Genomic DNA, 72089 nt, shown 5'->3' with positions numbered 1-72089 from the left:
TTATTTGTAAGTTTTCACATTTTTCATCCCATTAAATAATAGTGTTGAGCAGAACCGAACAAAATGTTTTTATTCTAACTTATTTTTCAATTTCCACCTTATTTTTAGACAGTTTTCAGATAACTTGGTGGCATTACTCCAAGTACAAATACAGAGCAAGCGGTACCTCATTTGTATTCGTGAAGCCAGTGAGCCTAGGTTCAAATCCTGCATGAAGTATGCTTCTTAATTATTTTTTTTAACCAATTCATTGTTGCGGTTTCAACTGTGTATCATTTTCTTGTCTTGAGTTTGAACTCTGCCGGTATATTTTGAAAAGTTCTTTTGCATTAGAAACAAGTTTTTAAATTAAAATTAACTTAGTTTTGTTCGTTCCTGATTCAACACTTGTACATTGTAGTGTTTGCTCCCAGTGGAGTAACTAACTGGCTGCCAATTCATCCAGGTAAAAATTCTTTGTTATTTGTTTTCAACAAAGCAAATGTTGGAACTATGTGGATGATTGTTGCAGTTTTCCCAACATTCAGGTTGTAAATGAACGTAAAGTTCTGTATTCATTCAAACAATAGCTTAAGGTGTTAGAGAGAGGGGTGTCCAGATTGAAATGCTGGATAATCTGGTGTGCATAATTGAATGTAATTTTAATTTTTCCATTAGTCAGTTATGTTTCTTGACATCATTTCCTTCACTTTACTATAATCATTGTTATGAAGGAAAGTAAATGTTTGTAATTACCCAACGATTTAAGTTATAAACGTTGTACTTGTTTTTACTTTGTGATGACGGTAAAAGTCAATCAGTCACACACTCCAAATTAGTGGCAATATCTGTGTTAAGTTTAATTTGTAGACAGAATCTAATCAGGACTGGACCTGCAGTTTATTATTATTTCTTGCAAGGCAATGTGTCTGTTGCCAATATTTCTGTGTTGAAACATACATCTATGATAGTTTTTTCCTTATTGGGTAACTCAAAATTCCAATGGATAAATAAGCATCATTTGTCAATATATATTTCTTTCATCCACCCTTATTTAGTATTTGAAAGTATGCCCCCTAGTTTAAATTTGCAGATTCTCTTGTAATAATTTATTTGTTCAGCTCTAGTTTGTCACTTTGTTTATGTTTATATGTTCATCATCTATGGTAAAGATTGAGAAATATTTTCATATTGATATCTAACTCCATTTGTGCTCTTACACTCACTGTTCTGATAAGAAACAATATGTTTTTGTTGTCATAACTCGTAAAAGTGGAGCATCACCTGTGGAAACTTGAAGACAATGATGGGTCTGTGATATTGTATAAGTAAAAAGAAAAAAAGAAAGAATTGTTGTAAGATATGAAGTTAGTTTATTACATGCCTGCACAAATTTGTTAGTTATGATCAGCGTTTACAACTTGTAAATTTAAGGGGAGAGATCTAAGTAAAAATAAGTGAACTGCATTTCATTGTTCATAAACTTGGCTATTCCCAGCAATACTTCCGTGTGAATGTAAATAATTTTTATATGTCTTAAAAATGTTCACTCTTCCAAAGCAATCATCATGTATAAATGCACTGTTTGTTACACTTTGAAATGTAAAAAAAAATCTTTTCTTACTCTATACATATACTTTTTTATGTGTGTTTGGCTGCAATTGTGTCACAGCCCAATAAATTATGTTGCTTTGTTATAAACAAAGGTGGTTTGTTTCGCAGATGTTTTTCTTGTATTGTTCCTGGAGTTTTTTAAAATAAATGTATACATCTTAGATTGCATTTACACTTATTTTTAAACTGAAATCTTAATAGATGAATTGAATAATTTGTAGACAAATATACATAGTTCTGCAAGCCACCACCAGATGGCATCACTGTACAGACCAGTCCTGCCATCTATTGTCAAGAATTTGAAGCTTGTAATTCAGCCTACTGCCAACAGATGGCACTGCAGTAGCAACAACATTGTTACTTGCTGTTTAACAATGTTCAACAGAGGTGCTGCCATCTGTTGGCGAAAGTATGAAACTTGTTATTCTTGCATAGATTAATACATGGTATCAAGATAAACAACACTAAGTAGTTCAGCATTCCATCACTAGATGGCTCTATTGTACAGACATGTGCTGCCATCTATGGACAGAACTCTGAAGCTTGTAGTTCAGAGCCCCACCACTAGATGGCACTGCTGTACAGATGGGTGCTGCCATCTATGGACAGAACTTTGAAGCATGTAGTTTAGAGCCTCACCACTAGATGGCCTGACATCTATTGGCGAGGCTCTGAACTAACTCCAGGAGAAAAAAATAAATCAAAATGGCTCTCTCGTAGCTCAGTCAGTGAAGGGGGATCATCCTGCCTTTTGAGGCCTGGGCCCAAGCCCTTTGCTTGGTGCAGGTATATAGGTCTTTGGACTTGGTGATCTTGCTTTCACCTCCCGCCGGCCCCCTAGGACAGGCAATGGTGGTTGGCTTCCGCACTGATCGGTGAACCTGAAAAGGACTTAGAAGGAATGGGTATAGGATTGGCTTGAATAGGTGAGGTATTGGAAGCAACCAAAAACTCCAACCGCTCCGGGATTTGAACCTGGAACCTCTGGCATTCCAGGATGACACATTTACTGACTGAGCTACATGAGAGCACAGAGAAAAGAATTTCGGAACTTCTATTTACCTTGCCAGGAACTGCAAGATAAAAAAAATATATAATGTCTCACTATGTGGAAATGTTATTATCCATTATAATAGGTTTATACATAAAGTGCCGTACTTTGAAACTAATATATATTAAATATTTCTAGTGTAAGACATGCATAGCAGTACATTCCTTGAAGGTCTTACATTTGAAATGTTTATAGAATTGTTAATGGACGGACTAGTGTCAGAGTAATGCAGTTTATGCATAAACCTATTTGTGCTGATAAGAACATTTCTACATAGTGAGACACTATATTATATATTCTTATGAACAACATGTAGTTTAAAAAGAAGTGAAAGAAGGAGTACTTGCATTTCTGATGAACATGTACTTCTCCATTTAAAAAGTCCTTATCCTGAAAAGTCGATTATTATTATTATTATTATTATTACCACATGAGTTTTTTTTAGAAAGAATCAGGAAATAAACAGATAGAGGAGTAAAATAATAAAAACAGGAAGAGGTAAGAATTAATTATAAGACCATGCACATGCAAATAAATACAGAGCCACAGTAGCTCAGTCGTTAGGGCATCTGACTACCATGTGAGAGACCCAGGTTCGATCCCCAGCAGGGGAGAACTGGGATTTTTCCACCTGTTGAAGTGGCTCCGGTGCCCACCCAGCGTCGTATAAAGTGGATACCTGGAGGAAACTCTGGGGGGGAAGGCAACCAGGGGTGTGGTGCTGATCACATCACCCCTAGCTTTGGCCGAGATCAAGAAAGTGTGGACCCTAACTCCACACCCCTTATATGCCTTCATGGCGTGGTGCAAAGCACAGGGAAGCACTTTACCTTTTTTACATGCAAATAAATATTAGCATGCAAAAATTAAACTGTAACCACTGTATATCTATAGTTGTAAAACATGGGCAATAAGCAAATTATTGATGATCTTTGAGGGTAAAATATAGCCAAAGGAAAAGACCAGAATGAGTATGGAGAACAAATCACAAAATAGCAAAGAATTATACACGTATGGAAGGAAATTAAAAATAACCCATGGTGCAACAGCACTGGAAGGGCCTTGGCCTATCTCCCGACTGCCATTTCCCTCCCACAATCCTACCTAGAGGTGTGGAGTTCTTCAGTCGGCAATGGGGTGACGAAGGGTCAGCACATCGAACACCCAGCCATTATAGGAGATTTTTATGACTGGGTTACGCTCCCCAATTTCCTCACGATGGTGGGTTGCCACCGGTCCTATACACAGGCCAAAAACCCAGAGACTGAACCCAGGAGGAATCGAACCAAGGCTGTTCGGCAGTCAAAATCCAAAGCATAGCACCTAAGGAAATTACACATAATAAAATTTGAAACCAGCAAGAGAGAGACTACGTTAAGTTGACAAGATTAAGCACTTCTGAATCTGATATCCAGAAAATATGATAGCAGGGAATTTGAGATAAAAAGTGAAGGATAAATCTGTGTGGCTACCACCTTACAGTTGTATGGAGCTAGTTTTTAACAATAAAATACATGGGTTGAAAATTTAATAGTGATCACAAAGATGCATGTAAGCACAGTAATGCCACAGAATTACTTTTACAGTCCCTCATTAGTCCAGCATTGTCCACACACACCCTTTGGTGCCTTCATAATGCTGTCAGATGTGTTGATGTCATGGACTGAAGAGGTGGGCTGCACGGAAGAACATGTGGCAAACAGGCAATCTCTCCTCTTGTGCATCTCCCATGGTATGTTGCCTTTGCCTAGGCTTAGGCTCAATGTGCACATTTCCACTTGAAAGCATTCATCCCCCTTCTTACGGTACCGGATGGTAATGCTTCAGATCCACAGGCCTCTGCTAGTCCCTGGTAGTACATCTTTGTGGTACAGAGTCTCAAGTTTCAGCCAGGAACGCAGCTCCAACTTGGAAACATGTTGCACCACCAACTGTCTACCCTGTACTGACTGCATAACGTTACTGTGGCAGGGACATGACAGGAAGAGAAAAGTTTGGTCTTGTATGTGTCAACATAGACTGGATCTCACACCTATCACAATTCTCCTACGGCACTGCTGTGATCTCTATTAAATTTCCAGCCCACATATGTCACACCTTTTAAACTTTAAACTAATCTAGTAAATACAGCAGTGAGAGAATGAGGAATAACATGAGATTCACAAACTGAAGAAAATTCACATTAAGGAAATGGTCCAGCCAGAGACAGCCCCAGAAAAAATAAATGAAACGTTGCATTTTGTCTAGATCTAAATACCATACAAAAATGCATATTTCAGCTAAAAAAAAAAATCATTTATTCATCTATTCTTTCTTGTTCGCTGGGGATAAACTGGTTACCTGGAGTTGTCACTCATCCTCCACAACACACATACTGACAATATCACTGGACCCTGCTCTAGTTGCATCACCTTGATTTACTGTGAGGAAATACTGATTCAAGCAGTGAATTCTGTCCACCAATCATCTGTCTGGTCTGTAATGTAAAATCTAACACTATGACTAGTACAAAGTACTGCACATGCTTGGAATATATTATACTAAAACTTCCCGTACAGTTTCAACTGGGTTTCTTCTTCAAAGCATGAAAAAGTCTTCATCTCTTAGCCCAGCCACTGAATAGCTACCTGTTTTTTTTAAATCTTAGCATCCATTGCAAATACCCAATAATAGAACCTTGTAAACAGACAGACATAAATGGAAGCAAATGCTTTGTTGTTTATATTCCTGCAAAACAAAACAGTGACACATTGTATTCAAATAAAATGTGTGAAACGGACAATGCTAAGATGTGATTTCTGAATAAATAATCTAAGCTACAAAAATGTCTTATCCTAATGTACAAACATTCATATGTAAATTAGCACAGAAATGGTCTTCTTCAAGTCATGAAATAAAATGCACTTTGGAATTACTGACAACTGGCTACCAGTCCTTCAGTATCAACAATAAGTATTTGGATGCAATTCTCTGAATTTGAAAGTTACTCAAGGTTGCCAAAGTGCTCCTGGCTATGGCCTGCACAGAGCAGAAGCTGTAATAAAGCCAGCAAAAAACTTCAACTTGAACACAGAATGTCTGGATGTGGCAGGAACTCTCTTTATTGTCAGGGATGGCCTAATCTCGTGATTCCTACCAACAATGCAGAAGAAATGTGCAACATGACTATAAACAGCAGTAAACTAGCTCATTGGGCAGTTGCACCTTGAAGTTAACATCAGTTTAAAAAAAAAAGCTGCCCGGTTTATTGCAATGTAGTATAATGTGCAATACATATGAATATGAGGTATAGAATTGACAGGCAATTTAATTGTTTAAATAACAATTATGTAATTACAACAATGAGGATGAATGATGATATGATACTTAGAAAGAACACCCCTAGCAGAGATTTGAACCCAGGATCCCTGGCATAAGAGCGTGCCAAGCTAAACACTCCAGCATGGAGGTCACCTAAAGCTGTTATTGGGTAGGAAAAGTTTGGAACTTGCAACAGACAGCCCCCCCCCCCCCCCCTCCGCGCAGAAACTACTACACACAGGGAGCTACACAGTACCTTACAAGAAGGGGGGAGCGAGGCAAAAGTCTACCCATAAGTGCTAACTTCATTCCAGTCGAAGAACACAGATTCTGGATATCTCAGGGCTTGCTGGGTGTAACGTGAATAACAGTGAAGCTCGAAATGAAAACCATGAATATCCTTTTTGAGTGTGAGCAATGGTCATTTATATTTTACCGCAAAAAGTGAATACAAGGTATTTACAGAAATGTTGTGTTAAATGATAATCAGTTCGACCCCCGGGTAAAGCATTGACCCGTTAACAAACTTATTACATGACAAAATAATTTACCTTACATTTACTCTGGTGGTTGCATACAATTTTATCCCTGATAGATTAGAGTTAATTACAGTACCAGTTGGATCCAAATAGCCAAAGCTTATTTCAGTTAGGGACCTCCTGTTTTCATGCCACGTGACAATTTTATTCAACTTAGGCACCAATAATAATAATAATAATAATAATAATAATAATCATAATAATACAACCCTTAGCCCACATGGGAACAACACACTACTCTACTTTATCCCACTTGATACAAATACGCGAGTTCCGTAATGTACTAATAATTATCCGGGGCCACGTGACTAATTAACAAAAACCAATTAACAGTAAAAAGGGTCCCACGTGATTACATAAAAGAAAACCCCACGTGACCAAAAGAAACGCCCTCTATCAAAATTGCCAACTGGGGGGGGGGGAGAAGAGAAATAGAAGTTAGAGAAACGGGATGCACAAGGTCCGCGGGTACCTCCATTTGGGCGTGAGCCAGGTGACAAGCGTCGGTACCTCCCAACGAATCAGGACGGACGGTGTGCGAGAACCTGGTCGGGGACTCGTCCGAGGTTTGAACCTGGAACCAGGATCTACGGGGAGAACCGGTCGGGGGCTGTCCAGGGTTTGCACCTAGGAACCGGTTCGTGAGGGACTCATCCATTTCAGTTCCTTGGTCGGGGACCTTCCCGGGGTTTGAACCTGGGAACCAAGGTACTGTTGAAGAAATGACCCGGTCGGGGACTTGTCCGAGGTTTGAACCTGGAACCGGATCAGTAAGGGGGAAACATCAGTTAGGGAAGATCTGGCCAGGGACTTATCCTAGACCGAAGTCTTGGGGACCAGATCTTCCGATCCTTCCGCAGTTGGCATCTGGCAGTCAACTGAGCTCTCGGCCCGTCTGCGCTGCTTTTATAACTTTTGGGAGTGGCGCATGGGCGGCGAAAAACCTAACTATGAGTAGGCGTTGCCAACTCACTTTAATCAGAGATACAAACCGTACGTTCAAAATTCTCTCAATCCTACTCGGTAAAAATCCCCAACATAAAAATAACCAAAAGCACATTGCATTGTACAGATTCTATACAGAAGAAAATAGACAATTCTTTATCAGTTACAAACCAACAACAATGGGAAGAACACATTCTTTGACCGAAAGAGAGATAACTTAAATCAATAGCGTCCTTCTTACAAAACTAACATGTGAGCCATCGACAGTGTGCCGGCAGAATGTTTTTAAATATATATACATCATTATACCAAACCATGCCACACTTTACCATACCACCATGTAACGGTGGGCACGTTACAAACTTCTCTGCACATTAAGGAAATGTTCCAAGAGAAAAATTGGAAATAAAAAAAAAATCATAATAATTAAGCATTTATAAAACATAAAGAAATACATATGGGAAAAGTTTTTAACAACAATTACATCCTCAAGCAAATCTTAAAGCTATGTGAATTAATAATGAAACTACTGTAATTGATCCTAAATATTCTGTGGGAGTTAATTAAAGATTAATTAAAGATTAGATTGAAATGAAACAGAACATTATTGTTATCATTTTATTTTAAAGTCATACTCATGATTAATATTTTAAAGAGCCCCCTTTTACAAACTCACTGATGTCTCTACATCACATTTTCTGAGCTTTTTTTTTTTTTACTCTTTTAATAAGTTTGGGCAAATAATGAAAAGCCAGCCTCCATGTAAGAGTGGTTATTACTGTGCACTATGACAAACACCAGGGATCCTAGGTTCGAATCCTGGCCTGGGCATTTTTTTTTTTTTTGTGATTTCCCTTCATCAACTTCATATCATCCCAATTAGCCAAAAGTGGCAGAAAAGCGACACTAAATAACACAGGTAACAGCAAAATATAAAGAATTGAAGAACCTGTCTTAAAATATTATTACATACATAAACTGGTAATATTGTCATAAAGTAAATATTGCAGATTGACAATTTTTTCTGACACCGGCAAAAGCGAAGAGGAGGACTGTTCCGATATCCTCCTGAGGCAACATGAGAAAAGGGCCCTGAGCCCACGCAAGGAAGACTTCACGTTGAGGTAAAGACTGATGGCGGGAGGAGGAGGCGGGTTATTGCCATGCCTGTTTAGCTGCCACAGTTGCCGGTGATCCTTACCGGATACAGATAAGTGTCGTCATATTCAATTGACAGAAAGGAGCTAATTCGCCTAATCGGGTCTATCTTACTCTGAAGGTGTCCACTCACACTGGGGAATGATGGTGCAGTGGTAGCATCGCCACTTTGTAATCAAGGGATCCCGGGTTCGATACTTGGTGGAGGCACAAGTGGTTCGGATCCCACTTTAAACTGAAGGTCCAGTCCCGATTAGCCTTACTGTGCATAAAGTGGACATAAAACGCCAAATCAAAATAAAAAAAAGTCATATCACACTGGGGAAAAGCAAACTACCAACCTAAAATTCTATATTTCACACATATAATATTATTTCGGTTACAGGAATTTGTGATAATTGTTGAAAGGGCCGATTGAGATTGACATACGTACGTTGTTGCAGGAATGCGATAATTTCGGATTGAAGCAATGTTTTTGAGGTAACAGCACTGTTTTTGGGTGAAAACATTACTTAGAAGCATAATTTCCCGATTATCATCTTAGCACGTTCAAGTGTGGCAGGTTCGAATCCTTAGCAAGAAATGGTTATTTCAATGTTTTTTTTTATTATTTACTTACATAATTATAGAAATTAATAATTATGTACACAAAAAAATAATAATTTTATTTCAATAATTCACCATGCATCCTCATAGTCACGATTATCCTATAAAGCGAAAGCCTTAAAGGTAGCAAGGAACTTAAAATATATGAAATAGTGGTGTCAGAAATGGGATTTCTGTGGATTTAGCGAAACATGGAAGTGGGAGTACTTAGGAAACAGATGAAGACTACATTTACTCTACATACGTCTTATTTGAAACAAAAAGTTTCGCGATTTGGGCAAATCTGGTTTCAAAAGAACTAAGATGGCAACAGTAGTAGAACTGGACTTCTTGCAGGTTCCGAAGGAAATATTGGGGAAGCACCGATGCTGAGAGGGGAGGGGGCAAGGAAGATGTGGTGCTTCATGTGTTACAAAAGTAAACAACTGTTGGCGGGAGAGACTGTGCAGTGCGAGTTTTGTGAGTGGTGTCTTTCGTCTTTGTGTTGTTTTCGGGCATTTTCAATTAATTAACAAGTGGAATGGAGCTTGTTTCGAGTTCCGAGGTGGTGGGTTTGTCCTATCTGAACAGTGTGTGTAATTGTGCGATAGAAGATATTTCTTTTGATTTGATTTGATTTTAGTTTATTTTACTTCGCGTTTTGTGCCTCTTGGCTAATTTGCGAAGATGGGGATGAGTGATGAAATGATGAAATTGATGAATGGACATTCACAAACAACCAAGCCCGACCGGGATTTGAACCTGGGACCCTTGGCATCGCAGCGTGATGTGCTAACCACTTGGCCACAGGGTCGGGTAGAAGTTATTTCTGTAAGTAATCAAATTACATATTTCTTTATTAGGCTAATATTTATTGCGTCAACAACCAATGTTTGCGATTTCACTTCAGTGCTAAAGCCAACATTTTCTTTCCTGATTAATAACTTTACCAAAATCTAATATCGAATTGCAGTCGTACCAGAATAATATTATATGAACTACTTGGATGACATGGGCAACTCCCCACCTCATGCCCCCCCCCCCCCCATCTTACGGTTCCTCCCTTAAATGTCCTACTGATAACCAGTAACACTTTTAAAAATCCCACGCCACGCCACTGATATATGTATAATGATACCTAAGTCCTGGCTGATACAGGGTCAACGAAGTTAGTAGTAAGATGTGTTTTATACAGCATATATTGATACACCTGTAGATTGAATTGTATCTTCTGCAAATATGTTGTATAAAGAAAAAACTGCCGGAGTACTAATTGAGGTGAGGTTACACTGTGATGTGAGAGGTGCGCTAGCATGTCAACTCCCATGAACATTGGTCCATGGCACCAACTTACATGAGGCCTTGGGCCAGTGTCCACCTAACAAATTGTCATTACTATTATTATTATTTGAGTCACGATGGAATAGTTAGGAGGGTGTCTGACTGCCACATGAGAGACCCAGGTTTGATTCCCAGAGTGGGTGATCTATGTAGGAATTTTTCCAGCCTTGTCCTTGCATATTTCCCCAAAGCAAATTAATAAATAAACCCCAGCAGTAACCAGAGTAGAAGAGTTAACCAGTGCAGAAAGAGGGGTTGGTGTCGCTCACCCAGCTTCAAATCAATGGGTATCTTGGGGCAAACCTAAGGGGGTAAAAGGCAGCCAGAGCATGGTGCTGATCACATCAACCCCAAAATGGCAGAGATTGAGAATGTGGGGGCCTACCCCCACATCCCCTAAATGTGCCTTCATGGCTCAGTGCTATATGCATGGGAAACTTTATCGTTATCTATTCATAGAATCCTTATTGAAATTGATAACTAGCAGATATTTTTATTTAAAAAAAAGAAGAGAGAATGCATTGTTGGTGTGTACTTTGTTGGTGTCCCTCCCTCTCAGGCGGCTTGTTCGTTATTTTCGAGCAGTCAGATTGTTGGCCAGTTGATCCCACATGTGGGGCAACAATAAACAAGTTTTAATTATGTTGGGTGAAGGAATAGTGGAGCTTAGCAAATACAACTCGCAAGGAACGAATCAGTTGAAGAAAGTCTAAGTTTGCGTGAACATTGGTGTAATATGGTTTTTCATAGTCGTATCATGGATCAATTTGTAATCAAGCAATGGTGGACAATACTCGCACCAGTGTTCTGATACTGTAGATTGAAATTCAGTTCAGAAATAGACTATTACTGACTTTCCAAGTTCGCCTTCATGATTTTATAACAATAGTACCTTTATATCTGTTAACCACAGAAGCCTCCAATAAATGTAAGCAACCCATGAAAAAGATACCATAGGTTAGCTGTTTTTGACAATTGGTTGATACTGACATTAAGAATAAATGTTTCATTCCTCAGGTCAATTGTTGTCAGAGTTTTTATTTCTCCTTAATTAACATTTTGTTCTTGTAAAAATTTAACAAGAGTATCCAGATTTATATGCCAATGAAACATCAATTGCCTCTCTCGTGATTGCATTCATATAAAAAGTTCAAAATAAATAATTACAAAGTTATTAACAAGACAAAGTTGTGTAGTATTGTATTTCTCATATTACATTATTTCTCTGGAGGGTCATGAATTCTGATTAAGATCAAATTCATGGAAGAACGCCCATGTCCAGGTTACAACTTTTACCTGGAACCTTCAGAGCCTAAATTGAGAGTCCACTACAGAACACACTTGGCCACCGAGCTTTTTATGCAATACTAATACTAAGCACCAGTGGTGTCGCGTGACTTTTTCAAAAGTGTTACGGTCGCAGTCATCAGACGCTATCATCTCCACCCTACCCCCCAAAAAAAACATGCCTTTGATATGGATTTTTGTTCTTTTTTTTTGCAATCCGCTTGGTGATTTATTTAGCCACAATCACTCCTAGAAAGAACTATCACTAATGAGAGAGTTACCATGAAAATCCAGTGAATAGTAGTCGAGTCTTGTCAACCATCTCCGTTTCTTTGCAAAGAGGTGGAAAGGGGAAGAAGAACCACAGATTCGGGTCAGTTTGACGTTTCTGCGTCGAGCAGACGACAGAATTCCCCTCCTCCAGCAGTGGAAGGGAAGTCCAGATGTATGTTCTACTGTTGCCAACTTAGATTTTTGGAGCAAGGTTTGTCCAAATCACGAATCGCATCAAGTACTTATCTTTTAGTCTTTTACGTAAACGGGTTCGGTTGTAGTTAAATCCAGCTTTGGCTTTGCAGTCTAGCTCTTGTTGCTTCCAGAGAAATAGTATCCCCGTTTTAGGCGGGATTTAGCTCTTTTCTTGAAATCCAATGTGACAACACTTGCTGATCCGGTAGGCCACAGCGGCAACAGGGCCCATAAATAGGCATATGAATAACCCCGTAGCACACTTGCCTCCTCAAGTCTTTCCCCGCTGTTCTCTTGCATTGGCATCCTTTCCTCCTGTTGCCTCTTGAGGGTAGCGGAACGGCCTGTCTCTTCGCTTTTGTCAGCTGCAGAAAAAATGTCCTCTGTAATATACTGAGCCGCGGTGGCTCAGTCGGTAACGCGTCTGACTACCATGCTCAAGGTCCCGGGTTCGATCCCCGGCCGGTTCAAATCCGGGAACTTTTCTAACGTTGGAAGCGGCCCCGGCGCCCACCCAGCGTCGAATAACATGGGTACCTGGGGGAAACCCTGGTGGGTAAAGGCGGTCAGGGGCATGGTGCTGATCACATCACCCCCACTCACGACCGGATCAAGAAAGTGTGGGGTGTTACCCCCACACCCCCTATACACCTTCATGGCGTGGTGCTATGCACAGGGGAGCACTTTACCTTTACCTGTAATATACACCCAACTCAGTTAACTTATTTAACAACATTGTTAAATAAGTTAAGAAAAAACTTTTTAATGTCTTTATATTTTTCTGTTACCTGCGGTAACACCGGTTACATGCACGCCACGCCTCTGCTAAGCACAAAAAGCTACATGTCAGGTCAACATGAATCCGAGAGACTGATAATTAGCTAATTAGTGAGGAATCCTTTTTCACAGGAATGTTTAAGTTGAATGATTAATGGGAACTGAATTTCCTTCTATAAAAGTAGTTAACTTTATACTTCTCCAAGATATCTACACTCTTATACACATCCTATTTTCTTTAAAAAATATTACCTGGTGGATTGTTTCGTTACAATAAAAATTGATAACCTAATTTATATGATCCAGTACTAAACAGAAATTTATTAATGAACAACATGAAAAATTACACTCAAATTGGAGGAATTTTCTCGAGAATAAAGTTCACATAGCAAAATGAAAATACCTCATAAATTATTTATATAGACGTAGAATGTTGTTAAGTTTGTGTTTTAAGTAAATTTTATGCACAGTAAGGCTAATCAGGACTGGACCTACCGTTTAAAGTGGGATCCGAACCACTATGTGCCTCCACCGGATATTGAATACAAGGCGATGAACCTGACTTAGAATGAATAAAAAATATTTAGGGAACTATCAAATGTAGGAATATATTGCTTTTAATTGTCATACAAATTACAATTACAAATATTTGTGCAATTTTGGTACATGAAACAATTTTCAATTTTGTTTGCTACTAGTTTTCAAGGAAACTAGCATACTGAATATTGAAAGGGATTTCCTCAACATGAAATATTGCATTTAATGCACATTAATAGTGATTTCATCCCTTCATTCAAAAACCCACAGGATTACAAATGCCCCAGGACTCTTTAGAATGTTGGATTGAATATCCTCCAGCTTTTGGCTTCAGATTTCAAATCATTCAATAAGTAAATTACCCCCCATATATGCCTTCATGGCATGGTGCAAAGCACAGGGGAGTACTTTACTTTTATTTTTATATGTAGGCATGGGACATTAAAATGATCTCAACTGAAGTGGAACTCTATAAGTATGATATATTCAATAAAATGGTTTCTATATTCAGTAGGTGGGAGATGATTATTCCTGGTTGGAATGGCTCAAGATAGGGGGGGGGAATCTTCCTCACACCTTTTTAATCGCAACCTGCATTAAAATAAATAGATGTATCTTTGTTCGCAATTTTCACATTTCGAACTGATTTTCCATTCAATTAAATTCAAAATGAGCTCAGAACAAGGTCCAGAGCTTTATGTGTTTCGGAATTATTATCTGATCTTAAATGTTTTTAAAATTATCATAAATTCTAAGAAAAACAAAGGAAAAAAAATTATTTGTTCAAATTTAGCATTAAATAACAGGAAATTCGTGTGTGCTGTTCTAAAATGGAATATTTCCCATGCTTTCACATTATACCTAGGAATGTGAACCTGTGTAGTAATATATGGGAATTTTGTACCCCTCCCCCCCAAATGAAAAACGTTCCTGGGATCCCACTTTAAACTGTAGCTCCAGTTCGCTTTTCTGTGCAAAAAGTGGACTTAAACTCATATTTATCTGCCATGATTTTGTTATTCTTCCTTTCAGCAAAAACAAAAATATTGTTTAGAACAAAAATATACAAAAGAAACTTACGTGGTCGCAAAATGCTCATAAAAATTATGATGCACATTCTCATACAGATGCACATGAACAGCATAGATGATTGTCAGACTGTTACGAACCTTGTTTAGAAATCTAGGAAGGTACTAGGGCAGGGGAGTTGAGGGTTTTCAAAATGTGTGTGCATCAAAGGAAACCACCACCTTTTATATACCTGGTATTAATTAACTTTTTAAAATAATTACAGAATCCGTTGTGCGCTTGCTTCAACAACAATGATATGCTGACAAATGGTTTGCTTGCCAATAGTGCAAACGCAGACTGCGGTGTACACTTCAATGATCACATTGTACTTAGTCCATACTAGCGAAAAAAAAATTAATAATTGTCCTAGGTTTCAGAACAAAAGAATTTTAATTCAATCAGTCAAGCAAGATTCCTCCAAAGCACTCTAGATTCAGTGTTGCCATGTCAAGAATATCATCATCCCAGCCTTTCAAAACTTGGCAGTCCTGATGGCATGTGATCTTAGGAAAACCGTTTATTAGCATCCCCATTCTACTGTATTGTTTTTTTTCTCATGGTATTATGAATTATTTTATACAAAAAATACTTCATAAATAAAAAGTAGTATTGGCGGACGAATTATACTTAGAAGTTAATACATATATCCCCCCCCAATTAACCCCAATTAGTGAACTAAAAAAATTTGTATACCTACAATGAGATTTTTCTTTCTATTTAGAATTACTTCAGCAGCTTAGTAACTATTGTTACATAAGTGGTAAAAAAAAAGGTAAAGTGTTCCCCTGTGCATAGCACCACGCCATGAAGGCGTATAGGGGGTGTGGAGGTAACGCCCCACACTTTCTTGATCCGGTCGTGAGTGGGGGTGATGTGATCAGCATCACACCTCTGACTGCCTTTACCCCCCAGGGTTTCCCCCAGGTACCCATGTTATTCGACGCTGGGTGGGCGCCGGGGCCGCTTTCACCGTTAGAAAAGTTCCCGGATTTGAACCGGCCGGGGATCGAACCCGGGACCTTGAGCATGGTAGTCAGACGCGTTACCGACTGAGCCACCGCGGCCACTTAAGTGGGGACTTTAAAATTGTCTCCCAATTGTAGAATAACCTGTGTGGTATTCCCAGAACTTGGTGATATTTCATTCCAGTTTCCTTCATTCACGCACATATTTGTGCTCTAGTAGGGGGAGAATACGGGGGATGTTATGCCTCCCCAGTTAAGGGAAGTTTCATAAATCATTTCCCCAGTTTTCTTTTATATTTGCATAAGCACATTCCTACCTACTGCATTGTCTCCATATTGATTTTCATGCATTGCAGTCTCCTTCCTTGCTTGTCATTCCTCTTGCTTGGAATCTCTGCTTGAAGAGATCTGTTTCCTTACACATATTCTTACTTTTCAGGTGTTTGATACACTACGCAATTTCATTCAAGTTTCTCAAAAACCCGTAAAAGTTAGTACTTCTCATGGTTTTACCACAGAGAAGGTGATTCTAGTAGCTGAACATGCAAAACAAGTTTAATTACTTCGAAGTTGGAAGCTATCTTCCGAATCAAACTTGCCTGCAAAAAAAAAAAAACAAAAAAAAACATTTTTTGTACAACGTTTTTGTATCTTTTTCCAGGGTCTCCCTTATCACACAACACTTTTGCTACCTTGCGTTCTGGTTCTGACATCTGCAGAGACTGCTTTGATTTTTAGGCTAAATGCCTACGTTGTTAGGTTAGGCTAACTAGGTTTAGTTCTATTAGCATAAATAATAAATTTGCAGTGTATTTATGCTAATAGAACCAAACAATAGGTTTCCAGCTATAATTAATAATTCCAGCATTAATAATTCCAATAATAAATGTAAGGCAGCTTGGGATATTATTAAAACTGAGCTAGGCAAAGTGAAGTACAAACCGAATGAGAATATCTCAATTACCCGAGACGAATTTAATTATTCTTTGTCAAGTCTGGAAACTGTGATCCCACAAAGATCAATGCTGCAAAAGATTGTATCCACGGTGATGTAAATGGAGTACCAATATCACATGACAATAGTGATAATCTGCCTAGATTCAAGTGGTATGAAGTTAAGCCAATGGATATTATTAAAGCAACACAAAAATTAAACAATTCAAAATCTGAGGATTTCTATAGTACGAGGGTGAATCAAATATGAATGAGCCTTGTGCGGAAAAACAAAATTTATTGAAGGAAACAGACATTGCCACATCCTATTTTTCTACATAGTCTCCGCCCTTAGTGATACATTCTTCCCAACGTTGTGGTAGGTTCTTGATGCTGTTCTCGTAGAATGAAGCTGGGCGGGTAGCCAACCAGTTGCGCACAAAGGTTTCCACCTGATCGTTGGTCGCAAATCGCTCGCCCCCAAGTGCTTCTTTGAGGGGTCCGAACAGGTGAAAATCACATGGTGAAAGGTCTGGGCTGTACGGTGGATGCGGAAGTGGTTCCCAGTGAATTTCCACCAGTTTCTGCCGCATAACACCTGCTGTATGGGGTCTGGCATTGTCGTGGAGGAACAAGACCTGGCGGATGGGACAGCCTCGTCGTTTGCGTCGATACTGCGCCTTAACTTGATCCAGGAGGCCACAGTAGTAGGGTGAGTTGATGGTCCAACCTTCGTGTAAGAAATCCACCAGTAGGATCCCCCTCCAGTCCCAAAACACCGTGGCCAACACCTTCCCTGCAGACAACCGAACTTTGGCCTTCACGGGGTTTCCTTCGCCTTTCCTCCTCCACTCCATGCTGGCACGCTTGGATGCTGGGGTGTAATGATGCACCCATGTCTCATCACAGGTAACGATGCGATGCACAAACACTTCCCCTTCCACGTCAAAACGAGTGTGAAGCTGGCGAGCAATGTGAACTGTCATCTTTTTGAGCAACATTCAGCAGTTTGGGTACCCACCGAGCTGTGATCTTGCGGAAGCCCAAGTGCTTTGTGATGATTGATTGGACACTTCCATAGCTCACACCAAGTTCTGCCGCAATTTGCTTCAGTGACTCTGCGATCCTGTTCGACAAGCTCACGAACACGAGCCATGTTGTCATTCATCACACTGGTGTGAGGATGACGGGGGTGCACTTCATTTGCAACACGTTCACGGCCTTGCTGGAATTCCTTACACCACACCTTCACTCTTGCCCACGAGAGGGTACCATTCCCAAACTGGGCCTGCAGTCTCCAGTAAATTTCAGCCAGTTTGACGTTTTCCTGGGTGAGGAACTTGATTATGCGTTGCGCAACAGACACTGGCACACTCTGCTCTCATCGTGAGAGCTACTAAACTAAGCATGCCACACGCCGGCTGTTCTGGTTCCTGACCCATGACAGCCCCACCTACCGGCTGCACATGCCCAATCACACCCTGCTACCCATTGCGACACTTAGCCAATCTAGGCTCGTTCATATTTGATTCACCCTCGTATATCAAACTTTGTTATAAAAAGAATTAGTAGTACCCACTTACTACTCTTATTAATTGGATGTTTGACAGTGGGTGTTTCCCTACATGTCTCAGTTGTTCCAATACACAAAAAGGGAGATAAGTCCAATCCAAGTAATTACCGTCCAATATCACTTGTGCCTATTCTATCAAAAATTATAGAACACTGTACATATTCAGCTAGATTAGTATTTTTCAAAAAATTTATTCACAAATGCTCAGTATGGTTTTAGAGCTCATTCATCTACCACGAAAGCAAATGAAAACATTGTTGCAACAGTACTCTATGCTTTTTGAATCTAAACTTTCAGTGAGTGCAACGCTTATTGATTTAAGTAAAGCTTTTGATTCAGTTTCACATCAAATGCTGATAAAAAAGGTACGCTCTTATGGTATCCTAGAAGCTGAACTCTCATAAAATCTTATCTATCAAATAGACAGATGGTCAGTATAAACCGTAAATAATGACATCTCCTAAATATTGAAAGCTGAGTGCCCCAAGGTTCTGTTCTTGGTCCTTTCCTGTTTAACATTTATGTAAATGATCTCCCCAGCTTCATACCCCATAAAACAGTTTTGTATGCAGACGATACTACTTTCATCACAATTGGCAATAATAAATACATACTTTAAGAACTGGACGAAGAAGTAGAAGAGAAGTCCACTCTGGTTTGAAAATCAATTTACTATTAATCAAAACAAAACAGAAAATAATCTTCACCCTAAATAAGGACATTGAATGTACCTCAGTAAACCACCTTGGTCTACATCTAGATTAAAATTATCCTGGGATGTGCAAACAAATTACGCTGCAAACTGGTCAGAGTCATCTTTTTATTAAATAAACTTAGATCCTGTGTAAGTGAAAAATTATTGGTACAATCTTCTTATACTTTTTTTCATAGCCATTTAACATACGGGGTTTTATTATGGGGTAACTCGTCAACTGGTGGAAATGTATTCATTTGGCAGAAAAAGGCAGTAAAAAATATGGCTGCAATATTCAACCAATCTGTTTCATGCAAACCTCTTTTCAAGCAATATAAAATAATGACAGTTCCATGCCTAATGTTTATCAAAGGAAATATTTATAAATTCAACATAAGACACACTGTACAGACACAACACAAGATTCAGTTATAAGTTGGACACACTACCAACCAGGCTAAGCAAAGTACAAAACAATTACAAACAGACATTCCCCTTCCCCTTTCCACCAAACTCTACAAAGAATTCCCCAGCTAGGAATTTTCCACTTCAAGCACTGGTCAAAAGCTGTGGATTTTAAAGCACAGTCTTCTAATGTGAAGTTTGTGTAGGGTGCAATTTTTGTGTAAAAAATATCAAGTTTTCAAATTATATCACCATACCAGTTAATGTAATTTCATATAATTTAACAAGACACTTATTTACCACAAATGTGTGCCAAGCCATTATCTCACCTTCATCTGTTTACCAATATTTACTTCTAATAATGATATTACCTGATACAAACCTCACAAAATCAATCTAGGAAAGCAATGGAACATTAAATAACTGCAAAAATTTGAACTAGGAATGTATTTCACTTTCTCCTCTCCTCTAAAATATCGAAATACAGAATACTGTAACACATATTGACCTCAAACTACACTATATACAAAACAGAACAACAGTTATTTTTTCTGTACACACAAACTGGACATTTCATTGTATTATTGAGTTTACAACAGTATATAACAACCTACAAGTTATAGATTAAATTCACTGACATAAATAAGATATTTTTTTTTAGAAATTGCAAGTGTTGAAACACACGTGCAACTTTAGTGTAAAAAGATTCAAAATATATATTTTTTAAATATATTAAACTTTTTTTTTTTTTTTGCATATTAGGAACTTCTCACACTAATTATATACAATAATATATAATTTGATTTCTAATACTTGATTGGTTCATCCTAATCATAATTTGGTAATTTTGGAGCAGTTTTGTGAGCATGGCTTTCAGTTATTGTGCTACGTCTGCGAGTTCTGGGTCCCTGCACGTTTTGCTGCACTGGCGTAACAATGAACCTTTGTTGAGATTGTTGGTACATCGGGGAACTCATACTCATGAGTCTGCCGGTTGGGGAGATGTGGCGGCCCGCGACATTAGGGTTGGTCTCCAATATGGTTGGGAGTCCGTTTGCTTGGGTGGCGTTCGGTGCCCACTGGGGTCGACCAACGGAGGGCATGCGGGTCAGGGAGTGTTTCCTGACTTGCCCCTGAGGGTGGAATTGTTGGGGATTCTGGGGTAATTTTGCCCCACCACTTTGGTTCTGGTTCATTGATGTGTACAATGATTCCAACTCCTGCATTGTCGGCCTCTCTTCGTCACCCGTGGTGTTTGGTGACCAGGTTGAATTGGTGCGAACCAATCCAAGGTGAGTGGTGATCTAAAATTAAAGTGGAGAATGAGAATTGTGAATTCTGCTAAGCAGACAAATTTCGTGAACACTTAAGTGGGTTTTGCCTTCATGGTGATATTTTGTTATAACTTCCTATGAATTTCACAATATCTACAACAAAATACCATCTGAATCACTTAAATGTAAATTATATATTTGAAAATTCCGACTAAATTACATAGTAATAGGTGCACAAATGGCAAATTATTTTTCTTTGGAAGTAATTGCAGTAGGACAATACGAAGGGTAAAGGACTAAGGTTCATTGGTTTTTGTGTAGTTCTCCATTTATCGCGACCAGAGACTTAAATGAACTGAAATCTATATTAAACTACAATCTTATGTCGTTACTGCTTATTTTTCAATTAAGTAGAATGTTGTCCAGCAATAATGACATGGCAGAAGGATGAAGGTGAGAAGGCAAGTTCTCATTTGTGTGTCGGGAACATGTAGGTTATTTTAGGTAAGATTGTGGTACATAAGGTTTCTTGCATACTGAATTTACTCACTATGTCTTTTAAAAACTATGGCTAATCTTAAAATTATGACCTACATATATAGAGCAGCACGCTAGTAGTTTCAAAAATAGTGTTGTCAATACTTTTTCAGTTCTTCAGAGAAAATTTCTAGTAAATATGAAGCGGCTGGATATCAACCAGGAGATTTCCAGATAGGCTTGAAAGCTTTCGAGAGTTGACGTCTCTAATCTTCAGGGATTAAAGTGATCAAGAAAAACCTCATCATCATTCTCCACCAGGAAAGCTTCAATAATAATTTCTCGTCAATATTTTTATTTATGGTTGGTAGATGTGGAAAAGAGACGACATAACAAATTATGAACAAAAGCAGTTAATCCCACTACCAAACTTCATCTTTAAGACTATTTTCTTTGTATGGAATTTTCTTGAAACTAAAAATCCATTTCATACAGAGCCAGCTCTAATCTCAAGTAAACAGTAATGAAATTACACAAGAATAAGTCCATTAATGACATCAAGACCTACACTGACAGTCATATTTGAATTTCATGACCTCCACCTACCAACCCCACCCCTCTTCCAGCAACTTCAACACTTCTCTTGTTGTTAAGTATCATTTGGGTTTAATAATTTAAAAAATGTCCCTGTACAAACAATCTGCAAAGATTAAAAGATTTGTCCTATCAAACTGCAAATTTCATCTTGCAACTTTTCTTCCAAATTTATGCCAGAAGTGCTATACACACAACTGTACGTAGTATTTTCTTTTAAAAAATACTGAAAAATGAACTTTTTGCTCTACATATTTTGTTGTTAAAACGCGAAAACTTCATAGAGAGGAAGACTTACCTCTGGAGATCTCTGGAAGAAACTCAGCCTCCTGACTTTCCGGAAGACCGCATCGTTGGCTGCCTCCTGCATTGCAGCTGCCTCGAGAGAGCCGAGATCTTCGTTTGGTATGGTTCCACCCAGCTCATCCAGTAGTCTGAAAGGCAGAAATTAATTTCCAGTTAAGACATGACTTGCAAAGTAAGAGTAACATGAAATTTTAATTATGGGAATAGATAGACAAGTTTGTATCAATGTGTTTTTGAATTTTATATTGTTGAATATCAGGATTGAAGTAAAAAAAAGTATATTTGAAAGGCTACTTTCAAACAATCTAACAATGAAGACAAGAAATTTGCATAAATAATTTCATAAACTATTTAGTGGCCAAAGAACTAATAAAAATTGAGAAAAAAAAATTAGTTTGGAAAAACTGAACTTACTGTTTGCCTAGATTCTTCCCTTCCTCTTGGTGCAAAGTCTTGTTGTAGTTTCTTGCTATCTTGATGTCGTGTTTCCAGAAACGCCTGGTGTCAGACTGAGAAGCTTGTGGGGCCACCTCCTTGACCTGGAGTTAAGACAGTCATGTTAGGAATTGAAGCTCAAGATCATACTTGATTTTCATGCACAATAATAAGACATAACAAAAATGCAGTTATAAAATAGTTCTCAATAGGTTATTTTTACAATCCGTGGATATTATTTTCTTTGGAAGAATTTTTAGTCTTAATTTCTAGTATGAAATGCTGCCACGTTTACAGAATAATCAACAAGATTTTATTGTTCTATTTTCCTTGCAGTTCAAGATCTATAACAAGGATTCTGTCTCAGGTTCTATTCAACCTATTCTTACCACTGTCCTATTTAATGGACAGCAGAGGGCGATATTTTTTAATAATGTTTGTAGTGCATTATGAAGAATTTTATAAAGTACAGTAGACTCACGATTAACAGAGTCCCGATTAACCGAGGCTCCGGGTTAACCGAGGGAGTGGTTGGAAAACATTGTGCTTCATAACGCACCCCCTGTTTGTTTAGTAGTAAGTTGGAGTCAAGTCACCGTCTACGCTGCATGTGTTCGTTACATTGTCAGTGTATCCGATTGTTAACGGTGGTGTTTAAATCTGTGTATAGGCCTATTCTAAGCCAGTAATGTAGTATGAGTGGAAAACTGAAAAGGTGTGTCCAAAAAAGTATGAAAGACTTTTTGAAAAAGTAATCTTCTCATTTATGTTGTACTAGTAATAAATAATTACTATACAGTTTTAAGTGTTGTTTCGTCATTTACGACCTATTAGCACATTATCTCCGTATTATCAAAGTTTTTCCGTATCCGAGGTAGTCTGTCAATTAGCTTGGATAATTGCGAGTCTACTGTACATGAGAAACTACATTCTTTGAACTCCTATTAAATATTTTCTTAAAAATTTAGAATAATATAATAAAGATTATAAAATTATTACATTTTTATTAACTTAACAGGCATTTACTTAATTGTGTTCAAATTTATTGAATTCAGTCAATTGTTCATAATAGGCGTAAACTTGAATAGTGATTCTTTGATGTACAATATGTACGACTATATTCACTATTTTTAATAAATTTCTGATAAAGATGAAACAGGTGTCCTCTAAATATGAGTGGTAACAATGGTGAGAGATTGATACTTTTTTGAAAACCCGAATTTTGCTTTCAGGTGTCATATTTGATTATACCTCTGTACATATTTAAATTTGTGTTGCATGCATTTATTTGTATATCTATGTGCAATGTAGAAAATTGTCATTTCTTTCAATCATTTTATTTTTTCTTTCCAAGATCTAGGAAAAATGTGAAAGGTCTTATGGTCCCAGACATTTGAACCTCTTCTAGATAATATAATTAGTGATTCAGTGTTTAAAATGCTGTTGTAACAATTGTCAATTGCCTCCCTGTTAATGACTTGTTTCTAACAAAAATGCATTGATTTTATAAACAGTGCATGAATTATGCTTTGTGTTTAAAATTATTCCATGCTCCAATCGATTCGATTCTACAGAAATTGATGAAAAAGCAGAAAAACTCACTAAGGATTGTACTAACCTTGAGAACAATAATGCCAGCGATGAAAATGCAGACGATGTTGAGCAGTGTGAGACACAGACTGACACCTCCCAAGTAGGCATACTCCACCGGCAGATACTCTGTGTAGATGGGCTTGTAGGCATTGGTGCTTGTGGTGGTAGAGTTCAAAGCATCCTTCACAGTCTTTGCCCAATCTGAGCCTTCGCTGCCTTCCTTCAGGAGAGTGATACACGACAAGGCCCACAGCAGACCCTGCGGGGGGAAAAGGAAATTGATTTCTACAATCTATCCCCAGAATTTGTGGATCAAGGCAGCGCATAGCAGCAAAAAAGGGAGGGAAATCAAGTGGGTGGAGTGTTGAGTCATGGAGTTTAATTTTTGATTCTTTAAAGTCTTGATGAAGTTCATTATGCATCTGATCATGGCCGTAGGCAGGAAAAATTTTCAGGGGGAGGGGAGGCATTCATAATTGTTCTCTTGGGTGTCCCCAGAAATTTGAATAATATAAATAATAAGTTAATAACAATATATTAAAATATCAATTACACAAATTTTATTCCAAATAATAATTATTATTATTGCTGTTATATTCTTGAGGAGGCTTACTCAGTCCAGCAGAAGAGTAGTGAATATCCAGCACAAGATTTTTTTTTATGTTTCATACAGTGTACTGAAGTGCACAATTATTATAATTTATTAAATTTTAAATACCTTCATGAAAATGCTTTAAAAGATAGATGGAAATTTTAGTTAAAGTTTTTGTTGTTTGACCTTAAAACTTAATTTTTGAAAACTATGTAACCAGTTATTTTAAAAAAAAGAAAACAGCCCTGTGCATATATTGTAACCGTAATTGCGATCGTAACGTGCTATGAAACTGGAGCCGAGGTTTGTACTATCAAGGGGGATTTTCAACTTTATCGGACAGGGAATTTAAAAGTTGGAAAGAATTTTGGGACAATCATACTGGAATTTTTAGTCTGACCCAGGAATAATACTGGAAAGTGGACAGCAGAATAGAAATCGAAGGGGTCGCGTGGGTGGGCTGCAATTCAGAGATAAAATACTGTTTCACTCAAGTTTTAGAATTCCAAATTTATGAACATTCTAGATGGATCGTTTCAACATTGTCTCTTGTTCTATTTCTGTGAAACTTAGAATACATTTTTGAAAATTAGTTTCGGGTTTTGGTTTCTGAACTTCCATTAATCCAACATGCGAGATGTTTCAGGGGGGGGGGGTTTGAAATTTGCATAATCAAACAACAGATACAGTATCTATTCTGTAGGAATTACAAGTGTTCATAACATTTTATTTGTACGGGAAAGGGTTTCTTGAAAGGTGCGATAGGGGCTGATAATAGCTTGCAGTAGTTATTGTAATCTAGAAGGGGCAATATTTCGAATTACTGCAATGGTCATTATTTGAATAATGTTATCGTATTTGGACATCAATGCAAACTATTAACTTTTTATTTAGTAAAGAAACTATATAAGCAACTCTATTTACACAGTGTGAGGGTCGTCTCAATATTGATAGGGTTTGAACCCTAGAAACCCCCACCCCCTCTAAATACAGCCATGCATCTGATTGTTATTGTTTTGGATAATGATGAGCTGGAGTCACTCTTCATAACCTGAATATTGTAAGTACAAAATCCACACCAGCAAACAAAGAAAAAACATTTAAATTCAATTCACTTTTTGCATTATTGCAAGCACAATCACCAACTTAGATTCTAATAGAACCTCAATCTGGTAAAAATTGTTTCTAGAATACATCATGCATCTTCGACATACTTACAGCGTTAACTGCAGGAGGCAACAATGAGGCTGAAATTGCCACACCCACAAGGCATCCAGCATTGTTGCCCAAAACAGACAATGCCACACCAGCTCCAGAAGGTAATGCTATGAGGATACCAACCCACAAGGATCGTAGCATGCCTCTGAAAGGTACAAAAATGTGTTAACACCAATATGCAAAATATTTTGTAACATTGTAAAGAGTCTTCACAATGTGTTTGCACATTTATGTAAAAATTAAGTAAGGGTTTAGTCAGTAGGGCAACTAACTGCCACAGGAGTCTCAAGATTTGATTCCCAGGGTGGGTGATTCAAGGCCAGAACTTTTCCGGTCTTTTTCCAGTGTAAAATGGCTCTGGGGTTCATCCAGCCTCAAATCAGTGGGTACCATTGGGGGGGGGGAGGTGATGCTGGTCACATCACCTCCATAATGACAGATCGAGAATATGTGGTGCCCTATACTCACATCCCCTAAATGTGCCTTCATATGCTATATGCATGAGGAACTTTTGATCTTTAAAGAGACTAAATTCAATTCTTGTTTCTTAAACCTTGTAGTTTTCTATTTATTTACTCATTCATTCATTCATTACATTGAACTTATTCACTCTGAATCAAAATATTCAAATTCTTTGTCAGACAAACATTGAAGTATACTTTATGCATCAAAAGGCTAATGGGTAATAGACCTTCAGTTCATAGCATCTATACTGAAAATTCTGTCTACTGTTTTCAGTAGATCAATGGGTGTTTTGAAACTTCTACTGTTTTCAGTAGAACAACTGTAATTCTACTGTCTTTAGTAGGCTAATGTTTTCAGTAGATTAACTGTACTGCTAATGTTTTCTACTGTTTTTGGTAGTTAACTGTTTCCTCTATCTTAAATAGTTTAACTGTACTCTTAACTTTTTCAGCGATATAATTGTACAACTAACATATTTTATTGTGTTCAGTATATTGCTGTCTGAAAACCGTATACTCTTGTCAGTAATGAAAATTTTCTTATCTATACAATTGAAAATCCAATGGAAAAATCATAAACAACTAAAATAATTGTATGGTAAAGAATGTGGAACTTGCTACTTAGGAATGTGTTCACACAACAAAGAAATCAAATAAAGTGAACACGTTTTTAAGTGTGTAGCTTCATTGTGGTTAAAACACTTTTAGAAAATTGAAAAACTCTCTTTTATACATAAGTTGACATACTGTTTTTCCTATATTCACATGAAAACAGCAAAAAATTAGTTTAAATGAAGACCTGATCCTCAATGCTTGAAAAATCAAAACAAGTAAACGCTTGACTACGTTTATCAAAAAAATGGATCCTTTCTGCAATTGCATTACACAGATATAATATTAGCCATGGAAATTCCATGCTGAAAAAAAAATCAACTGATATGATCATGTATTCAAACTGCTAGCTGCATTAAGACCGAGTTATTTAAGAAAGAATTGTAGTAACTTATTAAGATATCTGACTTCAGTAGTATTCATTAGAAAAACAGTAGTAATTCAGTTCATTTACAGCTTTTCCAATTCACTTTAAAGTCACTGAAAATATGGTGTCAAGAATTAATTTGTCTATTCTTGGAGTCAATAAATGATTTTATAATATATTGTAGCAAGTATTGTGCATTATTATTCACATTGTTTTTTCAGTACAGGAGCCCTACTGCACAGTACAGTACAGTAGTCCTACTGTAAGATAAGATTTATTTCATCCATGAATCACTTATTTGCATACACAGACAGTGATATCAGACGTGTTAGTTTGTTTACAATATCATAAGCAATGCACTATAATGAAACAATGAAATATAATTTATGGTTACATAAAAATTATAATACAATATGATGTCAATACAATACATGGTAACTGTGGAATATAATAAAATATCATTGAGTACAACATCATGTAATAAAACTCTGCAATGAAAATGTTACGTTTTACCAGGCACCACACAATGTTTGGAACCTCTGATGTACATTGAGATGCCTCAATATCAGTATAGTATAATGTGGTTTTATTTTTAATAAGATATGAATTAGCGATTGTTGAAGAAAAATACATACATACATTATTGCAGGCTTAGATATTCATCAACTGAGCAGAAGCAGTGTTCCAGTAACTATTTGTACAGTTCTTAAAAGCTTTGCAGGTTTCAATGTTTTTTATGTGGTTTGGAAGGTTGTTATACGAGAGAGACCCCGAGTACTTATGTCCTCTTTCATATAGAACTGTATTGTGTACAGGTATTAGTTATTTCTATTTCTTGTGTTCTAATTGTGTATGTCATGGTGGCACCTAAACAAATCATAGAAGTTTGCTTTTAAATAGCAGAGCAAATGATAAATGTACAAGCATGGGAGTGGCAGAAAACCTAGATCCCTGAACAGCTTCCTACATGGTTCCTTTGGTCTTGCCCTCATGATTCGTATAACTTTCTTTTGTAAGATAATGATTTGCCTACTCTTGTACGCATTTCCCCAGAATATAATTCCGTACGTTAACAAGGATTGAAATAAGCTGAAATAAATTGTTTTCATTGTCTCCAAATTTGTAGATTATCTTGCTGAATTTGCCAGATAGTTGATTTGTGGTTCCCAGCTAAGATTTTCATTGATCCACAGCCCTAAAAATTTAACAGATTTCTCATAGTGAACCACATTGTTTTCTAATTTGATAGAAGGGTTACCTCGTGGTTGGCTCTTTGTGTGATGAGAATTTACTGCTATAGTTTTATTGACATTCAGTTTTAGTTGGTTGAGAACCACTTACAGAGATCCTCTATTGTGTGACCAATGTTGGAAAGAAGATCAGTGTTTGAGCCAGTCATCACCATGCTTGTATCATCTGCATATAAGACAGATCTTGCAGAGTTTAGGTTTTTTGGAAAGTCATTTATGTACAACACAAACAATATTGGCCCCAAGTATAGATCCCTGAGGAACTCCACATGTTATTTTGCATTGTTCTGACACACATGTACACCTACTTTTCTAGTCTACCTGCTTAATCTCTACAACTTGGGTAAGATTTTTGTAAATAGGATTGAAACCACTCGCTTGCTTTGCCTCTTATTCCATACTGATTTGGCCTCTCTAGTAGCTGACTATGAGGCACTAAGTCAAAAGCTTTTGTCAAATCAAGAAACAGGCCTACGCATTGGTCCCTATTGTCTAACAGATCCCTCACATATTTTAGATATTCAAATGTAGCAGAGACCGTTGATATTCCTCTACAAAATCAGTGTTGAGATGTGTTGTTGATATGGTATTTGCTAAGAAATGAAGTGAAGTACTGTAGAGTACAGTAGATCTACAATAGGATTTCGGTACATTTCACAGTATGCAGTAGACGACATTTGAAAACTAGAATTTGTGTACTGAAAACAGTAGAAATCTCCAGCAGGGGAACAAGTACATGCCTGTATGAGGGCTCTGAACCCACACTCCTTTATTACAAATCCTTGTTTGAGTTCAAATGTACATATGAAACAGTGGCTTGCCCAAATTTTCGAGGGTGGTATGTAAATTTTTTCACTAGTCAGCCCTCATTTGGTCATATTTTCCTGCCTTTGATATACTTTTATTTTAGAAATACTGGGTCAAAGGGGGGTTATGACCCCCACCACCCCATGCCTCCCTTGGGTACGCCACTTATGTAACATTCCATTCTAATGGAGTGCAACAACATTTTGTTCTTGATATGAATTGCATATTCATAAATAATTCAGTCCTCCAATTAATGCCTTAACCATGGACAAACATGTAAGCTTGTAAAAAACAGAACTTCTGAAAATGACTACATTACAATCTTATTCTCAGAATTCTTCGTCAATTTCATGTGCAAGCCAATAATTCCATGAAAATATATTGTATTCTGGTCTAATTTGTTAATGGAAGTTGTTTCACCAGTGCCACCAGCTGTGCAATCGTGCATGTTTTTATCCTTTAAGAGTTCCTGTTTCGAAGGGATCTTAATGGATACAGGTGTTTTCGGCTTTAATGGGTCTTAAATAGTGAGGTTTTTTAAGTTGAAATATGTCAGGAACAGTTTTTAAGTGTCTTTAACCCAACCCTCTACCTAATCCTCATATTACACTTTACAACACAGCATTATGTTTTAGTGCTTAGAAAGAATTGTGAAGCAGATGAAGGGGGCAGTTTTACACTGAAATGTCGTTCAACAATTGCATACTCACGTAAGTAGTTTTTTAAAATAATTTTATACTATTTTTAGTATTGTTTATATTATATAGTGAGTAGCATGCACCCAGCCACAATATGTTAACTTGTTAATGTTAGTAACTATTTAATTTCTTTTAAACTATTAATGAAATTGTCTTAACATTTATTTGCAAAGAATGATCCGGGTTAAAAACTGTAGATATCTAGTAACTTGTAAAATGTCCCAACTAAGTTTCTTAAACCTAGAATTTGTAACTTGTACTCACCTGCTTGACATTTCCGGTGTTGGCATCATGATATATCCCCAAGGATCACCGACTGCACCAACTACCAACCCAAAGAAGAAGCCAATGAGCAGACACATGAGGAGACCCACAAGCTCGTTCAACACGCCCATCTTCTGGAGGTTTCGATCGTTGATCACTGCACCAAATGTTCCGGCAAGAATTGGACCCTGAGAAGATGTTAAAATTAGATTAAATTTACAAAAAATAGTTACTGTGATACACAGAAAGATGCATTATCCAATTGCTCTTTCTTGGGAGAAAGATTTATTGTGATTCTGTAGAATTAATGATTTGAATGAATAACAAATTCATTAGGGCAAGCCCTATATAATAAGATTTAAAATTATTGCAAATTACTATTCCCATAATTTCAAAAATTCACTGACCATTACTAACAGTAAAAACTTGTTGTCTATTGTATCTACCTCAAAAATGCCATTTACACATAATATATTAAAAAAATGTTAAGAACTCACCATGAGGGGAGAGATTAACATACTGGCAACAATGACGACAGAGTTATTTTCAACGAGACCAATTGCAGCTACCATTCTGAAAAAAGAGATACAATATTTTAAGTCTTCACAGCTCAAGTCAGAGTGCATGTATTATAATTAGGGACCTCTAAGTTTTTTTGCAATTCTAGCAATGAAAGAAGTGATTATGAAATTATACACTAAACATTTTATGCCCAGTTAAGTGGCAAGGTAACACTATTACACAAATATAACTTTTTCTTTACATATTAGTGTTTAAAGTTTGTGTAAAGCTTCCCCCTCATGGGCAAGCAAATTTCTCTTTCTACTTCAAGCACAGATTATAAGATTATATTCTGACAAAGAAACCAATACGCTATTATGAAATATTTCAAATAGAAAATAAAAAGACCTTGTCGTCTTTATTTTCATGATATTGAAGTAAATAACAGCTAGATTCTGCCTGAACAATGTTTTGCATGTATACGTTTCATTCAAGTAATGTATTAGCATTATGGAACTAAATTTTTCACTTGTGTTTTCCCCTCAAAATTTGAATTTTTTTTTAAAAAATTCACAGAATATGATTGTCCACACACAACCACCATCCCTTAACATCTCCCCTTAATTTCTTAAATTAGGCACACACAGGAGATGTGCAATTTAGATTTTTCAGCAAAAAATCTGCTTATTCCCCTTAATGTTTTTACAAACACCCAATTTGTCATTTTGGCTCCAAATTTACATTTACATTTTTTTTTTAAATTTCATTTTTATAATATTTGGGGAGAAATGGCCTTTTGTACCTTTAATTCAAAACTAGTATCTATGAAAAAGGACACCTATCTCACAAAATTGAATCCAGAGATGGTATTTGGAATAAATGTTGATATTAGTTCTTGTTTTTGCAATGAGATTTCCATGGTTATTCTTGTGTGTATGTAATGCAATTGGAAAAATGAGCAATCTTTTGATCAACTAAGTCCATCTCGACAGTGTTTTGTTTGTTTATCACTTTTTCAAGAGTTGTGGGTCAGATTCTTTGTTTAACCTGATTTGTTGCTGTTTTTGCATGTATAAAGGAAGAACAACATGTCAATTTATGACTGAAGCAGCATATTTTTCGATTATCTATAAGTGTGTTAATCACGAAGCTACAGAGTTAAAAAAAAAATGTTCATATATTTGAAAAAGTTTTGTATATGAAAGTTTTTCTAAGTTACAAATTCCAGAAATTTATTTTAGTAGTTTTATATGATTTCTCCATTGCATTTACAGTTGTATAGATAAGAATTTTTCATAACCAATATATTGAAAACAAAATACTTTCCAATAGAAACCAATTCATTACAATTGACCAATCTGTTCCGATAGACCAATTGGTTCCGATAGTGTGTCTAAAAACACATATTGGCTATCAGAACAAATTGGAAAAAAATCCAGCTAGCTTCTTTAAGGTCGAGTTGGTTCTTAAGGAGTTCTTGTTAGGTATTTATTAAGATATATCAGACTTCAGTAGTATGCATTAGAATTCAGAGCAAATTCAGTGTAAGTGTGCTGTTATTCCAAAGAACTTCTAAATCACAGGAAATTTGGTGCCAAAAATGAATTTATAACATATTGATTCTACAATATATACAAACTTACAATTGGATACAATTCACTAATTGGAAATTGTCTTGATTCTTCATTTGGTTTCAGTTGAGATTCAGACAAACCAATACATTGTGATAGAATCAGATTCATTCCAATTGTAAAAAAAAAAGGTAAAGTGTTCCCCTGTGCATAGCACCACGCCATGAAGGCGTATAGGGGGTGTGGGGGTAACGCCCCACACTTTCTTGATCCGGTCGTGAGTAGGGGAGATGTGATCAGCATCACGCCCCTGACCGCCTTTACCCCCCAGGGTTTCCCCCAGGTACCCATGTTATTCGACGCTGGGTAGGCGCCGGGGCCGCTTCCACCGTTAGAAAAGTTCCCGGATTTGAACCCGCCGGGGATCGAACCCGGGACCTTGAGCATGGTAGTCAGACACGTTACCGACTGAGCCACCGTGGCCTCCAATTGTAACAGATATAATCAGATTCATTCCAATTAAAAACAATTGAAATTTAAATTGGAACCAATAGAAAATTCCAGCTGGGCAGAATACCAAGGTTAAACACACAACCTGTATATTACGTATCTGGAGGAGAAAGATATTTAACATACAGCAGATCTAACTGACACTTTGGCAAAGAAATTTAACAGTCATACTTTCATTAGCCAATAATGTAATATAATATATCGAGAACACAAATTAAGTGGTTTAATGCAAATAATTCTCAAAACTGCACGTTTTTTGTTTCACTTCTAAGGAGAATTACAGGTTATGTAAATGAGCAATTTTAATTTAGGAGTCAAGATGCCTGTTCATGCAATATATGATAATTAAACAATATAAATAGTGAAATAACTGCACTTACCTGCACCCTTACAGATTTCAAGGGAAATCTAAGCCCATTTCATTAACTCAATGAGTCATTATCATAAAGTCCCTTATTATCCCTACCTTTGTAACTCTCACCTGAACTTTTTCAGAGTTTCCAAATTAAAAATTATCTTTGATAACACGTAAACTTGTATCAAGTGGCAATCAGCAAGCGAGTTTTTTTTTCTGAAAGTAAGTTAGTTATGACAAGCTTGATGCTGGCTTGCATTGGCAAGTTTGCTGCAACTTCCTCTTATGGAAACTAGATAGCTGGATGCAAATTTGCAGCAAGTTCACAGAGCTTGCTGGAAGCTTCACATACACCATGGAAAGCTTGCTTCAGACTTGCAGCAAGTTTGCTGTGCTATCTGGTTATTCTTTTGTTCACAACAATTACTAAGTGTTACATTAACACTTTGTTCACAGTGCAACAGACTAGACTGACAAGGACTAAATATGTAGTACTGAGTATGCCTACCCTGCAACCAGAAGCAACATGAGAAAGTCGAACGTGAGTTCAGCAGCTGACTTCACCCCTTCCACCACTTGCGCAACCGTCAGTCTTGCCTTCACTGAATTCACGAATTTGGTCCAAGCAGAAGAAGTCTTCGCCTTTCTACAAAGAAAAGTAATGATAATTTAGTGCTTTTAGTTTTTCATTACAAAATAAAGAATCATGTCAAATCATCAATACACTCTCTCACTCTTACATGAATTTGCATTTAGGAAAATAAATTACAATTGTGGAAAGTAGAGAAAGAATGATATTGAATAAAATCTTGAAAACTTGAAACCTGAGACATGTTGTACACTATCTTTTTTTAAAATAAAATAAACTTACTCCTCTGCTGTAAGGGCATCCTGCGTGTCATCTTGGTAGAAGAAATCTCCTTCATCACCTTGGTAGAATATACTGCATGGTATAACACTGGAAGAAAAAAATCACACTTATAAAGATGAAAGAACATTTGATGATAGAAAGAAAGCAAATTAACTTTAGAAAAGTAGCCATACAATTCTTCCAAAATAAATTATATGCTAGGTTTTTAAAAAAGAAAAATTACTTTTATTGTGCTCATTACAGAAAAGAGGCTGAAAATACTATTTTAAAATTGCTGAGATAATTTCTGTTTACAAATAAAAAGTAGTAATACATATTTATAGTGGTAAAATGCAGTGCTTATTGAAGTTTAATTATTATTCATATCATCATACATGAGGAAAAAGTAACTGATTTAGGAAAATATTGGACGTGAAATTTCTTAATTTCCAAGAAAATATGGAAGTCAATGTGCATAAATCTTCCTAGATTGTTCTATGAAATTTTTACCATTAAGATAATGATTACAAGTTAATCAGTATACAAAGAACAGGCATAAAGTTCATTGCTTGTGTGTTTTCAGGTATTATTTAACAATACATTAAAAGACTGAAAACAAAATTATACTGAATATATATATATTACTGAATAATTGATGCATTATTAAAGCAGGATTAATCACCACAATAGCATTTACTTCGAGATGATTAACTAATTGAATCAACATTTTGTACCAAATAACTTATTTAAAAGTGTTATAAATTTGTTCAGTATATCCAGATCTGTATTGCTGACATATCCCTGTAAGAAATTAACATTAGGATTAAGTCTAACGACGTCTGAAAAATTTTGGCATGGGATATGACCTGTTCAACATCATAGTAACATTATGGTCTCCACCTAAAATAAACGCCAATCTACATTTTAAGCAGATGAAGTGTTGTAATGAACAAAAGAAAAATGTTTAATGTAAACAGTGTAAACTCACCTAACTGAAGAATTAAACTTTTCTCCAATTCCACATTCACCGAGGTATTGCAAACATTGTTCGCAGGCATCGAAATTTCCAACTGGGAAAAATACCTAAGAAAAATAATACAAAAAATTACTACATTAGATATGACCAGGTTACGCAAACACCTACACTCTGTCCCATCCATTTCTGGAGCATGCTAACTAAAACAAGTTTCTGCGCAAGCAGCGACGCGAGACTGCTCCACCAATGAACACCTCAGAAGGAACTGGTTTGCGTGGAGGGGGGAAAGCTACTGCTGTTACCAGCCTTCCCAGCACCATGTACTGCTTCGCTCTGCCCACTCGATTTCCCCACCTTCTCTGGCGCTATGCGCGGCCATGCTTCAGACATAGTTGGTACATTGTAGCTACTGAATACAGAACAAAGATTTTTGGATGTTACTAGTTACCTGTAACTAACAAGTAGCAGTTATTTTTTGAAAGTAAGTACCTGTAACTAACTGCAACAGTGTTGCTTTTTTGTAACAAAACCTTGGAATGAAATTACCGTTAAGCACTGAATGTAATATTTACTTTTCCAATAAAAAATTGTTAGTTTATAAGTGGATGAACTTTCTTGTTTAATAAGAAAGTGTGTTTAAGGTATGTGCATGTATAGAGAATAAAATTAATTTTCACCCCCAAACAGAGGTGGGACATCATCCAACCAGTTACGAGGTTACGTGTGGTCAGAACGAAGAACAGCCAATCGTCATCGTAGTTTTTTTTATTATCAAGTTATGCTCCTCATTCACCGGTCCCACTTCTGCCGCACGACCAGAGTGCGGGATGTATATCGTGGCGGCGATGATGGGGGAACGGTTGCCACCCCCCTCCCCCCACACACACTTTTTGCCACTATTACCTCCATAAACTCTCCTTCCCCCAGTTTTGGAACCCAATCGCCGCCAGTGTATAATATACGAGTATTCAATGCTTAAAAAGGTCCTTACATGCGCTATATTCAACTAAGATTTATATTAACAAGAAATCATACATACCTGGTAATACTTATCGCTTCTTCCTTTACACCATACTGCATTTTCTGTGAGCCTCAGGTCCGTAAGAACTTCTTCGAGGAGCTGGAAATAAAAAGGTTTAAATTTTTATTGGTATTTTGTCAGAATTATTTTTTCAAAAAGAGTGAATTTTCATTTATGTGGATACAAAAGACCACCACTCAATTTATTGAATTTCAATAAAATAATGGAATGAGTGGAGGAGCATGATCAAGATGTCTAAACGTTGAAGAAAAGGCATACAACCCAGAGTACTACAAAATTTCTTACGAGTTAAAATTTAATTCACCTACGTTTACGGACCTTGGCAGGAAATTTTAATGTGTGCATTCATTTCGTGCACAGGGAGGAAAAAGATCTTGCCTAGAATAAAAGCGAACCCCCTCCTTCCAGATTATTGATAAGCACTACGACGAGGAAATTGTTCATTGCTTTGCCCTTGCGGTCTGGCTGTGGAAAGAAATGTCTTCTGTAGCAGCAGTGTTGCAAAATAACCTGTGGTTCGTCTTTCAAGACTCATCATCTATTGTACTTCATGTATAAACATGAAGCATACAAATAATCTTACAAACTGGTCATATCCGTAGATATTTCCGCGAAAAATGTAGGCTCGACCAGGACTCGAACCCGTACTTCATATAATGTGTGATCTAATTTAAAATTACATTGCTAGAGTAAATCCACATAATCGAAACAACATTTCACACACACTTTTTACTAATGTTCTTTAATATGTTATAAAAAGGCTTTTATTGTGTTGCTAAACATGAAAAAATAGGTGAGAATTTTTCTGCTCCAGGATACTGGAAGCATAGCAAACTCAAAAGCACGCTCTCAGGTGTTGAGTACAAAAATACTTCTGCATCATAAGTTAAAAATAAGCTTTCCCTTCCCTCTCACGAGTCGAATGCAAGGTTGTCATTCCGCGGGAACTCTGTACGGAAACAGACCGATTCACCGAACTCTTAAGAACGTCGATATATATATATAAACAAAAGAAAACAACCACTTTTTGAACTTGGTACATGCTGTAACAATTACCCGTTTGGTTCTAAACGGACTGTCTTGTTGTCGCAGGTTCCACGGAACGCTCTACAATAAAATTGATGAAGTGCGGGTTACAAATTTCATGTTTGAATGCAAATTAAGTGCAATGTTATAAATATTGAGAGCCGCGGTAGCTCAGTCGTTAGGGCGTCTGACTACCATGCGAGAGACCAGGGTTCGATCCCGGCGGGGGAGAACCGGGATCTTTTCCACCTGTTCAAGCTGCTCCGGCGCCCACCCTGCCTCGTATAAAGTGGGTACCTGGAGGAAACTAGGGTGGTAAAGGCGGCCAGGGGCGTCGTGTTGATCACATCACCCCCACCTTCGGCCGAGATAAATGAGTTGTTTGGCTCTAACTCCACACCCCCTATACGCCTTTAAAGGCGTGGTGCAAAAGCACAGGGGAGCACTTTACTTTTTTTATAAATATTGAAAGAAAATTCATTAACACGGGCATAAGCCATATTAACTGTACACTAATGTATTCAGTGCATGACAATAACTGCTGGATTGTGTCAGAATTAATTGCTGTAATTTCGTTTTTCTGCCACTCTTGGCTAATCGCGAAGATGAGGATGGATAAAGGGAAAATCTCAAACATATAGGGACTAACAAGACTAACCCCACAGGATAATACTGGGTGCAGTCCAGACGCCAAAGCCTCGCTAGTCTGCAAAGTGCAGTCTAGGGTGTACTAAGTGGAAGGGAGCGTAAGGAAAGTCACTTCTTACAGCCCTGCGTTAGAAATGAAAAAAATGACATTGGATAAAGAGGAAAGTCACCGGGTTGTGTTCTATCTTCAAACACTCATGAAGACTGCCGTTCCGAATATAAACTGATATAAATATTAGATTATATATGATTGATTGTTCCACCTATTCAATATTTATGACGCAGAAAATTCAGGAGATTGTTCCTCTGCTGCAGTTAACTATATAGAAATAAAACTCAAGTTAATTCAACGCTGTCATAGCATGTTCTGTCTATGCAATAAAATATAAATATAACTTTGCAATACTACGCGTTAACCTTTTTCAGCATTAGAAAAAGGCGCTGGGATTTAAAGAGCAGAGGCTTACAATGGCGGTCCTTAGGAATGCATCTGTAGAAATACAACGTCGCAATGGCTATTCCTATAAGAGTTCATACAATGTGGTTCTTGTTCAGAGCATTACATCTAGAAGTTGAAAATGGTGAATGGAAGGTGATTCGTAAATATCCCCCAACAAATTATGCCTCCCTGGTGGAGTAGTGGTAACGTCGTCGCCTTATAATCCGGGGTTCCCGGGTTCGAAAACCAGGTAAAGGTGCATAGTGGTTCGGATCTTACTTTAAACTGTAGGTCCGATCCACAGATTAGCTTATCTGTGCATAAAGTAGACAAACAACAACAACCCAACAAATTATGAATGTCCTCTCAGTCTCCAAGAATTCTATTTAGTACGCTGAACTTCTACGATACTAACAGTTTGACATTAGCTTGTTCCAAATCATTGTTGTATTGAGTGCTTGTGCAGCATTATTTTCAGACTTGTTTTATAGCTTATGCATCACAGATGTGTGTTCTCTTGTAATAGAAGAATGATACTACTAGGACAGACGTTCTCAGTTCAAGTTTGATGAATACAACAATCAGTTACTTGCATAATAGAAACTTACGAAATACTGATCATTGACATTACTTGATTTTGTCAATTACTCATCAAGAAGAGAGAAACTCCGATTGAACAAGTCAGTCTCTTCATTACTTGAGCAAAAGGTTGAAATGGCACACGTAGTACCACTGTCAAGTAATGTGTGCTACCATAACACTTCAAAAACAGGCAATAAGCGAGCTGTACACCACTTCAATTTGTTTCTGGCAGGGATTCTTGGAACTTTTCAAGGTTGTTCTCTCGTTATCGTATCAAGTATTAGGTTGAATTGAGCTGAAACAAGTTCTTGTCCTAGCCTTCACTGGATCGTTGCAAAGGTGACTTCATTTGAGCCGTTGGACATCAAACCTAGCAAATGAATTCGGGAAAATTATTGTTCCAATCCGAGGAAAGCTGTAGACGTGAAATTGAAGTGGATATTAACATACTATCCGCCGAAATCCAGTAGCATTGTTAGTTTTCGCACACTTCAAGAATGACAGCTTTATCGAAAAAACGTACTTGACCTTGGAACATCTTGATCCAAATCGCAGTTCAGACGATTGCGAGGAGGAGTGGGGGAATCTAGTGCAGTCCAAAATACAACCAGAACAAATGTTAATATCAAGAAAATCGGGAGCAACAGACTTGTTTAACATGGCACGTTCATATCTGGGTCAATTTTTATCTCTCCAGCTTACCCGAGCTTCTTACTGATAGTTTGTCGTCTGTGCAAGAGTTGCTAATTGCAGCTTTGGGTTACAAAGGTTTTTAAGCACGTTTATACAAATGAGCTTGAGTTATGTTACTCATTACGGTATAGTTTATTTAGTAGGCCTAGTTATATTTGAGGAAGAGTGGAAATTTACATAATCGAATAACAGATACGGTATCTATTCTGTAGGAATTACTCGTGTTCATAACATTTTATTTGTACGGGAAAGGGTTTTTTGAAAGGTTATAATAGTGATAGGGGCTGATAATAGCTTGCAGTAGTTATTGTAATCTAGCAGGGGCAATATTTCGAATTACTGCAATGGTCATTATTTGAATAATGTTATCGTATTTGTACATCAATGCAAACTATTAACTTTTTATTTAGTAAAGAAACTCTATATAAGCAACTATTTACACAGGGTGAGGGTCGTCTCTATATTCATAAGGAAAAATCATTTTCGATCTGCAGGTCTATTTTCAATGACTAGAGGCTGACGTTTTCAATTTATAACAAGTTTGTACAATTACGTATAACTGAACTGGACAGAGGTTTCGTCAGATGTTCGCTTGCTCCTCGCAACCATTGTCTTGCCTGTCCTTGTCCCAGGCACATTTCTTAGAAATTGCGACCTGTTAATTCCGACTGTTCCATTGAGAACATTTGTGCAGCGACTTCGGAGGTAAACTATCCTCGCTCGTAATAAAACTGTAACAAAAGTTGGCATTGGGAGTCCATGTTTGTCTGCACATGATGTTATCGACACTCTAAAAAGGCTTTGAAAGACAGCCACTGTTGTGATTGCATTTCGTGAGTTGAGAAGCGAGCATGTTTACAGATCGGAGCAAAGAGTTGAGGATACGATCCTAGATTGTGCGCGAATGTAAATTAGTGATTTGAGAGTTCCGTCAAGGACAAAAATGGCGTCTGGCGCTGTGTGAAGAACAAGAACGCTACAATAACATCTTTTCATGTCGCTGGGTGCCTGAATGCTCAGAGCGCTTCTTGAAGCGGAATATTGTGCTTTTATGTTGCACTCAATTAAGGTTCTTCAATAAGTTTGAGCCCCCTACCTTTGTTCGAGAAAGCCACACTTGAAAGACTTGTCAAGATTACGTACGGTCAACATAGACCAGGTTGCACAGTATTGTTTCATATTGAATAGGATTGACGGAGGAAACATTTTCTCTAGTCTTGTTTACGTCAGGTGTGCGTTTATGGGACTAATTTCAAGAATGAAGCAGCTCTACCTACAGTTTGGTCCCAAAAAATATCCCACTTGCAATATTTGTTTATTTCTTCACATATTTCAACTTAAAAAATCTGTTTCAATGTCATAGGAACGCCAATATTATTTACTTTAGAAACAAGTATCAATTAACTGCTGACTGTAGATAAGAATGCCTATTATTGACATCCTTTCACACAGATAATCGACGTGAATTACATCATACATACACAAGAATTTAATTTTATTTTATTACGTATATGTTTGATGGTAATGTTGTAGATTGTTGCGTTTCTCTTTTTCCTAAACAATTTTATTTCAACACCCACGAGTAATTTTCTCGCATGTGTACATGCATCTGGACAAGTACTGACTACCAATTAACGCATGAGTGGAAGCGAGGGCATGGAGGGGAAAATGCGGCTGCATACCATCAGTTTGCATCAGCGCGCACTGCTTTGCTCTGCCCTCTCGCTTTCTCCCCTTCACTACCACATGGTCTTGCTCCACGGATTCTCAAGACAAAGCATAGGTAGTTCTCTATTAGTAAACTTCAAAATTATTGGTTGAATTAGGTCAGTTTTCATTCTCATGTGCTTTCTATAAAACCTTTGGGTGGGAATATTTCTTTGGACCAAACTGTATTAGGAATGCCAGATGTATATTTGAATTATTAGCAACAAATCTGTTATTCTTAAGAACAGAAAAGCATATTTTGAACATTGCTGCTAAATATTCTTGCATTAAGCTTTCTACTTAAGTAATATTTCAACCAAACCACGCAGTAGTCATCATACCTCGATGACAAGAAATAATTTCTCAAATGCAAAGCTGTTGACCGCAAGCACAGAACAAACTGCAGATAAACTAGTTTTATTGAGATTTGAGGTTTTCGCTCGGAGCGCCGACAGCGCCATTTCCTCATAGCGGTTGGATGTAAATGGTTCAGAGAAGTTCTGCTCGCCTAGTTAAAATATACTGGTCTTACGAAAGACGTCCATTTGATGTGATCAAAAGGAAGAAGGCACCTAACAGGATAAAATTAAGTTTCTTGCATTAACATTTAAAATATTCACGGTACTACAGTACATTAAAATTTGTTCAACTTAATTCTTCAATCGGCAATAATATGCTTGATGTGCTCTTGATCTTAGAACAGTTACTGCTTTATCCTTAAGTCTTACTAAGATTAAATACAACAAATCTACACGAAATCCAACCGGAATAGTTTATCAATCTAACTTCCTATTTACGCCCTGCTAGCGACTTCCGACATAGCTATGATTATCTGAAGCGCTTCCCTACTGAGTAAAGGTAACGTCATTGAAAATTTGAGCTTTTCCAGTTACTTTGGTACCAAATTTTCCTTTAGCTAGAAAATATTCTGGAATTAAGTGTTCACAGTAAGGCTACGATTTCATAGAAAAGCCGCCGCCTAGACTTAAGATAATATCATGATATATATTTGTCTGGGCAAATGCTGGCCCTTCGTAAGCAAAACCTCTCGTTCCTTTGGACATTTAAGTGCAAATATAACTATACAGCACGCTAGTGCAATTTTTTTTTTTTTAAAAAAAAATGCATTTTTCCTTGCAACTACTGTATCGTTAATATCAATCACAGATTAGGTGATTCATTTGTCTGTATCAATGTAATTTTTGACATTTTGTAAAGGAAAATTATTGTATATTTTAAGTGCTCCTCTTTAGGGAAGCTGTACAAAAGCTAAATCAGTTGATTTTGGTAGCCTGGAAGCACATTTATCGTAACAGCCTAGTAAGGGCAATACTTTCAGCATTTGGTAAACTTTAAGCCACAAAATATCCAGCAACATTACCATATCCTAGTCACCAATCAGCTAGTCTCCGTAAGACTGAAGTCAATATAAATAAAAGAATGTGACTTTAGGAAGGGTATTAGTAAATTCTGACAGTAACAGTTCCTCAGGTATCTTGTGAGTAGAATATACTGTACGATTGGATCATACCTATCATTCAACTAGGCTACATTTTTTATTGAATATACTAAAGTTGCTGATCAAGTAGTTTAGTAAAAATTAGAAGCACTTTACACGTAAGTTTCCACCCTATAACAGGGTCTTCCTTAGAACTATACAACTAAAATGGAATACATAACCAGAAGGTATTCATACACAGTAGGGTGTATAGACAAGAACACACATTTTAATAAGCTGCCTTGGTCTGCAACTTGAATGTATTTCAATATGGAAACAATTGTGTTACCATATTTGTATTTGTGTGAACAGGATAATTTCCTTCTAATCACATCTTATTTCAATCAACATTTATTCAAAATATGCAGTCACCATTTTAAATCACTCGTTGCTATGCCCAAAAAGTGGTGGTTTATACCAGGAGCCATTGTCCGGCTAATAATTAGCAAGGTGTCCGGTCCGTGATTAAGTATACAGCGTAAAGTTTTCCAGAATTCTCGTTCTGTTTCTCAAATATAACGTGGGCATACTAAAACTATACCATAAGCTGTCCTATCAAAACTGGACGATCTCTAGATCTAACACGTTAAGGAACAATAAGCCTCGCATCTCATATTTTTAGCCTTGAATTTAACAGCATAAAAACCATTAATACTGGTAATAGAATATTACAATTCTATAACAATACTGAAAGAATAACCCTAGACAACTTTCTATTGTCCCGTTGCCTGTTGTGATTGAAGATAGGATAAGATTGTTCGACATAAAAGTTCAACATCTGTGGCGGTATATGCTGACGTAGCAGCATATAAAGTAGTATATAGTCCATTAATTCAATCTGTATCAAGGCTGGTGTCGAAAATTGGTACCAGCTGATTTTAATAGTGAGAACTTCTTGGGCGCTTGTTGAAGAAAAAAGGCGAAAGAGTACAATGGAAATTTTCCGATCTGTCATAGGACATTAATATCAGATATTGGAAATGCTTACGGCAAAGAACAAAACATGTTTAATGGCGCTCCCCGAGGAATGTGATAATGCAGCGTCTGCTGTACGTACCAGCCAGAAGGATGATCTAAAAAAGATTGCACTGCGAATGTGCTGCTTGCTTCCTTACGGATGGAAAAAAAGCGTTGTCGCAAGTTGAGAGAAAAATTAGTAAACTTGTTCGCATTGTGAAGATGTTCTTTCACAAGCAAATCCGATTTGGTTTGAAACAGACGGAACGAAATGTGTAGCTACTTCATGATCGATTTGTCACTTAGTACACAAAGCGGTTCAGATATACTTTTTTGTACAATGTATTTACCCGAATGTTACGAAATGTACACTATTACTGTGTATATGAAAGCTACTTTAAATTAATACGAAGTCTGAAGCAAATCATACATAAATATTTAACAATAATGTATTATAAACTATAGCACTTCCAACTAAGTTTCTCAATTCCTTACCCAATACACCTGAAACAGGCAAATCTAATGGCCATTACACGTTGTATGTGATGCGATTGAAGTGGATGAAAATCAACAGCTATGCACTCAGGAATTATGACGCAATGACAATGCTCTTGTAGCTGGGATTCCCTTACATTCCTGCTTCTAATAATGAAGTGGGGAGTTTTAGTATAGCAACGATCACTCACGATAACAGTTTTCCGTTGAAGTTTTGTGCGATCTGTAAAGCGTCTTGTACACGATCAAATTAATCACGAACAAGTAGTTGAATGGAACGCTTAAAAGGATATGACGTCAGAGGCCACGTCATTTTTCCAAGCCTGACTGTTGACCAATCAGCACATGCTATTCAAATCGATTATCGGAAAGCGACCTCTAGGTCACGAATGCAGATGTAATGGCGGCCGCGTGAGATGTAAACAATGTATCACTTCAGATTTTTAAAAGACTAACTATTCAACCGTGAGGAATAACTTTTCGTATTAAATGGTTTTAGGTGCAAAAGAATTGCGCTGCTAAAATACATAGTTTATAGCGTTTACTGAACACGCATGGAAGAATATTTTAGTTTTTTCAATTGTAAACACCGTGCACTCACCATAGATCACAGACAAATGACAAGTTTTGGTCAAATGTGAACATGTCCAATTTTTCTTTGATCGTGTACATGAGCAATTTCAGACCATTCAACATTTCCAATAGGAACGCTGTTCAACGATTTTCAATTGCGTTCAATTCAACGACTTTATTAATTTGATCGTGTACAAGGTGCTTAAGAATAAACTTTAAAAAGTAGTTTCCAAGAATTATGCCAAGGAATCGTCCGAGATATGTAGATTCCTATTCTGTACAACGGCGGATGACCTAAGTGTCACATTTATTAGAGGATTGTTGTTAGTTTTAGACCACTGTCACATGGGAGGTCCTGTTTAGATTCCCGCGGTGGACGATCCGGTTGTTTTATTTCGACAATATCACTGCATAAATTTGTTCCGGGCTGAATAGTTCTGATCACATGGCCTTTAATATGACCAAGATTGAGAATGTGTGTAGTCCTATCACCTAGTGTGCGAATTAGCGGGTGGGATGCTAGGGACCCCCCCCCCCATACACGCACAAAAAGAAAAAATATCCAGGCAAAAGAAAATTATTTTTTTTCCTGCCAGGGATGTTTTTATTCCCCTCAATGAAAACTGAATTTAAAGCATATGCGAGGTACAGTGGAATCCATGAGTATTACCGTGCAAATTGTCCATGTCTATTTTCATTAGTTTCTCTCTTACATTGTGTGTTTTCAAGCGATGGATTTTTATGTATGCTCGTGCAGAAGTTGTCAACAGCTTGTTTTGAGTTTACTTTAAAATCTTGAAGCTCTTATTGGCTCAAATAAAGTGCACGAACATGGTAAGACAATTTGCACGGTAATACTCATGGATCGCACTGTACCATATCATTTCATAACTGTGTAATAAATAAAATTGAATCATTCGTGTACATTAATGGTCTAGTAATCAAAGATTTCCTTGCTGAAAAGTATGCAGGCTTGAGGATTAAAGAAAACTCCATTCTGTAACTGAACAACCTCACCGAGATAACAGCAGCCTCTTTCTCACTTAGTTTTCATGGCATAGTGCTCAAATTTGACATTTATTCAAGTGTTCAAGAAGCTAGTACGTAGGTTAGATCATGGAAGTTAATCCTTTAATCCGCCATTGATTCTACAAAAAAATGCGGGAGATTGCGACTATACCCTGGAGCAAGGCAGAGAAGGGCGGGGGGATCGAGTGGGCAGAGCGATGCAGTACACGCTACCGGGAAGCTCTCGCGCGTTAATTGGTGGAGCCGTATTGCGTCACTACTTGCGCAGAGACTAGTTTTAGTTTGCCTGCTCCACAGATAGCTGGGACAGTGTGTAACAAATATTATCGACATTCCTTACTGATTAGTGAGATTTTTAAGTAGAATGTAGCTACATGTTTGTATTACAGTATATATGCTGATGCTGTATTAATTCTAATTTTGTCCAGTCATTCACTAGTAAAAACTAGCATGTTTCAATTATTACGATTTCAAGGATTCTTGGACTATTTGAAATGGTCAACATCTGTTACGGAAGAAAATAAACAATAATAAAATGCAAGTTGTGGCGAGAGAGGAAAGCTAAGACTCGAGAAATTGAGCGAAAGGGGTCCATTTTGAAACAGCTATGATGTTTCAAAAACAGAATTCCCGTAGCACCAATTAAAGCCTCGCATTGCCAAAACTATTTCTGAATCTCGAGATGTGAGAAATGTACATACTCGTATAAACGTACTTTAAAAAAAAAACCTAGATCTAATCTAATCAATCTTGTTTCCAATGGGAAGTAGGCGTACAAAAAGTAAACAAAACTACAATTGTTTGAAGTAAACATATCTTCAAACGCATATTATAGTAATTTCTATTTAATTGGTCACATACTCAACCTTTGTAAACATGTACTTAGGTAAAGTGACCTCATCTAGATAAGATATCAGAAACTCTAGTGCTTCGCTGTGATTCGTTAAGCCAAGAGGTTTCAACTGGTCACGTGATTGTGTTTTCTTGCTAGTAAAGGCCTTATGTTTCCGTAGTTTTCTGTAAAAATCAAATTTTGAAGAGAACATTTGGCGCTTATCTGTCACGTGTCTGAGTGGTGTTAACTTCGCAGAATTTAGAAAGTAACATTTGATTTTCGGACCTTAATATTCTACTGTGACGATCCAGAAGTCCTTGAGAATATCACATATGAAAAACGTGATTTTTTTTTATTTTTCTAAATCTAGGTTATTTTTTTGATGCATGTTCGACAAGAAGAAAATTAAACCAAAAGTCATACCAGCTTATTACCAAATGGCTTCGAGAACAAGGGCGTATTTATGGCGGTGTCCAGGGAGTCATGACCCCCCTTCCCGAAAGACCCAAGTACTAAAATAAAATAATGTACTTTTTAGCATTTGTTATAATATAATCCATCGTTATTTATTTCCTATGAACTTGGAACACAAGGATTATTATATTGGGATCATGCTGCTTTGAAAGACAGAACCAAAGAAGAGTTATGCACATTGCTACTTATGATAATATGCATAAAATATTAATCAGAAACATCCTTTATTATTGAATAAATATTCAATTCTTTATCTATTTACCATTAATTTCCTAGTTTTTATACAAATTTTGGTGATCTTAAGCACACGCAAGCTAAGTAATAAATATATGTTATATTTATACTATGATACCATCTTTTACGTATACATGTAATAAAATGCATTATTAATAAATTTACATATTTTAATTAATAAAATATTTTATTATTGAGATGCTGGGACCACCGCCCTCCTCCGAAATGCATTTCTAGATACGTGCCTGTTCGACAGCTCTGAAGTGTAACCCAGTTTTTTGTCATTGAACAAGAGCGACAATTTGGCTTCACAAGACGATTCATTACAGAGTATTGTTTACCATTTGCATACGGCAAGAAATCACTTGCAACGGTCATGCACTCAATGCCTACTAGAGACTCTACGAGAGAAAAATCAGGATGAGAAAGAGATCAAACTCCAGACATTTGTCGAACCGAGACAAGGGAAACAAATCTCAAACAAGACATTAATATTAGATAAAATGCATGTGATATTTTATTCAATTGCAAAGCAAAGCGGACAAGTGATCTCAGATTTTCGAAAGTGAATTTTTTCGCTATTTGCAAAAAAAATATAGTTTTAGTTTTAGATTTGTTTATTTCTGATACAAAATTCCCGGATTTCAAAACTAAGTTATATCTTGATTTCAGACCCTTGTAAGCCCATAGTGTAATATTGCTCATGAATGACGGATGGAGACTCAACAGACAGGTGACTCTGGAAGGTTCTGCCATTGGCTGGGCTTCTGCGCTGGTCGAGCGAGAAGTTTAGCGTGGCAGATCCTTGCCGACTACGAGAGACTTCTGACGTACTGGACAATGGCTGGACAGGCTGAGTATATTGCATTACAGTCTATCGCCCTTTATAGGCCCTCATGGCCGGGTGTAATTTACCTAAAGTCTATTGATTTATTTTGAGTTCTTAAAAGTGCAAGAAAAGGAAATTGTTTTAGTTTAGGTTTTTTTGGTGGATTGCTCCGGGTCATGTTGGCTGTGGGGGGTTTTGGGCTGGGTTGCGATTTGCTCTGACTCGTGTAGCCTTTACTTACTGACTGCTGACTATCAAATGGGACAAATTAAACTAGGTTAACTGGGAGATAATCCATAGACATTTCTGTTGAATTAATTGTATTTGGAAAGTATAAGTACTAATATGTTTTGTAATAAATATTGGGTTAACGGAAATAAAAGTTCCAATTGTATACTTTAAGTACCTAATATATGATCATCCACTGCGCCGATAAGACAATCCTCGTCTCACTTCTTTGGTATTAAAGGGGAATCAAGAGACGTAGAGGATTATACCCTCCCCAGGTGGGTGACAACCCTGTCAAATATTCTCACAGGGATCTAGCAGAACCACCCTTGATAACTTCGCTTCTGGGGGAAAATGAAAATCAACGTCTCCAATACAGTGAACGAGAGTGGATACAGGAAGCCAGTATTTAGCGCTAAAAGGTGATGCAAAATGACCACTTCAAGCTCAGTTAAGTCATTTACATAGACAATGTTCACTTAATTTCAACCCCAAAAGTACGCCACTGCTGAATGCATCACAACCGCGTCTAGAAATTCCAATTGTTCAATCTCACCTTTTATCATTCAGTTAACAGTCGATAAACGCCACAATCACGAGTGCACACTCTTGTTTTATCACCACCGATGAGTTATCTTGTTTGAAGAAGTGACCAAGACTTTGGAGAATCCGACACCCGTTGTTTGCTCTCTTCGGACAATAGCTCGCAGCCTTGCTCTTGTGGTCTGAAACCAGAACTATCTAGATCTCAAAGTTGAGTACTTTGTTGCCGGCCTGGTTTTAATTGGCAGTTCCCTTGGGCGCGAAATTGTATTTTGTGATTTGCTATCGTTTCACGGGCGGCGCAAAAAAGGGGAGGGGCGAGTGGGTACACTCAATCTTTACTTCAACGACAGCAAAATGTAATTGATTACATCGCATGCATACTGGATGGCCACAATTAAAGTGGTTCTACTCAGAGCCTTCTGGAGTCCGTACGATGCAACGGATTTCACTGAAATTTGGTACAGAGGCAATGGACCATGAAGAAGCGAACGCTCGCAAAAAATAGTTCACCACCAGGTAGAAATGTGGCGCTGACATCTGGTGCACAGTGCACAACAACCTGAGAAAGGCTTCGTCTGACCAAAGGCGAGAGGCACAATCATTCGGCTAAATGAGAGATCTATAAAGTTATGCACGATGCATAAACAAAAATCATATTAAACTAACAAAAATCCTGTCCAGATTTAAGTGTGGGGGAAGCTTGATGTGGACATCAACTAGCTCTCAAAAAGGTCAAAATTAAAATCTAACGAGATGCTTTAGGTGAGCAAAACTCAAACATGACGTAGCAGCAAATTACATATTGTAAAATATTTAAAACAGAAGTCTGAAGATTTTGATGCAATATTAGCACCAGGATATAAATTTTGGCCTAATGAAAATTTAATTTTACGTCACTTTGCTTTCACTTTTGGCTAATCGCGACAATGGAACTGAATGGTGAGGCGAGATTGAGAAACACGAAAATGTATGAACAAATCAAGCCCTACAGGATTATACTGACCGAGAGAGTCGACGCCAGAGCCTCAATCTGCAAAATTCAGTCCAGGGTGTACTACTTGGAAGTCTACTGAAAAACAATTTTAACGCAATCATGAATTTTCTTTGATTAGTTAGTTTATGTGAGAGACTTCACACCTTCATGGGAAACGTCACCCCCTCCACACTAAATTCAAAATTGTGGCATCGCCTATGCTCATTTGATTACTCAAATGTTCAAAATACAGCGTAGTTTTGAACTGTTCCTGTAACGCCGCAACCAGCCTTACAAAATCTAGTTGCGTGTCTGCATACAGCCCAGGATAATCCACTAGAAATGGGTTATGTAAGCGCGGGGATATCTGATTGCAAAACAGGTTAGTAATGAACACGTGTTGCTACCGAGCATTACGGTATGTAAATTCCTCTGTGACGCTGCGGTATTGCAACTTATTCGATGGACTGAGGCTAGTTGCTGGGAGTTCTATCGCAGCTTTCGACTTGACATGCGATTTTAGGATAGCTAGCTGATGTATCTTTCACGGTTGTCTTCCGTATTGATAATTCAGGCAAACATATCGAGGTTTAATAAGCCAACTGTTCCAAGTCAGATTCTCAACGAGGGCACGTTCCACTCGCATTTCAATAGGCGATAAGCGCTCGGGCACACACTATCCTTACGTTGATTGCATGGGTGGCCAATTCCTATATCTGAATGGATTGTATATACCGTAGCTACTATCCAATGCACATACTTTGCATACATACGCTAAGACACCAAGGGTCCCGGGTTTGAATTCCAGCCTGGACATGTGTTCGTTGCAAGCGATCCTTCATCAATCATCCTTGCGATTAGCCAAAAGTGGCAGAAAAGCAAACTAACTCAATCTTCAATATTTTAAACATTTGTATCATCCGTGACGTCCGCATATCTGATGAATTTGTTGAATTTACAGCCGGTACGGATTATGAAACCATCAGGATATTTGGATAGTTCAAATATTCGGACTATCCATTGCTGATATCAAAGCGGATGTTTGAAAACAGAATTTTGGGGCCACCGTAGTTTGGTGCATGGAGTTCTATCAAACTCAGATTGAAACAATTCAGTGTATTGCATTCTTGTTTTACGTCGCTTTTCTTCCAGTTTTTGTGAATCGCAACGACAAGTATGATTGGTTGGACGAAACTGATGAAGGGATACTTACAAGAAACACCCGGAACACTACAAATTTTAACAAGTAAAAAAATCAAATGCAGAAGCAAGGTTTCGATTTGAACTATCAATAAGCATTGTGTTATCAGAACCACGGTCCATCACTTTCAATTAAAGATATACGTTGAAGAAGTCAAACTATACAGCTCGCCATATAAGGCCGATGGAGCCGTATCAGCGCTAACAGTTGAGTCACGTGACTACAGCAGCTAATCTGCGTCACTGGTACTGAAACTGCTTCACCAGCAAGAAACCTGCGCAGACCCGTGTCTCCTGTGAACCGTACTCCCGTGAGGAGAGAGTGCATATGGCCAGAGCTGAACAGATCGAGGGGAATGTTCTTCTGTTTGTGGTTGCTTTATAGCGAAGGCATGGCGACCAGGAATTCTGGCAACGTTGCTAAGTCTGCCTACCGCAATGTTTCCATGACTCGCCATCGCATGTGGGAACATTTACACGAACAAACCAAGTGTGATCGCGCGTGAAGGAAACAATTCGAACAACACTATTCCAAGCTAGCTATCAGGTGCTTACAGAATAAAAGCAACAAACAATTTCACCTGCCATTGATTTTTTAAAGCGAGCTGCATTTTCTGGTTGTTTATCCACACGTAGTTTGAGTTAATTAGCTGTGATAAGCGAAAGAAGCAACTGTCCTGCTCAATTATCTACACAAATGAGAAGACAGGCGAGCATTTATGTGTCAAGTAGTGAGTTCCTGTAACTTAAGTTTCGCTTGAGTCTACTTTATTCTCACATAAGCTCATTGAGAATGAACTTACAGTTTAAAGTGGGATTCAAAATCACCGTGAAACTTGCCTCTATTGGAGAAGATTTTTTTTCGGAAGGAGCTAGAATTGTAAAGGTTGATATTACATAGCTACATTTTAGCGTAGACTGTACACTATAAAATATTTAGCAATTATCATTTTTAGCCTTAGTTTTAAAATTCTTCAAAGAAAACAGATGGTATTCGAGAGTCAGTTTAAGGTGAATTTGCATTTACCATTTATGTTTTCCCCTAGTTATTTTACTCATTTCATTTGAAAAATGATTTCCTCAATTTCGGGGTTACCCCATCAGCGCCCCCTGCGTACGCCAGTGGCTGTGTTTCACAATGTCGACAACACCAGGCTTTTTTCTAGCTCACTAGTTCTGTCGTGTTTATCAATGCTAGATATAATCATATTTCATTTATTTTTATATATTTTTCTTTCATATTAACCGTGTCGTTCTCATCGTTAAATTCCAGTTAAGACTTATGTGCAAAATAAAATAGCTTGGCGCATTACGTACAAGAGGAAAGTTTTCAAGTCTCTTGTTCAGTTCTGCAAGGGGAGGCGCTCAAAACCGATATCGCAGTCACAGAGTCCAACCTTGCAGTTTGTGCGCCAGACTTTATAGTTTTCAATTCGTACTTGAGAGCAATACTTGTCCTCTACATGTACCTGTTACGTCATGGTAACTGCTGGAGCAAATAAGAGTTTATTTTGGTCTATCTTTCATACGTATCTACGGGGTACTCTTGTTCTCTGTAAACCACTTTTTTCCTACTCTCACTATGTTGATAATGTAACAGAACTATCAAGGTTACTGTGAAAAGTAAAAAGAGGTCTGATATTCGACTTAGATTCTGGCTGTGCCGGAGCTCCTCATAGGTGATCAGAGTGACGAATATGAACAAGAAAATTTCACTTGTATCTGTACTGATCGCCAATGTGCCTTCTCTTCTATAATGTCACATTTGTGCAAGTTTTTACGTATTTGCAATAGCATTTACTATTTTGTAAGCTAATACAAACTTACGTTACAGTACAGATCACAATAAAATTGAACTACATCGCTATATGTAGGGTGCAAAGAGTTAAATTCTTGTTTACCTAATTTCAAACTGAGAAATATACTATATTAACATTAGAATAACTAACATTTTTAAAATTATAACTTTCGTCCGAATATGAACGAACATTTCCCTCTTTTCGGAACATTCTCAAGATATTAAAAATTCTCATTGCTAGTTAAATTACAATGCAATGAAGGTGATATGGGGAGGAGAATCCTTCCCTGGTTTGAACTACGTCTTTACCGAAAAACATTCACTTCGCGATTAAGATTACTATATTTATACACTTCTAATGTGGTCTGAACACTTACCTTCAGAGGGTAAAGAAGTAAAGACCTCACGTAAAGTTTTCTATTCGATTACAAATGCACTTTGTATACCGAAAATTGTCAGAAAACTCCAGATCACGAACGGAGCTGTCCTTTGATTTACAAGCGTAAGCCCCTAGCTGTCCCTGGACTTTATTGTGGAAACCCCGTCCGTGAGATTACCAAGCTAGACCTACACGTATTAGTTAGAAAATATCAGGCTCTTATTTATCTTCAGAGAAAGTGTGGTGGCGCTAGTTGCAAGTTAAGGTTATAGGCCATAATTACTAGATATATTAGAAACATTTGTATTTTGCCAATTTTGTCCGAATATTTTTTTACCCTGTACTGTACTTCATTTAAGTTATCGAGTTTTAAATTTCCACTCACTTAGGTTTATACTTGCTTTTATCTATATCTACAAGAGCATGATATTGTGTAGCGAACAATACCTCTGTGGGATTATCTACATTAAGCCACTATTTTGGTTAGTAAACCTACAAACCTGTTAACACAAAGACTACCTGAAAGGGGGGCGAAGGGGGTTTTCTATGATGAAATCTAACACTATCGCTGAGCAACAGAGCAAGAACTTGTTTTCGTCTGGTAATTCCAACGGCGCCAGGATGTTGACACCGGTTGTTTATATGCCGAACATTTAACAATCTTCGTTAGCATCGAATTGAATGAACGTGGATAGCAAATGCCTCCTAATGTTTACTTTCCGCCCCTTTCTACTTTTAGTAGCGAGTGTCATGATCGAAATCTCGCCTGCCTTGGGTGGAGACTTGGGATGCATAAGTATTACTGACAAGTAGTCCATGTTTATTATCTTCTGTCTTTCGTAATGAGGTCTTCAGGAATTGTAACAAAACGACAAAAAAACTCCTCAAATTCACGTAGGAGTCCAAGAGAAAATTTATTGAAAATATACAATTTACCGGGCAATACTTTTGCATGACACTGTACGTACAACTAGGCCAGATCGTTACATGTAGGCTGCAAAGGGTTCAATTCTTGTTCACAGTTCTTTGAAATGTTGACTTCAATTAGATCTTTCCAACTCAAGTTTTATTGTTTTCCTTATTATAGGACCCTTTTAATTGTTCTACAATATGAATTATGCACGATAATATATAAAGAAAAAATAGCACTGCTAGGTAGTGGCTTGCCCAGGAATAAGAGTGGGTACTCATCTAGAAATTATTTCGTGGTGGTTCCTCGCATACTAACCAAATAATCTTATGTAATTATGAAGTTTATTAAGATTAGTTGGTCTATTAATAACGTTTCAACATTAAGAATATATGTATATTACATGAATACAGAAAGATTGTGCAAAAATATAAATATATACGTTCATTCAAACTGCTCTGCCTAGGATATTAAATGTCAAAAATCAAGATGAAACATTTAGAGAATAAAGAAATTTCTTTTTTCAGCTGATTGAAATTAAGTCCCTGTATATTATGATGCATTAATTTAAGCAGAAATTCGACTTAATTCTTCCCAGTCGGCAGAAACAAATTTCGTACATACAAGAAACTTTAAAAAGTAAAGTATTTTACAAATTCTTTCAAGGTGTCCAGGTCTCGCATCATTACTAAAAACATCCTTGGGAAGACTGCTAAAGAAAAAAAAGTATATCCTCACAAGGCCATATCCACCTTATGATTTTTTTGGTGTTCACCAGTTTTTATATATACTAATCAATTTCAGAGATATCGACAGTTGGCATCGTACTGTGGAATGCACAAATACTACTCTGTAAATTGTTTATTTCTATGATAAAGGACAATTTCAGTCCATCCCACTTTACAGCTTAAGTTTAACAGTCATCGGACGAAAGTTAATCCGAGAAGAGATTTGACTAATGAAGTCTTTGCACGACGCCATAATTCCGGGGGGAAAGCATCGAAAATATTGTTACAGGAAATAAATTAGGTCTAAGTTCAAATCCATTAGCAATGAACTCTCTGCAAAGCAGAGCGACAACAAGTCATAAGACACAAGAAACTATTTCCCTTGTCTAGTTTACCTTGTAGTGCATTAGATAAACTTATCGCGGATAATTATTGAAACAAGGTCAGAATTCCTGTTACAAATGTTTCAGGTTCATTTCGGACAACTGAGAACTTTGATCTGGCAACACTGTTTCAGTCCACCTGCCTGTCCAGACACTAAGCAGAAAAACAAGTCGTGCAGATCCAAGTCGCTCCCTTTTCATTGATACGAGTCATGTTTAGCAACTATTTAGTTCTAAATGTGAATGATTCAATTAGTTCTGAGCTTTTGCTTTGGACTAGAAGTTTTACTATCCTTGGAAGTGACTAATGTAGTTTTTTTCAAATTTAAATTCTTGAGGTAGGTTATAAGGAACTGACGACGTTTGATAAGCAGTTTGGTGCGATTCACCTAATCCAATCTTAACTTCCTGGTAGTCATTGGGGCATGTGTAAATGAAGGGCAAAGTTTAGTTATCAGATTTTAAAAAAAAATTGCTTCCTATAAGCGTACATTAAGTGTTATATATTTCTCAAAAGGCCTCCCCGATGGCGTAGAGGTAACATCATTGCCATGTAATCCAGGGGTCCCGGGTTTAGGTCCACTCCTGATTAGTGTCTGCGCATAAGGTGGACTTCACATATCTCCGAAGTGTACGAACAAAAATCACATTTTAAGAGCTAGAGGAATTACAATACTTTTAAACTGAAAAACCTGCGAAAGTACGAAAAAAAAAACTAAATGCCACTTTCGACTATTTGCTAAAATGTGGATGAGTTATGATGAAATTTATGAAAGGACACTCCAAGAACATCCATGATCAGGACAGGATTCAAACCTGGGACCCCTGGCGTCATAGCGCGCGGTGATAACCACTCTGCAACGGAGGTCGGTTTTGAATAAATGAGTGGAACTTTAATATGGTTCAGCAATGACAAAATTAATATTTATCGAAAAGCTGAATCTATATCCGGAATTACCTCCCCCCGCCAAAAAATCTGTACCTATAATACTGAAGATTCAATTAGTCTGAGAAATTTGAGAACCCCTATGGAAAAGAATATATGTATGTGATTTAATGTACATTGGAATTTAACATTTACCGTAAACGGAACCTAGAATTAGTATCGAAACAGACCCGTCAGCGTTAATACAAATTTGTATTAAGCTTTATTACTATCATTTTTTTACTATCATTAGTACCGAACCTTCCTTTGAAATACCTCCTGGTTTGTACACTTCGCAACATCTTATTTGACCGCCCTGCAAAATTTCAAAGTCCGGAATTCGTAAATTTGGCAGCATAGCGCTTCAGAGCCAACTAAGAGTAGCCAACTTTGGAACATTTCTTCTTCCTGAATGAAAACGCTCGTGATTTTTTTTTCATTCTTTCACATTCCATAAAGTAAAGATACCCTAAAGCAGTAATAAAATATATGAGTAGACAAAAAAATGTTAAGTAGAAATACGAATGTTGAAAATATTTCAAGATTCTTCGTTCTGAATTTGAAAATAGGAAAATGTATGTGCATTGTGAAACACTGAACAGTTTATCATCCACCTGGAAAGAATTGCGGTCACATTTGAATGCAAGAAGGCAAATTCATGATGATTTTATGCGAAATGTTTAGTAAAGATACCTTGCACAACACCAAACGATTCTGCAAAGCGTGTGTTTTCCTTGGTTCTTGGCGAAAAATGGTTCGAAACTCCGGCACAATGTTGCTTCAACTGAGATTAACGTGTTTTACTGAGCTTTATGTTAGCAATCTCCTGGAGTAGTTGGTTAGATGACAGCACTTTCGTTTTTTTTACTGTTTTCGTCAAGATCGAAACATCGTAGGTTCAAATCCCAGCCTTTCCTGATTATTTTTCCTTTTTATTTAACGAGTACGACGTGTTGTAATAACGTAATATAATATTATATGATATTACTGTAAATATTTATGCGATGCATGCTCAGTGGCGGCGATTGGGTTTCAAAACTGATGGGGCAAGGTGGAGGGAGGGGGGAGGGCAAGGACAGTTTTTTCCCTTGGCAAAAGGTTTAGCATAGTGCGGGGTCATCTGCCCTTCCACACTCCATAATCGTCGCCACTGTGCATGCCTCAAGTAATGCTTCTACTAATGTTTTTAATATTTCAGTGATTGGCAGGATTTTAGGAAATACTTTTCCTTTCATTCAGCTGTTATAAGTTAACACATTGAGAACTTACATGTCAACTTTCTGCATCCGGAAATGCTGGACATAAATCGCATAAATATCAACGGATATATCCAAGAAACGTAGATAAGCATTCTCGTCCAAAGCCGTTTACTTCCCGAAAAAGATTTTGCAAAGAAGTAGGTTTGAACCCATGACCTTCCATTCCATAAGCAAACGACCCCCCTAAACCACACGGTTCACGTTATTTTATGCACTCGGTAAGGATCCCACTTTAAACTGTAAGTCCAGTCCCGATTAGCCTTACTATGCATAAAGTTGACTTAAAACAACAAATCAACCAATTCATCTCCTTTCAGAGTGGGCCTTCTATGATACTTTAGTCGGCCAGCATCCGAAAATACAGTTCTGCTTCGCGTATACCAGAGTGTAATTGCATTTAATATTGTGACTAATTTTACTTTAAAACTACAGATTAAAGCGATAATAGTGTCCAGAAAAAGAACCTCAAAGTAGATCTTCACACAAAGTATTTTAATCCATTGCCAAACATTTCAGTTAAGAATAATATTATGCTTTTCCATTGACAGTATTTTCGATTCATGGTGAATTTGCTAAAAGGACCATGTCAAGAAATCTAAATATGTAAGTTTTACTAGTAAATGCATTTAAAATGCACGAAACAACAGGGGAGGAGAAAAATAAACCTCAAATATAAGTAAAAATGCAACAAAAACTGTTAAAAATACTGACAAATAAACTAAAAGCCAAAAAAGGCCGCAAAATACAAAAAAAATGTCGAATAGAAAGTGTTTTCCGGCTCTAACTGAAGGGAAACTGACATGATATCAGGTTTAGCATTGTTTTTAAGGGTCAAAAAAACATTGATTTTTCATCAACTTCCGGACCCTAATTAGTAATTATGACCATTGAAAAAGTTGGAGGTAGCATACTTAAAATTTTCTTGCTGAGGGATCGTATCGTCCCATATCTCCACTTCATAATAAAGAAAAACAAGTTCATATTTCGAAAATGACTTGGAGTTTTCCACCACGAAAATATGTTTTTCATAGTTTGAAGTTCGTTAGTATTATCTTTCAAGGTTTCCATTGTTTTAATTTCACACATATTTTATATTTCATACGTTCCTCTCTCTTTCATACAGTCTTTGGAAAAAAGCTGAAGTTTCTTGTCAAACGGGGTCTGGTTCAAATTACTCTTTTTCGCTCTCCTGTTCCTACTTTAAACAAACAAAATACTTCGTAACTAAACGATTGCTTGTTCAAAACACGGAATTTTTACACAATTTACAAAATATGACAAAACGCCAATAGACATGTTCATCATTTTTCCCTTTCAGCGTTTCTCGATTTTATCTGAATTCGTTTCCTCATGAAAATTGCCATGAGGAAATTATAGATAACGTTATGACATTATGTGAATTGGTTTCTTCAAACTGGTAGCAATGTTTAACGTGAGCTACCTGGAGAAGAGGTAGCGTGCTTGATTCTTACGAGGGAGGTCGTAGGTTCGATTCTCCACCTAGGCAGGATTTTTTCAGGAGTATATCGTTGGGTCTAAAGTTTATCCACTGTGCTAAGAACATTGGTCTCTGTATTTCACGAGGTGAAAGGAAATAGTAAGTGGAAGATATTTCGATGATAGGAGAATGTCACATGCCACGTGGAATGCACAGAATCAAGTTACATAGAGCTAAGTCTGTAATGGTGGTTTCGAATATTGCAAAGTTAGTGCGGAAAGTTTGTTATATCTGATACTCGTACTTTCTGTTGAAAGAAGACAAACATTTTAGATACAAAGCAGTGAGGAATTACGATCATTATGAGGTTTTGAATTTTTTGTTTGTCACTCACTATATAAATACTTATTAGTGGTTTCTTATCGAATCGGCCTTCGTCGGAATAACAATTTATTTATGTTAATTGGTGATTTACTATTATTTTTAGACGCATGGTAAGATGGTGGTGAGGGGATTGACAACAGTCATTACGAAGGAACTGACATAAAATTACCAATCTTAGCAATTTGAACTCATTAAACGCTCTCCTTCTTTACAGTACTGCACTACATCACTACTTAACATAACTGTATAGCTACCTTTTTTTTAGTATATCGAAATCAAATAATCAATACTTTAGGTGTCAGTGAAGAGCAAACAATACATAACTTAAATAACATTACATTTTGCATCCTGAATACATATATGTGATTTGTGAATTAATCATGATGTGTGTCTTAACACAACATATGAACAATAACTAAAAAAGAAAAGTTTTAACTTTAAATCCTGGAAATCTCCAACTTCTAAGGGGAAATATACGCAGAAGGGACGTCCCTCAAGTGTGCATCGGATTCATTTTTTAAATATTCTAATATCAAATGTATCTGTTCAGCAAACAAAGAAAAAAGAAAAAAGGAAAGAGGAGAGGGGGGATTTGAACCGCGACCTTTCACGCTTGACGAAAGATAAGGATAGCAGCGCCTAACCAACTGCTCTACGTTAACTTAATGACGTTATATCCTTAAAATCATGTTGACATTTATGAACTCCCACCTTCCTGTGTTTCAAGCACATTTTCTCGACAAGTCGTGTAAAATATATGTTTTTTACAACTGTTCGATATTATGCAAGGTATTGTAGATAAAATGTCGCATAAACTCCTCACAAATTTGCTTCTTTCTGCACAAACTTGATGGCAATTTCCTCCAGGTGGAGAAAAACTCTATTCAGTGTTTCAAACCCCCCAAATTTCAAGTCGAGCAAGCAGAATCGTAAATATCCTTCAAGGTTCTTTTTCCAATTTATTATTTCTGTTTGATTGCGTATTATAATAGCGGCTTATAGTTTCCAAGTTCATTGAAAGTGTTAAATTGAAAACTTATCACCGCAGAGTTTATCGTCCAGTGGAAGGACCTACTCAAAGTTGGCTACTCTCAGCTGGAGCTGAAGTGCAATGTTGCTAAGTTTACGATTTCGGGACTTAGAATTCTTTCGGGGCGGTCAAATAAGATGTTGCGAAGTGTACTGATGTAATGCGACTTAAACGAGTTCAGAAAAATATAACTGTCATATGATGGATTGACCTGCAAGCTTTGTCGGGTGCCAATGCTAGATTAGAACGCTTCCAGTGGCATGGAATGTGCTCTATGACACTCAGATGAAGGGCGGGCCCAACGGAACTGTTCCAAGAAAACCTACACGCTGCTGGATACAGGCCAACACCCACCCATGCTTCTTAAGAGTGCATCCTCGCAACCAAGTTGGAGTGAAGTACACAAATCAAACCGTTTAGATCTTGGGGTATGATATTCGTGACAGAGTTTGCCAAGATTTAGAACCTTCCAGGTTGCTACAGCGGCTTCCGTATTTTCAAGATGAATGCAAAGACTAACGAGAGCAAGATATAATGAGGGAGGGAAATGTAGCGATATTTTTAATTTAAATCAATTGTGGACTATTCTAGAAACAATCATGGACAAAAGCTGTTTAAAAGCTGTTAGGTCCAAAATACAAGAAATGAATTTCATGAGGTAGACAATTTTTCTACTAATAGCAGTTGTATACATTATGAGCATCGTACATTGTCACCTGTACTAATGAAGGGTCGTTATTGCCCTTGTACAGATAGTAAAAAGTGCTTTCTGCCTGAACCAGAGTCCAGTTAGCCATTTCGTAAGTTAACCAACGCGCGTAACAGTTTTTTTTTTTTCCAAGGGCTTTACTTGTCGCTTGTGTAAAGTGCAAGGGAATTTTTCATTCCTATTGTGAAACTCAAACTTCCTGAATTCTAAAATTTCAAATTCTAACCTGCTAATTATACCGTGTGATCTCTGGTAGTCTATTTTCTTACAGAATTACTCAAGCAAGTTGCAGATCAATGCAGATTGAGTTTATCAAATATACACCAGTTCTTAAAAAGCAAAGATTAGACGACCGCACGGAAATGAACCACTTTTCAATTATTTGCTAGATCAGCAATAATTGAGCTGTGTCGTGGAAACTCCACACGCCCTTATTGTAGTTCGACCCATTGACATCAATTAGAAATATCCAATACGTCTCTTGGCCACTTTGAAAGAAGCGTGCGTGTGCGTGTGTGAAGATTTGTGATAAGACTCATTTCCTCTTCAAGATAACCTGACGTACTTCCTGCTTTAGTTACTTCGAATTTTTACGTCATTAAGAAACAAGAAATTGGGGCTACATTTACGACAAAAGAATTACAGATCGACTGTTTAACAGTGCTGACAGACAATCAGAGTTTTAGTCCTGATATAATTTAATTTTTAATTAGTTACAAATTACCTTGAACGTTGTTATACTGGTGTTCCATGGACCTGTATATATTGCCATTTTAAATAGTTTGTGTGCGCGCGCAACCTGCTAAAGAAATTATGCTACTAACTTGTAATTTACCCCGCGTACCTAACGTCTCCAATTTTTCGCGATAACTCGTAAAAATTTTCGAAAAATGACTAATTTATGGTCATTTTGAGGTTAAATATGTCTAAACCCCACTAGATTGAAAAATCTGCATAAACCTGAGCTACGTTCAATTTGTGCTAACTTGCGAACGTTTAAGAGTATTTACTGACGCGATAGATCTGTATTCCTTCACTGCCTCTGTGGTACTGGAATTAACGAAATTAATGAAGATGAGAACAATGAACGTATTCAGCTTTACCCAATTCAAATAGAATCTCCTACCTCACAGTTTCGTTGAAGTTTAACATGTGTATGTTCGAAGGTTTGTTAGCTGCTGAGCTGCACCATCTGGTGTCAGAATGGCGAAGCAAAACAGACTTATCTTCTGCAGCCAAAAGATCAATTTGCAATATTGCCTAGACTTCACAGTCTAGTAATACCGACAACAGCAAACACTTGAAAAGAGCTACCAGATTAGCCATGCACACCAGAATAATTGTATGCCTAAAAAGGAACAAGATTTGCGACAGGAGATTGACAAGACACGAAATATGAGTAACATTGCAGTGTTAAAGAGTACTTAAAAGATTATTTATAACCAGTGTTGCAGTACGTGCTTCAGTATTTCACTGCTTTAACGATCGCTAAACTGTTATATTTCGTGCATTCAAGTCATGTTTTTACAGTTGCGACATGCACAAGTGTTAAACGTACAGCTCAAGACAATTTTATCAAGAGTAAAAATCTTTCAGAGAACATCAATTAAGTTTCAAGTTACGTTAATTTTAACTAACGAAACATTTCATATTGTCTCACCTGTACTTTTAGTGCAAAATGCTGGAGGTTCAATTCCTTGCCCAAGGTAGAAAATTCCACAACTACAATTTCATACAAAAGTGAATTTCCCGCATTGGATTGCCAGACAAGAACCAAAACAAACAATATACGCAAAGAATGCACACGTAAAAGATTTTAGCAGTTTGTGCACGTCATTATGATAACATGAGCTGGCTATGGAAACAAAGCGAGTTATTTCTAAAGCGTCCTTCCTTCAAGTGGTCAACATGTGAAGTCTAGGCATGTGTGATATTGCAAATGGATCTTTTTGGCTGCAGAAGATAGGCAGTTTTGCTACGCCATCCTGATACCAGATTGTGCAACTCAGCGGCTCCAACGAAAACACCGAAACCTTCAATCCTACCATATTTTGCTGAATTAGACTGTCTTTAGGAAAGAAATGCATCCTAGGTCAGAGGTTTATCCAAAATTGTCCATCTTCCGGGGGGGTTGCAAGTTCAATTATTAACGTCTCTTTATGCCACTTTTGACTAATCGCGACGATGAAGATATGAAGTTGATGAAGGGACTCTCGCAAAGAACACCCATGCCGGGATTTGAACCCAGGGCGCCTGGTTTCGTAGGGCGCTGTGCTAACCACTCCGCCACGGAAGTTGGCATGATGTAAGTTCGAATTGTGATGCAAGGATAAATTTATGACAAAATAACCAAATTGGACCTTTGTGAAAAGTTTTCGCGAGGTTTTGAGGAAATTTGGGGGGTGTTAGGGGTGTGTGGATAAATCACTATCCTAGGTACGCCACCGCGTTTGCTTAATCTCTGAAAAAATTAGTTCATTATGAATACAAAAGTAATTGAAAGAAAGTACGTTAATACCAGGTTGATGTAAATAGTTTTTCATACCCGCTTGTCTGAAAACAATTCCAAAAGCTTGACGTCATAAATTGTAAACATTTCGGGGGGTAACGGGCTGTTTTTGTCGCGACAACATTATTTAGTGTTCTTACTGTGATTTTACTTCTGGGTATTCCGTTTAACGAATTTAAAAGCACAATGTCCTATCTTCCTGATAAAGCAACAAAAGAAGACTCCACATATTTCACACCCTGCCATCTGATGGCGCGTGCCACAATTAATAGAACGCCTAATCTAAAGCACCCGTTTTTTCCCTCCATTCCTGTCTAGAACAAACCTGTTCATTTTTATCAACTTTACCTGGACAGCTGTAAGGACGAAAGCAAGAGTGTCAATGATATATTGCAGTTGGTTACAAAAGAAATTATCCACCGAATAAGTTACAAGCAGCAGGTGAGACAGCTGGCGTGATGATATTGTAGCTGTGGAGAACGTGTAAACACATTTTTTAAAGGTGATCGCTCCATTTTTGTGACAGGTACATAAACTGCGGGAATGTTTTAAAAAAAACACCAATGGTGGCTTGAGAAATTTCGAAAGGCTACACTTCTCAACACTGATTGGCTGTTCCGTCTTACATTCAATAACTTCTAAGGACTGTTACCAAGTGGTCAGTTTAAATGTCGCAAGACTATTTTGAAAATTTTGGTAGAAGTTTGCGTTCACCACGATTTTACAAATCTTTGGAAGGACTTAATATTGGTTAGCAGCGCAATGCTTATTGTTTTTTGCTCAAGGTTTCTACAATCGAAATCTAGGGTAATTTATAGTAAACTAAAAATATTTTAACATTCCATACAATTTTGCGTGCTCAAGTGTATTTATCATTTCTACCAGGATTGGATTTTCACGGAAAAACAATGTGTTTTAGAAAGTACAGCAATTCAATTAGTCAAAACCTAAGTTCAAGGGTACATTTTTATGCGAAAAATTTCTTGATCTAAAATTTTCAGTACACCCGTGCCCATCCGCCCTTGGGAGTTTCCTAGATCAAACTGCCACAAAGGCATTTGTAATTTCAGTTAGAATTTCACATGAAACCGGTTAAGTACAGTTGCACACAAATATCATGAAAATGAGATTGAATTGTACTTTTGCTGGTTCAGTGGTTCTCAAAACTGACATCTAGCCGGCCCCCGTGGCGGAGTGGTTAGCACATCGCGACGCCAGGGGTCCCGGGTTCGAATCCCGGCCTGGGCATGGATGTTTGCGAGTGTTCATCAATTTCATCATATCTTCGCAAATTAGCCAAACGTGGCACAAAAGTAGAAGTAAAATAAAGCAAATCAATCAAACTGGCATCTGGTGCTTTCAGTTCTTGAACTTCGCATTGTGTTTAACTGACCGAACATGCCCATGGACAATTTTGTCTTAATAGTTATGCATCCCACTACTCAACTCGTTGACGTAACTGCTTTGAGGACCCAAGGCGTATCAGTTACCTGCATTATTTAGTGAAGTTCCCTCAAGGATTGAACCCAGAATCTCTCGCACGGAAGGCAAGAATGGAACCCAAAGTAGTAAGTTACAAGTGACAAGCTCGTAACAGACTAAAACAAGAGTTTCCTACGAGAAAGAAAATCCACAACGATTAACTTTCATATATCCCTCCCTCCCACCTCAACTTAGTAGGTTTGAATTGCAAATGCAGCTAACGACTGTATCAAGCTGTTGACGGAGGCAGGACACATGTTCAGTTGATGTGGAAATCCGTAATTCCATGCTTGAAACAAACCTGTCTAATATGGTAAAGAATCATGAATTCGATACTAAGTATACGTCACCTCAAGAGAAAGTTCTGGGAGCATAAACGACCGAGAATAAAATGGAAAATGTGTAATCCTTCACGTTTAAGTGAAATCGACTGAACTGATGAGGCGTACATAATGAAAAATAGGTCCGAACCGTGGCTCTTCTTCCCTCTGGGACTACGTGCGTAGGTTCTTAACCTAAACTGTTGAATACTTTAACACTAAATGATGCACCAACTATATTACAAGTTGCGCACTATGTGCATAAGTGTTATGGACTTGACAAAATAAGACATTCAACTCTGCTGTAAAGAGTGAAAATGTGCAATACTAAAAGTGATCATAAAGTTAGAAATGTAACTGACACTTGCTAAGAAGGAACTAATGCTACAAGATAACCAGAAATGGCTTAATGGATTAAGAGTCCAGAGAAGATATCAGTTCGTCTAGTTACAAGAGACTTAAATTAACCGGATCCAACGCGTTAAGCAGAAGATTGAAAGTTTGGATATTACAGTGTGAAACCCTGCCCATTTGGCAGAAAATGAATCTATATTCATATCTTAACATCCCATACACCTGAACAAATCAAACAATGTATAAAGAAATTACAGTATATTTACATAATCATGATACTAAAAATTAAGACTACCGAAACATTTTCACAGATAACTTAACTAACTTCACAGTCTAGTAATAGCGACAACAGCAAACGCTTGAAAAGAGCTACCAGATTAGCCATTCACACAAGAATAATTTTATGTCTAAAACATTCCATAAGATCCAGTAGTTATCTAATTTAAACCAAATTTTATGTGTCAACAAACCTAAACATAATCGAATTAATACTCTGCGATTGTGGCATTATTTATTAATAGAACTAGGATTTTTATGACTTAGCATATTTTTTTTGGTAAGGGTGATGTTTCCTAAATATATAGAAATTCATATTGTGAAGAAACTAATTACAATAAGGTGCTTTTTAAGGGCATATTTTGGCATATTAGGCCATTTCTACGTGATAAAGCATATTTTGATGGATTTTCGGTCATATTCAGCATATTTTCGCGTTTTCAAGTAATATAGTCATTTTCGAAGTGGATTCGTTCTTACTCAAATGTTCACTCCAGGGTTTTTTGTTTGACTGCAGCAAAATCTTTTTCATTTTTAATTGAAAATTTACAGAAAGTATTCATTGTGCATTTCAACTAATCAGGGCCCATAAAGTTAATTAAAAATAGTATGTATATGAAAATATTTCAGCATCAGTTAGATATTGATGTTTGAAACAGTTAGTTATAAGGGCATATTTTGTAAAATTTTAGGTCATAAGAGCATATTTTATTTTGCATATTTTGGTGATTTTTAGGTCATAAAAATCCTAGCGCTATTTATTAATATTCAATTGCAAGCGTACATATTAATTAATGTATAAAGTTAAGAAAATCAAAGCTATTTACGAGTAAAATTGTTGTGATCGGGGCATCGACTTTGAAAAATCGAATTTACCGGGCAGCAGGCTCACGAACGTTGAGTACCACTAGCGTAAACTCTTACACCAATAGAAACGCAATCTCATTTATGACTACAGACTTCACTATGTATGTACTATAATCCTAGAAGTTCTATGACCTTACGATACGAAGTATTATTTCGCACCATAGAAAAATCATGGAAAATTATTTTAAGTAAATTCCATGTACTAAAGAGTTACGCAATTGAGTTTTGGTTTATTTCAAGTCTGTCTACTTCCTTTTACGGTCATGAAGACTGAGAAATGATGAGTGCGTTTACTGGCAGACTCACGATCCCCCCACCGAAGGGTAAAGTCTTGGTGCGAGGGGCAGCGATTGTTAAGAGTAGCCAATGTCGATACAAGCTGTGACGTGACGCGTGAGGATACTGTAAATTGAATGTGACCTGAATATTTGTCTTTATCGGGTCGTATATGAGGAGTTGCAAGGTGCAAGTCACAAAATTGTACGTTGAAAACTCCACAAGCGTATTTAAGTATTTATGGAATATGTCTAAATTAACCAATCCCTATGTAGAGTGGAATGCATAAATATTATCAAGTAAGTTGTCCACCATGTTTTACTCAACGAGATCTTCAAAGAATTCAAACAAGCTTCTGACAACCTATGCACAAGCATATCAAGAATATATTCCTTAAAAGCATGTAGGATGCAATGACAATAGTCCTGGACATTTTGCCAGTGCATCCCACTGTACAATTTACAGTTGTCAATAAATAAATTCCACAACACTCCCTCGCTTGTTACGACTGGAAAGCTCTGCGTAGAGTTTGCTATTCACGGTGTCCGAAAGGCTTAGCTATCGTTGGAAGTCAAACCCTGTCAAATACGACGGAAAGCATTCCCGTTCTCATTTTGCGGTTATTATCCATGTTAACTCTTCGCAGCCATGCACGTGCACGCTTGATTTGTTTTTGTCTTAATCTTCAACTCGTACCAAGTTCCCCGTACTTTTATCATACTCCGTGCCCTACACTACAATGCGAGCTTGTACTCATATCAGAACTCCTTGGTTGCGAGTCTCTCCTTCATTCTCACCCGTCCGGTTAACTTGAACAAAGAGCGGGAAACACGATTTGACGTGTTTGCTTAAGTTGAACTAGGAATGGGCATTTAGGATAAAGTCACTAAAGCAAATCTTAAGTTCGAGCTTTGAGAAAAGGTAAAAAATAAGTCTGAATATTCGCATCTTTGTGCGAAATTAGTCAAGTGACGCTATGAAACAGCTAGAAATACGCAAGAGATGCGCTAAGTTTAGCGCATCGAAATGAGAGCCCAGTTCTACCGCCCGTGCCCAAACGTCCCGCTGCGTTTCCTGTTGAGTGCAATGGTGTCAGGCGGGCGAAGTCATCGCAGCAGGTCTGCGAATCCAAAGTCCTTCGACAGCTAATTTCTCCCGCTCTTGAAGGTCTGGTCATAAACTACATTTTTTTTTAGCCCCCATGTTTACAACCACGGCAGGATTTCTGTGACCGGATTTCGGAGGCAATACGAATCTCTGGGAGAGAGGTTTAACAATGTTTCCATTTTTCGGGTTATCTGAAATTGTGTTTTCGATAGGATTTGCTCTCAATTTTTTGGAACTTCTCATCGAACGGATACTTATGGTGAACAAACTCAAAATGTTTAGTTTTCTTCAGATAATGTGGACATGTGCTTACAGCACCGTGAGATATTATCAGATACTAAAATATGAATCGTACAACATGACGCATGACCTTTGTGTTTATCCTGGAGAAATATCACCCACCCCTCCGATGAAAAATTGGTCCTGACGTTTGGAAAGTCTTGCGATGACTACGTAAAAATGTCACGCTTCGCCACTGATAAAAAGCTTTTGGAAGAATTGGTATTATAGAGAATGAAAATATACAAGAAATAGAGTTTAAATATGGGAGAGGTAGATGTAATCGACTGGTGATTTTCCGTCTGACATCACGCATACTAACAGCGTGGCTGCCACGACATTTAAGGAAGTCAAGTGTGGCAACTAAAGTATTAGATTGACTTATTACGAGAGGCATGCCTGGTGTAAAACTTTCATTGCTTCACCAAACAGGTGAAATCATAGAAATTGTATTTTTACATTGATGCAAACATTTTACTCTCATGTCTTGCTAAGCACTCCATCGTCGCGACGATGAGGATGAATGAATAGGCGAAAATGAAGACTCGAACCTGGAACCTTCGGTGGTAGAATCACTATTTTCGTTGGACGTAATGTAGCATTTGCAGTCTCAAAAAAATACGATAACGTACTGAGGTTATTCGAGGCCAATTTCGGTAGCTTCTGGTTTTAAAATTAGTTTATTTTTCTCAATGTCCGTTACTCCATACTTTCAGTCGCCATTGTAACTACGCACGCACACTAATTCTTCGTATCGGGAGGTGCTATAGTTTGCTTTATAAGTTTGACCACTGAAAATCTCTCGTGTAAAGAAATAACGATCAAGAAAGCTTATTTACGATGATGTGTACGTCAGAATAATTTGTCTTGAAACAAATATCGCTCAGAAATTGTAGCCGAATGATGAAATAATTTGAGACTGGCTATAAAAAACATTTGAATACAATACGAACATACAAGTCTTTGCTTACCGGCACGTTATGCTAGTATTATATCTCACTTTGCCATTTACTGTTGTCAAACACGAATTTGTCCCATTACAAAAGTACATACGTTATGTTTCAAATGAGCTGTGAAGATTGTCAGTTTATCTGGTATTAACATTTGCATGCTACTTTAAAGTACACTTCTGTTCACATAAAGTTGCACTTTTTATAAGGTTTGGACAGTTTTAGTGTGTGCCATTTTATTTGAGCAAGTTTGATACTTTCTTATATAATTTTATACCATCTAGTTTACTTCAACAACTTTACTGGACTTGCAGCTTTACATTTGGCTGTTTATGCCCAGCATAAATTTTGAATACTACTAATGTAATACAATTGTGCAAAAATTACTATTACCAAGTTCGGTCATTTATTGTACAGATAATTTCAGACGTAAAAATACGTCATAAGATTTGCACGTGCCATCAAGTAAGATTAGACAAAGGAACTTGTTACACAGGACGTTACTTTGTCATAAATTACATCAGAAGACTGTTCTTGGAAATAGTACTATATTACTTCCTGAACCCCATAACTTCTGACAGGCTATTATCAGGTTATTCATTTCCAATGCAATCCTTTTTTTTTTTATGTAATCAACTGCATAACAGTAAAATTTTCGTGGGCGATTGTTGGATACATTGTTCTTACAGCTATTTACAACCAGTGTTCGAAGTGGGGGTAGGAACCACCCTTCTGAATTTTATTTCCCTAGGCTGTATCTCCATTTCAAACAGAAGTACCACAAGGGGTGGAGGGTGGTGGGGTCATAACCTCTTTGGCCCAACTTTTCTATTAAGAAAATCAGTGAAATATGGCAAAATATAAGGATCAATAGTGTTAAAAAAAAAAAAGAAGAATACCCCGCTTACCAAAATAATATGTACGTCACTGTTCCTCTACCACTGAAAGTATATAAACTAAGTAATTTGTATAATGAATCAATTTTAGAATTGCAATCTCATTTTAAACTGAGAATATGATGATATTACTGTCAAATCTTGTGAATAGCATAGAAGTAACATTTTAAATAAAAATTTTCGGCGGCTTGTCAAATTTTTCTTGAACTTCCATTAGTTCATAATTATTTCAAAATATTTCGATTAGGGCCGAGCAGATACAACTTTGAACCGATACTTAAATTGTAATAAAATTAAAAGTTCAAAACATTGATTGATACTTGTTTGTAACTATTGCACTTCAATTTTACGAAGTAAATTTACCAAGATTTTCGCTTGAAAATATTCAAGAATTACGTCAGAATATTACACTACAAGTTATAACAAAATTAAGTTTGACACAAAACTGGTGTCGAATTTTGCACAATTTAAAGGAAAATTAGACTCCGCCACGCCAAAGTGTCGCTCGGCATTTTTGCGAAGCTCGTGCAAGTTCAAAATGCCGGAAAAGCGGTGGCAGCGATGAGGGGGTCATGGGGAGCAGTTGCCCCCATTTTTTTTTTGCCAATTTTGCTCCCGCACTACGCTAATGTAACAGAAAATAAAATGCCCTTGCCCTCCTAGTATTGACACCTTACCCATCCAGTTTTGGAATCTAATCGGAACTGCGGAAAAGTATCGGTCCTCATTTGCCTTATTTTAGATACGAAAACAATTTCCCCAATTCGAACACAAAATCATTTTGTACTCACCTCTTCCATGGGTCCATCCGGAATGTCATTTTCGCTTTCTTCACCTGACTTTGGGACTTTTAAGCTGTTCGAATCCTTATCTTTCCCGTCATCGCAGTCTAACTTCAAAGTTTCCTTACTGGAAGACTTGCTGGAGATCGACTTGTCCACCTCGTTTATCGTGGAGAGGACCGTGGGGCTCCTGGTGTAGAGTTCCTTTTCCGAATCGGCGCCTTTTGACCCCAACGAACTTAGGTGGATGTGTTCGGCGGATTTCGTGACTTCAACCTCATTCTCTTCTTCGCTCAACTTCCCATTCAACTTAGGGCTGCTTCCGCTTTTGAGTTTATCGAAACTTTTGTCGCTTTTGTTGTCGTCCGCGCTTCTCCTCCCGTTCTCGACTATTTCCTTCTCGTGCTGGGCCGTGGGGATGCATACCACAAACAAACTCGCCATTATTGACGGGAGCGATAAGACATAACGTTGTGCGCGAACCGAGTGATACTTGACGGACTGACTCCCGTGCTAGCCAGCCGCAGGCTAAAGTAGTGGACGAGGTGGCAGCACCGATGAGTCGCTGTGGGCGTTATCGAATCGGAGGGAGGGGGGAACTGCGCGTTTGTTTGTTGTTTTTTTGCAACGCTTCTTTTCGGAGAGAAAGTGTACTCCAGCGATAAATGCACCCATGGTCAAACATGAATGACACTTTTAATGATAACAACGCGAATCTTTTATGCTTTTTAACTGCGTAATGATTAATACATGAGTGAAGTGGAAAGCAGCAGTTTTGGTTGAATCGAATTACTGTTTCTTGCTCGTTACAACTACTTAACGTCCGTAATGCCTTGTAATCAAGATGTGCCGGGTTCGACACCTGTTGAGGCACACCTCACTTTAAACTGCAGGTCTAGTTACGATTAGTCTCTGTGTGCATAAAGTGAACTTGAATAAACTTTTGCAGCATCCACAGTGAATGAATGTATTACTTCAAATGATTGACATTGGCAGTTTTTTTCGACTAATTTGACAATTTTCACTTTGTTTCAATGTTAGTCTAAAAATGTAAATATAATGTGACTGACACGTCTAATGTGATTTTAATATTTTTAATATGAG

At 37.4% G+C, this 72089-nt stretch overlaps 2 protein-coding genes across 7 annotated transcripts in view; one reads left to right on the top strand and one right to left on the bottom strand.

Moving 5' to 3' along the window:
* Positions 1-1754, top strand: part of LOC146004935 (uncharacterized) — a 470180-nt gene extending 468426 nt beyond the window's left edge. For all 6 annotated transcript variants that reach the window (XM_083143992.1, XM_083143989.1, XM_083143988.1 and 3 more), the window contains one exon: positions 1-1754. This exon is cut by the window's left edge and continues 1118 nt beyond it. The gene's annotated coding sequence lies outside the window, so the exon portion shown is untranslated.
* Positions 1755-19654: 17900 nt separating this feature from the next.
* On the bottom strand, positions 19655-71525 carry LOC146004700 (uncharacterized). Its single transcript, XM_083143649.1, has 12 exons — positions 70995-71525; positions 35976-36056; positions 34949-35043; positions 33982-34068; positions 33619-33756; positions 30671-30746; positions 30174-30361; positions 25712-25856; positions 23927-24160; positions 22288-22412; positions 21866-22001; positions 19655-20526 (listed from the first exon to the last, which is right to left on the bottom strand). The coding sequence occupies exons 1-12, from the start codon at positions 71427-71429 to the stop codon at positions 20050-20052; spliced, it is 2217 nt and encodes a 738-aa protein (XP_082999775.1). The 5' UTR covers positions 71430-71525; the 3' UTR covers positions 19655-20049.
* Between the last annotated feature and the right edge of the window lie 564 nt (positions 71526-72089).

This window comes from Lepisma saccharinum, chromosome 22 (genome assembly GCF_977018435.1).
Source record: "Lepisma saccharinum chromosome 22, izLepSacc3.1, whole genome shotgun sequence".
In the NCBI taxonomy this organism is placed as follows: Eukaryota; Metazoa; Arthropoda; class Insecta; order Zygentoma; family Lepismatidae; genus Lepisma; species Lepisma saccharinum.
The sequence above is the reverse complement of the archived record's forward strand: the minus strand, read 5'-3'. Positions and strand labels throughout refer to the sequence as shown.

Coding starts and splice junctions, on each gene's coding strand:
- LOC146004700 (XM_083143649.1), bottom strand. CDS start 71,429: ATGGCGAGTTTGTTTGTGGTATGCATCCCCACGGCCCAGCACGAGAAG. Junction 34,069..34,948: donor AAGTTTAATTCTTCAGTTAG/GTGAGTTTACAC, acceptor TTTTTCTTCCAG/TGTTATACCATGCAGTATAT. Junction 22,002..22,287: donor GGGAAGAATCTAGGCAAACA/GTAAGTTCAGTT, acceptor TCTGCCTTTCAG/ACTACTGGATGAGCTGGGTG.